The sequence below is a fragment of the Megascapheus bottae genome, unplaced genomic scaffold, assembly GCF_031878675.1.
Source record: "Megascapheus bottae isolate mThoBot1 unplaced genomic scaffold, mThoBot2.hap1 HAP1_SCAFFOLD_113, whole genome shotgun sequence".
Taxonomy (NCBI): domain Eukaryota; kingdom Metazoa; phylum Chordata; class Mammalia; order Rodentia; family Geomyidae; genus Megascapheus; species Megascapheus bottae.
The window spans coordinates 117,385-189,473 of NW_028327345.1; the positions used below are offsets into that span (position 1 = coordinate 117,385).

Consider the following 72,089-nt stretch of genomic DNA (forward strand, 5'->3'; position numbering starts at 1 on the left):
GATAAACAGGTAGAATATTTGAGCAGAAATTTGGATGAACTTAAAAAAACTTATAAAAAAGAAGAGGAAAAAGAAGAATATATAGAGAAAACAGGGAGGTAGATATAGGAGATTACAATGATACAAATTTTAAAAAGAAAAAAGAAACAAAACAACAATAAAAGAAAAGAAAAGAAAAGAGAACATACACAAAAAACCCAAAAAAACAAACAAACAAAAACAAAACAAACAAACAAACAAAAAAAGTTGGGGGGAGATTCCTCATTACTGTGAGTTGTTACTCACAAGATAATAGGGTTGAGAACCAGGAGTTTAAAAAGCAGGTGAGTGTACCAATATGGATATCATTTTAATTCAGACTGTACCCACAGCTGTCACTGTGTTTCTAGGAACTACCACAGTGATCAAAAGGATGCGGGAAAAGAGAGGGAAAAAAAGGAATGAATCATAACATTAGACAAAAAGGTGTAGGTAAAATGGCATACAGAAAAATAAGAACACCTAAATATGCAAATGAAAAGGTGTAGAACAAAAAACAAAAAAAGAAAAGGGTATTTTTCAGTGTTTTCGGTTGGGGGCAGGATAGGAAACTTGTGTCTCCACTAAATTTGGGAACCAAAAACTTCACAAAGTCTTTTTCTCTTGTGATTTGGCTTTGCGGTTTTTCGGGTCAGATTGCTTGAATGGTAAAACAAAGCTGAAAGATCCTAGGGGGTCTTTGTTTACCAGGTCTGTGGCTGGCGCAGGGGATGGACTTCAGCAGCTGTGTCCGGATTTTTGGCTAAGGGATCTCTGGGAAATCCTTTGCCAGTAAGAATGATGGTGCTGTCAGCAACACCTCTCAGGCTCCAATTGCTTAGGCCGGGTCTTTACCAGCAGTCAGTATGGCACGGCTCTCGCTGGAGGGTGAGGGACTCCCTCCCAATGCCATTCCACGAGCAGAAGTGGAAACGTCTCCTCGGAGGTACACACAAACTGCTGGTTTCTCCGGTTCTGTGAAGCTGCCTGGGCGATGCATGGCTGGGTGTCAGCTCTGGCTCATGCAGGCTCTGTGTGGCTCTGTCTGCAGCCCACGGGTCTGAACCACTTTGAAGCCCTGTCTGCCCTGCTGCTGGCGGGGCTCCACACTCTCTTTTTGTGCTGGTATTCTGCCTTTTTCCTCTCTGAGTAGATTTCTGTGGTGCTAAAGCTTACTTAAGATCAATTTCTGGTAAAGAACTGTCCCCTAAACTGCCAGAACATAAATCTTGGTGGGAGATCTGTATGTCTCACACTGAACCACCGCCACCTTCTGCCCCGCACGCACTTCCAGATTTTTACTGGTTAACTAGACTTAGGGATTCTCTGATTTGTTTGCCTAGGTTAAAACTGTGAGCCTCACATCTCATCCTTCTGAGTAGCTAGGATTAAAAGCAAGACCCAGCAGTACCCAACAAATATAATCTTTAAGCCACTTATTAATTATAAAGAACAAATCATAAGATTATCTCTAGTGTGGCTGTGATGGTTCCCTTCTCTTTCCCTTACCCTCCCCTCCCATCTCTTCTCTTCTCTTTCCCTTCCTTTTTCTCCCTCTCCTTCTTCACATTCTCTTCCTTTTCCCCGCCCTTCTAACCCTCATTCTACATTCATCCCTCACTCCTTTCTCCTCTGATCATAACAGTAAAACAGCAGTGAAACAACATCGCCACCCAGTGTCTAGTCATATAAATACAATAAAAAATACAAATGTATTTTCCTTTTTTACCAGTCCTGGGCTTGAACTCAGGCTTTCTCAAGGCTAGTGCTCTGCCACTTGAGCAACATCACCACTTCTGGCTTTTTCTGTGCATGTGGTACTGAGGAACCAAATCTGGATATTCTTGCATACTAGGCAAGGAATCTACCTCTAGGCCCAACTCCGGCACCTAAACAACATATTTACAGTGAATCAACAAACTTTATCTTTTTAAGGATTTCTTTTAGCCAAGCACCAATGGCTTAAGCATGCAATCTTAGCTACTCAACAGGCTGCAATATGGGGAATATATTTCAAAGCCAGTCTTAGTGAGAAAGTCCAGGAGATTCTATCTCCAATGAAACACCGAAATGGTGAACGTAGAAGTGTAGCTCAAATGATAAATTGCATGCCTTGAGTACAAATCTAAAAACATGAAGCCCTGAGTTCAAACTGCAGCCTTGGAACAAATGTATCTTTAGAAGATCTTCTCCCACTCTGTAGGCTTCCTAATTAATTTAGTAGCTATGTCCTTTGCCATACAAAAGCTCTGAAGTTTAATGCAGTCCCATTTATCCAGCCTTTCTCTGATTTGTTGTGATTCTTGGTCCTTATTAAGAAAGTTTTGACCTGTGCCAAGGAGGCCTAGTGTATCTCCTATTCCTTCTTGTAAAGTTTTCAGGGTGTCGGCTTTTACCTCCAGGTCTTTGATCCATTTGGAGTTAATTCTACTGCCGGGTGACAAAGAAGGATCCAAATTTAGTTTTCTGCAGGTGCTTCACCAGTTCTGCCAGCACTAGTTGTTGAAGAGGCTATCTTTCTTCCACTCTATTTTTTAGGGTCCCTTGTCAAAGATTGGGTGGCCATAGGTCTGTGGTTTAATATCTGAGTCTTCAGTTCTATTCCATTGGTCTTCAGGCCTGTTCTTGTGCCAGTACCAAGCTATTTTGATAATTATAGCTCTGTAATAGAGTCTAAAGATTGGTATTGAAATTCCTCCTGCAATGTTCTTTCTGCTAAGAAGTGTTTGTGCTATACTGAGTTTTATATTATTCCATATGAAATTTTGGATTGCCTCTTCTATTTCTTTAAAGAATGACATTGGCATATTGATGGGTATTGCCTTGAATTTGTAGATAGCTCTTGGCAAGATTGTCATTTTCACGATGTTGTTTCTTCCAATCCGGAGAATGGGAGGTTTTTCCATTTCCCCAGTTCTGGTTTAATTTCCTTTTCTAAGATTTTAAAGTTTTTATCAAAATTGTCCTTTACATTCTTTGTTAAGGTAATTCCTACGTACTTTATTTTCTTTGAGGCTATTGCAAAAGTAGTTGCTGTCCTGATTGTTGCCTCATTCTTCTCACTGTTGGCATAGAAGAAAGCAGTTTATTTTTGAAGGTTATTTTTATAGCCTGCTACACTTGCAAAGTTTTGAATCAGCTCAAGGAGCTTGGGAGTAGAGTCTATAGGATTCTTTAAATACAGGATCATGTCATCCGCAAAGAGGAATAGTTTTACTTCCTCTTTCCCTATTTGGATCCCCTTTATGCTTGCTTCTTGCCTTATTGCACTGGCTAGGAATTCTAATACTATGTTAAAGAGGAGTGGAGAGAGTGGGCATCATTGTCTAGTTCCTTATTTTAATGGGAATGGCTTTAGCTTTCTGTCATTAAGTATAATACTAGCTGTGGGTTAGTTGTACACAGCCTTTATTATACTGATGAATGTTCACCAACCATACAACGGACAAAGGCCTTCTACTCTGAAGAAGCAAAAAATGGCCTATAGACACATGAAAAAATGCTCAACATCTTTGGTTATAAAAGAAATGCAAATCAAAACAACTTTAAGATTCCACCTCACTCCAATTAGAATGGCCAGGATCAAGAAAACTAATAACAACAGATGCTAGAGGGGATGTGGCCAGGGGGGATCATTACTACACTGCTGGTGGGATGGCAAAGTCATTCAACCACTATGGAAAACAGTATGGCATTTCCTCAACAGACTTAATTTAGAGCTTCCCTATGACACAGCACTTCCACTCCTTGACATTTACCCAATTATCCAGAGACAAAGACATACTAAATCCACCAGAACAACAATGTTTATTGCACCACTATTTACCATAGCAAAGATAGGGAACCAACCTAGATGTCCCTAAGTTGATGAATGGATCAACAAGATGTGGTATTTGTACACAATGGAATTCTATGCTGCTGTCAGAAAGAATGGCATAGCCCCATTTGTTAGGAAATGTAAAGACTTAGAAAAAATCATATTAAGTGAAGTAAGCCAGACTCAAAGGAACTTAGGCTCAATGGTGCTCCTCATTTTTCATAATCAGTAGAAACCTTGGGCTCGCCTAGGAGAGATTTGCTATAGAGCAAAACCTTGATACAAAAGGCCGTATAGTATTATGCTAAATGAAAGGATCTCTAGGATATAGAAACATAAGCCATATAATGTATGATTGTTGTCCTTTATGTACTTTGTTATCTCTCATCTCTTTTTCTGTCCCTTGGTTATCTCATATTGTTACATTGTCTCACTTTGTAATCTGATATATCCGATATATTTGTATTTGGTTATTTGAAATTGGATAAGGAAGAAGGGAAAAAAAGATGAGGGGTGGGGATGGGTGGAGGGAAATGGGGACCAAGACATGTGAAACGATATCATGTGACCCTTCTATTAATTACAATAAAAATATATGAAAAAATTATCTTTTGTTTAGATATGATTGTATATATAATGTATAATACATATTTAAAAGATTTATATTTAATGTGTTTTATAGTATATATTATATATTACATATAATAGACTGGGTATGATACATCTGTAGTATATTATACATATAAAATATTTTTTGGAATACTTTTCTATAAAGAGTGTATATTTTTGTTACTTGAAATTACGGTTTTTCCCAAAAATCATGTGCTTCTTAAGCTATAGGCATATAATAATAACAATACAATATAATTTTGTAATAAAAACTAGGTGAGGTAAGAATCTAGAGCCAGTGGAATGGCTTTGGGAATGGAAGTTGAAGCATCATTATGTTCTAGGATCATGGTTCTCACTGTTGACAAAAGCTGAATGTATGTCTACCCTGACATAACAAGGGCAAATGCAGGTAAGATATTCACTAAAAGCATCTGCATAGACCCTATCCAGAATAGGTAGGAATTAAAAACTACCAAAATAGTAATGACATTACAATAGATGTGTAGAATCTTAGAACAATTATTTAATTGAGCAGTACACAGTGATGAGACAACATAAACCACCAAACACACAACAGTATAGGTGATACAACTAAGCAAAATGAGGGCATATGATATACTTCTGTTTACATAGGACTAAAAACCTGACCAAGTGCTTTTTTCAGTAGCTTCTGTCTATGATTCTAGCTACTCAGGAGGCTGAGGTCTGAGGATTGTGGTTTGAAGACAGCCTAGGAAGAGTCCATGAAATTTTGCTCCTAAATGGGTATAGGAATGGTCGAAATATTTCCTTCATCCAGAAAAGTCTCAACTGATTCAGCATATTTGTTATGCAAGTCTCGTAAGCCTTTTTGTTTGGTCTGAAATCCAGAATGTCTGGGGCCTATTCCCTTCATATACCATCAGTGGTTCTTTTCTCTGTATTTATTAGAGAAGTAGCTCTCAAATGTCAAGAAATATTGTCTATAACTCTGGTTTGCCAGCTAAGCTGAAAGGTCATGAATTTTATTTTCTCAGTGTTACCAAAGGCAGAAAAACTGTCATATTGGCTTAGTGTGTGCATCTTTTTTAAATATTTTTATTGTAATTAATAAAAGGGTTACATGATATTTTCCAGATACAAAGTGCATTAATTCACATACATTGATACTCTTTCACATGTCTTGGTACCCATTACCCTCCCCCTCCACCCCCCCACCCATCTTGGTTTTCCCCCCTTCCTTATCAAATTTCAAATAACCAAATACAAATAAATTCAGTATATCATATAACAAAGTGAGATAATGTAACAATATGAGATACCCAAGGGACAGCAAAGGAGATGAGAGATAACATAGTACATAAAGGACAACAATCATTCATTATATGGCTTTTGTTTCAATATCCTGGAGGTCCTTTCAATTAGATCCATACTATATGGCCTTATGTATCAAGATTTTGCTCTATTGCAGATCTCTGCTAGTATAGCCCAAGGTTTCTACTGATTATGACAAATGAGAGAAACCATTGAGCCTAAGTTCCTTTGAGTCTGGCTTACTTCACTTAATATGATTTTTCTAAGTCTTTCCATTTCCTAACAAATGGGGCAAGGTCATTCTTTCTGACAGCAGCATAGAATTCCATTGTGTACAAATACCACATCTTGTGGATCCATTCATCAACTGAGGGACATCTAGGTTGGTTCCATATCTTTGCTATGGAGAATAGTGCTGCAATGAACATTGTTGTGCTAGTGGATTTAGTATGCCCTTGTTTCTGGATGGTTGGGTAAATGCCAAGTAGTGGAATTGCTTGGTCATAGGGGAGTTCTATGTTTAGCCTTTTGAGGCACTGCCACACTGCTTTCCATAGTGGTTGAACGAGTTTGCACTCCCACCAACAGTGTAGTAGTGATCCCTCCTGGCCACATCCCCTCCAGCATCTGTTGTCATTCGTTTTCCTGATCCTGGCCATTCTAACTGGAGTGAGGTGGAATCTTGGAGTTGTTTTGATTTGCATTTCTTTTATGACCAGAGATGTTGAGCATTTCTTCATATGTCTATAGGTCATTTTTGTTTCTTCTTCAGAGAAGACTCTCTTTGAGTCTTTGGCCCATTTTGTAATGGGATGGTTGTTACTTTGGTGATTAGTTTTGGAGTGATTCAATTTTTTGAGTTGTTGATATATTTTAGATATGAGGCCTTTGTCCATTGTTTGGTTGGTGAAGATCTTCTCCCACTGTGTAGGCTTCCTAATTAATTTACTAGCTATGTCCTTTGCCATACAAAAGCTCTGCAGTTTAATGCATTCCCACTTATCCAGCCTTTCTCTGATTTGTTGTGATTCTTGGTCCTTATTAAGAAAGTTTCGACCTGTGCCAAGGAGACCTAGTGTATCTCCTATTCTTCCTGTAAAGTTTTCAGTGTGTCAGCTTTTACCTCCAGGTTTTTGATCCATTTGGAGTTAATTCTAGGGCAGGGTGACAAAGAAGAACCCAACTTTAGTTTTCTGCAGGTGCATAACCAGTTCTGCCAGCACAACTTGTTGAAGAGGCTGTCTTTCTTCCATTCTATTTTTTGGGCTCCCTTGTCAAAGATTAGGTGGCCATAGGCCTGTGGTTTAATATCTGGGTCCTCAGTTCTATTCCATTGGTCTTCAGACCTGTTTTTGTGCCAGTACCAAGCTCTTTTGATAATTATAGCTCTGTAATAAAGATTTTCTGTTAGATATTTTCTGTTAGTAGAATAAAAAGAATTGTGGCCAGAAAAATTACATTAGACTTAGCATTTAGTGTAATACAGGTGCTTGATGTGAGGTAATTCACTGTTTGAAAATTTTTCTAAGTAGCACATACAACATGGTGATAAATGAATAAACAATAAGGAGCAGAATTTTCTTATGAGAGTCAACTATAGCTGGGAACTGGTGGCTCATACCTGTAAATCCTGGCTACACAAGAGGCTCTTTTTTCTTTCTAATTAATTGGAGTTTTATACACATTACTGCCTGGCTGCCTTTGAGCTGAAATTCATCTCAAGACAATGAGAACTGAGGATGAAACTTCAAAGCCAACTCAGGCAGGAATGTCTATTAGAAACTTTACCTCCAATTAGGCACCAAAAATCCAGAAGTGTGGCTCAATTGGTAGAGCACTATTCCTGAGCAAAAGTGCTCAGGGACAGTGCCCAGGGTCTACGTTCAAACCCTAGGACAAATAGACATATACAAGCAAAAAACCTGAAACCCCAAACAGAATGACGTTGCAGACTTATCAACCATCAATCATCTAATAACACAGAAAACCAGTATTGGAGTTACTGCCTTCATATTCAACAGCGTCTCCTCCAGGCTCTGCAAACAGTGCACGGAGAAGCCTTAAACACACCCGAGACTCATACACACACACACACACACACACACACACACACACACACACACACACATGCACACACGCACACACACTACCACCCAACATCCCAAAAGCTAGAGGAAATCGATAAGCTGCTTCCCATGTTGTTGTCGTCGTTGTTGTTGTTGTTGAAACACTTGCAGGACAAACAAAGCAGAGGCAAGAACTGAAAAGTATCTGTGATAAATTGGACTTTTAAGCCGCGACGTCCCCAGCACCTCGGTCCTTTTGGGGTGGGGAGAGCGGGGGAGTAGGGAAGGAGTCAAGAGTTCGGGATGGAGCACGGATGTCTTTTCTTTCTTTCTTTCTTTCTTTCTTTCTTTCTTTCTTTTGTGGTGATTGGTGGTGGTGGTTGTTCTCAACCATGCGACAACTTTGGTGGCAGCGGCCTAGACCACCAGGAAGAAAAAGTCTTCCATCAAGGTGAAAAAAAAAGTTACAGAAGTACTGTACTGCTAGTGATTAAGTGTGGGAAGTACTGAATGGCTAAGTACTGACCCCCAGTGTCCGAGGGGACCTGGAGTCTGGGATTGGGAGGCAGGGGGAAAACAGGATACTCACTCAGACAAATCAGAAAGGGCACTTGGAAAAAAATGAATTTTAATTCTGAGCCAGGAGGAAAAAGAAAACTTGAAATGTAGACTTATTTAAGCGGGGGTGGGTGGGGAGGAGGACGCACAGTGAGACATGTCCCTATGAAACTCATATTTTTTATTGTCTCTGAACTGTATTCCTGTGAAGACGCTCCAAGTTTTGGCAAGAGTGATATAAAAACAACTGACTGTGGCTGAGAGAATTGCATTTAGATATATTTATGTGCACCTTGTTACTTTATACTACAGTCCAAAAAAATGCTTCAAGTCCCCACTCCCAAGTTGCTTGAGATGATTTGAAACTTTGGCAAAGTTGCAGGCTTGTTACAGTATGTTACACTGTTATCTGATATATTGTATATATGCTTATTTGGTTATTTGAAATCTGATAGGGAAGGAGAAACACAGGATGAAGGGTGGAGGTGGGGGAGGGAAATGGGGCCGAAGACATGAGAAAGAGTATCAATGTTCGTGAAGTAATGCACCTTCTATCTGTTGAATATAATGTAATCCTTCTATTAATTACAATAAAGTATATTAAAAAGTTAATCCTCAAAAATGAACTGCTTTCCTATATGCCACCAATGAGAAGAGCAAGGAAGAAATCAGGAAAGCAACTCCTTTTGTAATAGCCTCAAAGAAAATAAAGTAGTTAGGAATTAAATTAACTAAGAATGTAAAAGTCTGTTATGATGAAAACTTTAGAAACCTGAAAAAAGAAATTAAAGCAGAACTGAGGAAGTGGAAAAACCTCCCATGCTCCCAGATTTGAAGAATTAACATCGTGAAAATGGCAATCTTGTCAAGGGCTATCTACAAATTCAATGCAATACCCATCGGTATCCCAATGTCATTCTTTAAGGAAATAAAAGAGGTAATCCAAAATTTCATATGGAATAATAAAAGACCCTGTATAGTAAAAAAAAATCTTAGCTGAAAGAAGAGTGCTGTAGGAATATCAATACCAAACTCTAAACTGTATTATAGAGCTATAGTAACCCAAACAGCTTGGTTCTGGCATAAGAATAGGCCTGAGGACCAATGGAATAAAACTGAAGACCCAGAAGACAACTATAGGCCTATGGCCACCCAATCTTTGATAAGGGAACCAAAAAATTATCGACTGGAAGAAAGACAGTCCTCTGAACAAGAGGTGCTGGCAGAACTGGTTAAATACCTGCAGAAAAGTAAAGTTGGATCATTCTATGTCACCCTGCATCTGTGCTAATTCAAAAAGGATAAAAGATCTTGAGGTTAAAAGCAAATATCCTGAAAACTTTGCAGGAAAGAATAGGAAATACAGTAGACTCTTTGGCAGAAGTTGAAACTTTCTTAATAAAGGCCCAGAAATACAACAAATTAAAGAAATTTTGGACAAATGGGAGTGAATTGAACTGCAGAGCTTCTGTATGGCAAAGGGCATAGCTAGCCATAAAAGAGACTAAGGACTCGTATCTAAAATATATCTATAGCTAAAAAATTGAATCTCTCCAAAGTCCAAAAATCTTCAAAGAAACAACCATCCCATTAAAAGATGGGCCAAAGGCTTAAAGAGAGTCTTCTCTGAATAAGGAATAAGAATAGTGTATAGACACATGAAGAAATGCTCAGCGTCTCTGGCCAAAAAGAGATGCAAATCAAAACAACTCTAAGATTACACCTTACTCCAGTTAGAATGGCCAGGATCAAGAAAACTAATAACAACAGATGTTGGAGGGGATATGGACAGGTGGGATCACTACTACACTGTTGGTGGGAGTAAAAACTCGTTAAACCACTATGGAAAGCAGTATGGAAGTTCCTCAAAAGATTAAACATAGAGATCCCTTATGACCCAGCAATTCGACTACTTGGCATTTACCCAACCGTCCAGAAACAAGGCATACTAAATCCACTAGCATAATGATGCTCATTACAGAGCCATTCACCATAGCGAAGTTGTGGAACCAACCCAGATGTCCCTCACTTGATGAGTGGATCAAGATGTGGTATTTATACACAATGGAATTTTATGCTTCAGTCAGAAATAATGACCTCACCCCATTTATAAGGAAATGAAAAGACTTAGAAAGAATCATATTAAGTGAACTAAGCCAGACTCAAAGGAACATAGGCCCAATAGTCTCCCTCATTTGTGCATTAGCTTTTTCCTTCAAGTCTGGTACTCTACTACTTGAGCCACTGCTCCACTTCTGACTCTTTGCTTGTTATTTGGAGATCAGAGTCTCGTGGAATTTTCTAATTGTGCTGGTAATGAACTGTGAAAACTCAGAATTCATCTTCCTAAGCAGCTAGGATTACACCTTAAGTCACTGGTCCTTGGCTTAACCTACTATTTGGCACTGATTTTTCTATTTATATTGTCCTTTTCTCCATGTTTTTCCTAATTAATATTTTTTATTGAGTAGTTTAACCTATTAGTTCTACCTAGATTTTGTACTCTTTTTGTGTGCGCGTGTGTGTGTGTGTGTTTACTTTCTTGGGCATTTCATTGTGCATCGTTAACTTATTACAGTCTAGCATTGAATCCAATTTTATTACAATTATAAGGTAATATAAGATATTCTGTTATAGAATCAACAATAGCTATCCTATCTCTTGTATCTTGTGTGATACAACACAGCTCCGTCCTTTCAAATTAGTGGGGTCAAAACATCACCACCATCATCATCAAAACAACAACCACAGACCCCATAAGGTTAGGGACATGGCTACTGTGATAGAGGATTTGTCTAGGCTGAATAAAGCTCTTTAACTGCAGCATTTTCCAAAACAGCTGTCACCATAAAATGATTGTATTAGGACCAGAGTTTTTACATTGAATACACCGGAACAACCTTGTTTTCATCCCCAGTAGAAAAAACAAAATCTATGAACTCCTGGATTTGTGCACTTTTTTCCCTTTGTGAATAGGTTATAAACATTACAATGCTTCTTAATCTTTTAGTTCAACCTACTAACCTTCCAAGACTTTTATATAATAAAGAGCATTCTTTATTATCTACCAAAGTTGTTAGCATTTTTGGTTTCAGTTGCTTAAAGGATTTCTGTTCACGTATTTTGAAGTATGAAGTCTGGGTTTTGATTACTATTATCCCCACCCGTGTTTTGTGTCAGTCCCGGTGCTTGAACTCAGGGTCAGGGCATTATCCTTGATCTTCTTTTGCTCAAGGCTAGTGTTCTACCCTTGGCCTACATTGTCATTTCCAGCTTTCTCTGTGGTTAACTGAAGGTAAAATCACACAGAGTTTTCTGTTTGGGCTGGCTTTGTATCATGATCCTCAGATGTCATCTTCCTGAGTAGAAAGGATTACACATGGATGCCAATTCTTACTCTTTTTATGTTCCTGGGAAAACATGTTATTTATGTTTTAATTTTAAGAGGTATTTTCTACCAGGAAACAACTTCTAGGCCCAGACGATTTTTTTTTAAATTCTGGTTTGTTGTTCCTTCTAGATTTCACCATTTCGCTAGAAAATATGTGGCTGTTGGCATCCCTTTTATATGTAATGTTTCTAATCCCTAAAGACATTTTAGACATTTTATTAAGTGAAATAAGCCAGACCCAAAGAAACATCCATGATTTCCCTCATTAGTAATTCTTTGTACACATCTAGGACTCTCCTAGCAGAGAATCACAAAAGCTTTGTAGACATGGTCACATAGGATGAGGGCAAGCGAAATGAACTCTAGGATATGGAAACAAGAGGTTTATCTTGTGAATTGTTGTTCTTAATATACAATGTGAAATTATTTCTGTTCTCTTTTTTCCCTTAAGGTTTACATCATGTTGTTACTGTATAACACTTTGTTACCTAGCATATTGTAAATGCATTTATTTGAAAGAAGAAAGGGAAAGTGGAAAAACAAGATGATTGGGAGAGTGTGGAGGAAGCTAAAATGGGGAAAAAACCTGGAAAGGGGTATCAATGTTCAAGAAGTAATTTACCCACTATCCACGAATGTAACTGTTACCCCTGTATATATCACCATGGCAATAAAATACAGTAACAAAAAAAGGAATATTCAACAGCAAGAAGAATATAAAAGACATTTTTCTTTGTTTTCAAGGGTAGCATTACATAAATTTCGCCTTAGACATCTTTTCATTAATTATGGTAGGAGAATATTCTGTTTAAATCTCAGCATTTATGTCAAAAATGAATCAAATTGGGAAAATTTTGGCCAGAATTTCTTCACATCAGTTCCATCATTTCTTCTGTGCTCTGTTTGAGACTCAGGTAATTACTTAACCAGTTCTTTCATATGATGAACTTCATAGAATTATGTTCTTCTTTTTTGGTCATGGGGCTTGAACTCAGGGCCTGAGCACTGTCTCTGAGAATATTTTGCTCAAGGCTATCACTCTACTTCTTGAACCATGTTGGGGACTGACTGTGGGGTCAGTGACCGTGACTGTGGGGTCAGTGACCTTGGACCCGCACAATTGAGTACACAAGGAAGTAAGCTCTTATCATGATTTTGGGCTGTGTCAATAGCTTCTCATTTAACCTGTTTGGGACTTGATAGCTTCTCATTCAACCTATTTCAGACTTGATACTGTTTGTACGAATGTAGCCCCTGGCAGTTCCCTAGTTTAAAGAAGTGTATTTAAGATTGAGAACTGGAAATAAACTGGGCTACGGCCTTGGGCTACAGGCTTCTTAAGCTGTGGCTCCTGATTTGGGCTGTAGCCCTCCTGAACCCCATCTGTTTGTCTCTCTTCTATTTTTTCCTAGTCCTTGCCCCCTATTTCAGGAATCCCAATCCGCGAACCCTGGTTTGCTGGCGGTTTGCCCCGGCATCTGGCGCCCAAACAGGGACCCTGAAAATCTGGGACGAAGGTGAAGGACCCCTCCCTGTGGTGAGTAACACATCGTAGGACTATTAAGAGAGGATCTTAAGAGAGTGTATAGTCAGGAGTAAAAATTATGGGTCAAGTTAATAGCCATAGGTTATTTCTACCGATCTTAACAGGCCTACTTGAAGCCCACGGAACGTGGGTGGAAAAAGGGGTGCTTCAGAGCTTCCTACAGTTTGACGAGGAGGCATACCCGAGGTTTATAGAGGAGGAATTCCAAAAAACCTGGCAGCAGATAGGAAAAAGAATTCAAGAATATTATAATGTATATGGCCCCGAAAAGACCCCAGTAGAGGCTATTGATGTATATGGAATTTAGTAAGTGAATGCATAGATCCTCAACATGAGAATGCTGGACTTAATCTTGAATTAAGGGAACTTTATGAATTAAAGGACCCTTCTGAAAACCCTGAGGCTGAGCCATATGCCGCAGCCCAAGAGAGTCTAAGTGAGATCTTGAAAAGGGAACAACAACCAGTAGATATTGAGTATCAGAATTCAGGTTTGAATATCAAGGAGGAAAGTTATGATGAGTCAATGGAGGGCCGGATGGCTACGATAGAGAAGAAGTTAGAAGAAATGCTACATTTTCTATCGAAAATGGGGATGGAGCAGAGAGCCCCCCCAGAAGTAGGAAAGAAAGATGACCCTCAGGCCACTATGGTGTCTGATTCTAAACCTTACCCCTCACACCCACCGCCACCGGCTGCAGCCTTACGGCCTCAATCCCTTTTTCAACCTTTAGGCAAGCCTAAAGGCCCTAGCAACAAGTCCCTTTTAACAGGCACTACAACCAGGCACAGTGCATCGCAATTAAACCTGACTCAGGCTGCTAGAGGGAGGGAAGATATTTCAGGGCCTCGATGCTTCCCTAGTTTAGTTGATCATGATGAACAAGTATACCATCAACCTGTTCCTGTTAAACTGTTACAGGATTTAAAGAGTGCCTGCTCCCAATATGGGCCAACTGCCCCTTTTACTCAAGTAATATTGGAGGCCGCGTGTGCTGGTATTGCATGCCCAAATGACTGGAAGCGGCTTGCCAGAGCATGCCTTAGTGCAGGAGAGTACTTATTATGGGAGACAGAGTTCACTGCACAGTGTCGGGCTAAAATTGAAACAAATAGGTCTAAGAACCTGCCTTACACTGTTGATCAGTTGTTAGGAGAGGGAACCTATAAAAACACCGAAGATCAATTGGGTTATACAAAGGAGGCCTATTTGCAAATAAATGCTGTGGCGAGAGAGGCTTGGAAAAGGTTACGCAATTCCAATCATACAAAAAATCTAGTAGAAGTTAAACAGGGACCGAATGAACCTTATCTAGAATTTTTGTCTCGATTAATGGAGACTGCAGACCGCCTAGTACAAGATGAGAATGCAAGGAAGATTATAGTTAGACACATAGCCTATGAAAATGCCAACGCCGCCTGTCAGGCGGCTATCAGACCCCATAGGAATAAGGGAGGAATCACGGACTTTATTTCACTGTGTGCTGATATTGGACCCTCCCATGCACAAGGCCTTACCTTGGCCGCCGCTCTTCAAGGAAAGACTGTTACTGAGTTTCTAAAATATAGAGGTCAGCGGCATTCTCGGGATGCTAGACCCCCAGGGCGTTGCTTTTCTTGTGGACAAATAGGACATTGGATGATGCAATGCCCACGCCAGGCCAGGCAAAAGAGAGAAAAATCACCTGGCACATGTCCACGCTGTGGTAAAGGGAAGCACTGGGCTAAAGATTGCAAGTCAGCAACAAATCGCAATGGTCGCCCGTTTTTGGGAAACTGGAGAAGGGGCCAGCCCCTGGCCCCGCAAAACCATGGGGCAGTCCCTCCCTCTTCTCGGCCACAAGTGCATCTTCTAACAACCCCCCAAGATCAGTCTCCAGCCGCCTCCATGCCACCCCAGGCAGTGCAGGATTGGACCTCTGTTCCTCCACCTGCTCAGTATTGACCCCAGAGATGGGGACACAAGCTCTCCCCACGGGGGTCTTCGGCCCCCTTCCCCCGGGAGTGGCTGGATTACTGTTAGGGCGAAGTAGCTCAGCCCTTAAAGGGATACAGATTACACCTGGCAAAATTGACCAGGATTTTACTGGAGAAATCAAAGTTATGGCTTCTGCCCCGAAACACGTGGTATTGATCCCAGCCGGTCAAAAATTAGCACAACTAATACTTGTGCCTTTACCTCCTGGGGAGACTGCTAATTCCCCATGTGGACAGAGAGGATTTAGATCTTCTGATATCTATTGGGTACAAAGCATAAAACAAGAGAGGCCTGAGATGACTATATTTATACAAGAAAAGCCCTTTAAAGGAATATTAGACACTGGAGCAGATGTGTCTGTGATATCTAAAAAACATTGGCCAGCCCAATGGCCCCTGACAACCTCTATGACTTCCCTACAGGGGGTTGGGCAAGCAACTGACCCACAGCAGAGCAGTGCGATCCTTGTTTGGAGAGATGAGGAAGGGCACTCTGGTCATTTTCAGCCATTTGTCCTGGATCATCTGCCAATTAATTTATGGGGTCGTGATATCATGGAAAAAATGGGAGTGTATATGTTTAGTCCTAGTGCTGCGGTCACTAAGCAGTTACTTGATCAAGGCCTCCTCCCCTTTAGGGGACTAGGCCAAGCAGCACAAGGGGAGCCAGAGCCACTCCAACCCCATTCTCACTCACAGAGACAAGGATTAGGATATCGTGGAGAGAGCTAATGGATTATTAAAACATCAAATTGCTAAAATACAGAAAGGAGAGTTGTATCCCGCTACCCCTGTGAATATACTTAATCATGCTTTATTTGTTCTAAATTTTTTGAATTTGGATTCAAATAATTTATCTGCTGCTCAGCGATTCTGGGAAAAAAGAGAGCAGCGTGCTTTTGCCTTAGTAAAGTGGAAGGATCCCCTAACTGGTGCTTGGCATGGACCCGATCCTGTTCTAACCTGGGGTCGAGGGCATGTATGTGTTTTTTCACAAGGAGAAAATGACGCCCGCTGGCTGCCTGAACGCTGCGTTCGAATCGTGGAGAGTGACAGTGGCCATCCAAGCAGCGACTCACTGGGCCTACACCCCCAACCCTCCAGTGGTGCATCCTGCGACGTGGGAAGGACCTGAGTTATTTGTGCATGTCAATTGGGACTGCTACTGATCCACTTGTTCCACACATTCATATGAGCTGTGTTTCTCCTCCTTTTACTATTATGTAGGGACCTTTTAACATATTCATTGACTCTACACAATTTAATATGTGACATTATTTTGTCTTTACCATCCCTCTTCTTAATAACCTTTTTTGTAAAAGATGCCCAGGTGAAAAATTAGTAAGAAAAGACAAAGAAGGGTACTACATACTACTAAAGGGATCTTTCCTCCAGGAAGACATAACGATCCTAAATATTTACACACCCAATCCCGGAGCTCCAAACTTCATCAAGCAAACTTTACTTACACTGAAACCATACATAGATTGAAATACAGTGATTGTCGGTGACTTTAACACAGCACTCTCACCTATGGACAGATCAACAAGGCAAAAACTCAACAGAGAAACCTTAGAACTGAACAGCTATATAGACCAACTAGATCTAACAGACATCTGCAGAATATTCCACCCAGCAACAACACAATATACGTTTTTCTCAGCAGCACATGGAACATTTTCCAAAATAGATCACATCTTAGGCCATAAAACAAACCTGGACAGATTCAGAAACACAGAAATTATTCCATGCACACTCTCAGACCACAAAGGCATCAAACTTGAACTTAACACACACCTCCACCAACGAAAACCCTGTAACTCATGGAGACTGAACAACACATTGTTGAACCACCAATGGGTCATTGAAGAGATCAGAACAGAAATCCAACAGTTTATGAAATTTAACAGTAAGGAGCACACAAAATACCAACTCCTTTGGGACACAGCAAAGGCAGTACTCAGAGGAAAATTTATAGTGCTGAGTGCCTACAACAACAAGTTGGAAAAATTGCAAACCAACAAGTTAATGTCCCACCTTAAGCTCCTGGAAAAAGAGCAACAAACCAACCCTAATCCCAGTAGAAGAAAGTAAATAATTAAAATCAAAGCAGAATTAAATGATTTGGAATCCAAAAAAACTATAGAAAGAATCAACAAAACAAGGAGTTGGTTCTTTGAAAGAATTAACAAAATTGACAAGCCCTTAGCAAATCTTACCAAAAAAAGAAGAGTGCATATCGAAATAAACAAAATCGCAGATGAAAATGGTAATATCACGACAGAAATTACCAAGATCCAGAATATCATGAGGGAATACTTCTCAAACCTTTATGCCAACAAATTTGAGAACCTACATGAAATGGATGAATTCCTAGCCAATATTAACATACCCACACTGAACCAAGAAGAACTAAGCCAACTCAACAGGCCTATTTCAAGCTCTGAGATAGAAATGGCAATTAGAGAACTTCCACCTAAGAAAAGCCCAGGGCCAGATGGATTCACAGCTGAATTCTATAAGGTCTTCAAAGCAGAGCTCACACCAATACTCCTCAAGCTCTTCAACGAAATTGAAAATGAAGGTTCCTTACCAAACTCATTCTATGAAGCCAGTATAACCCTCATCCCCAAACCAGACAGAGATTCATCAAAGAAAGAGAACTATAGACCTATATCTTTGATGAACATCGATGCAAAACTTCTCAACAAAATACTGGCCAACCATCTACAACAACTCATCAAAAAAATTATACACTATGACCAAACTGGATTCATCACAGGGAGGCAAAGCTGGTTCAACATACGCAAATCAATTAATATAATTCAACACATCAACAGGAGCAAAGACAAAAATCACATGATTGTCTCAATAGACGCGGAAAAGGCATTTGACAAGATTCAACACCCCTTCATGTTAAAAGCTCTGGAGAAACTAGGAATCCATGGAACATTCCTTAATGTAATAAAGGCTGTGTATGAGAAAACTCCTGCTAGTATTACACTTAATGGTGCAAATCTAAAGCCATTCCCTCTAAAATCAGGAACGAGACAAGGATGCCCACTCTCTCCACTACTCTTTAACATAGTACTAGAATTCCTAGCCAGTGCAATAAGGCAAGAAGCAAGCATAAACGGGATCCAAGTAGGGAAAGAGGAAATAAAACTATCCCTCTTTGCAGATGACATGATTCTGTATTTAAAGAATCCTATAGACTCTACTCCCAAGCTCCTTGAGCTGATCCAAAGCTTTGGAAGAGTAGCAGGCTATAAAATCAACCCTCAAAAATCAACTGCCTTCCTTTATGCCAACAGTGAGAGGAACGACGCAATAATCAGGAAAGAAACTCCTTTCACAATAGCCTCAAAGAAAATAAAGTACCTAGGAATTAGCTTAACTAAGAATGTAAAGGACCTTTTTGACGAAAACTTCAAAACCCTAAAAAAGGAAATTAAAGCAGAACTAAGGAAATGGAAAAACCTCCCATGCTCCTGGATTGGAAGAATCAACATTGTGAAAATGACAATCTTGCCAAGAGCTATCTACAAATTCAATGCAATACCCATCAACATACCAATGTCATTCTTTAAAGAAATAGAAGAGGCAATCCAAAATTTCATATGGAATAATAAAAGACCCCGTATAGCAAAAACACTTCTTAGCAGAAAGAACAGCGCTGGAGGAATTTCAATTCCAAACTTTAGACTCTATTACAGAGCTATAATTCTCAAAACAGCTTGGTACTGGCACAGGAACAGGCCTGAAGACCAATGGAATAGAACTGAGGACCCAGATATTAAACCACAGGCCTATGGCCACCTAATCTTTGACAAGGGAGCCAAAAAAATAGAATGGAAGAAAGACAGCCTCTTCAACAAGTTGTGCTGGGAGAACTGGTTAAGCACCTGCAGAAAACTAAAGTTGGATCCTTCTTTGTCACCTTGCACTAGAATTAACTCCAAATGGATCAAAGACCTGGAGGTAAAAGCTGACACACTGAAAACTCTACAGGAAGGAATAGGAGATACACTAGGCCTCCTTGGCACAGGTCGAAACTTTCTTAATAAGGACCAAGAATCACAACAAATCAGAGAAAGGCTGGATAAGTGGGACTGCATTAAACTGCAGAGCTTTTGTATGGCAAAGGACATAGCTAGTAAACTAATCAGGAAGCCTACAGAGTGGGAGAAGATCTTCACCAAACAAACAACGGACAAAGGCCTCATATCTAAAATATATCAACAACTCAAAAAATTGAATCACTCCAAAACTAACCTCCAAAGTAACAATCATCCCATTAAAAAATGGGCCAAAGACTTAAAGAGAGTCTTCTCTGAAGAAGAAACAAAAATGGCCTATAGACACATGAAGAAATGCTCAACATCTCTGGTCATAAAAGAAATGCAAATCAAAACAACTCTAAGATTCCACCTCACTCCAGCTAGAATGGCCAGGATTAGGAAAACTAATGACAACAGATGCTGGAGGGGATGTGGCCAGGAGGGATCACTACTACACTGTTGGTGGGAGTGCAAACTCGTCCAACCACTATGGAAAGCAGTGTGGCAGTGCCTCAAAAGGCTAACCATAGAACTCCCCTATGACCCAGCAATTCCACTACTTGGCATTTACCCAACCATCCAGAAACAAGGACATACTAAACTCACTAGCACAACAATGTTCATTGCAGCACTATTCACCATAGCAAAGATATGTAACCAACCTAGATGTCCCTCAGTTGATGAGTGGATCAACAAGTTGTGATATTTGTACACAATGGAATTCTATGCTGCTGTCAGAAAGAATGACCTTGCCCCATTTGTTAGGAAATGGAAAGACTTAGAAAAAATCATATTAAGTGAAGTAAGCCAGACACAAAGGAACTTAGGCTCAATGGTTTCCCTCATTCGTCATAATCAGTAGAAACCTTGGGCTCTACTAGCAGAGATTTGCAATAGAGCAAAATCTTGATACATAAGGACATATAATGTGAAGCTAATTAAAAGGACCTCCAGGATAGTGAAACAAAAGTCATATAATGAATGATTGTTGTCCTTAATGTACTATGTTGTCTCTCATCTCCTTTGCTGTCCCTTGTTATCTCATATTGGTATAGTATCTCACTTTGTTATCTAATATATTGAATTTATTTGTATTTGGATATTTGAAATTTGATACGGAAGGGGGGAAAACCAAGATGGGTGAGGGGTGTGGGGGGGAGGGAAATGGGTACCAAGACATGTGAAAGGGTATCAATGTTTGTGAATTAACGCACCTTCTATCTGGCAAATATCATGTAACCCTTTTACTAATTACAATAAAAAAAAAGATGCCCAGGTGAAAAGCAAAGGCCTCCAGAGGTAAGTAGAAGTCGGCCGAACCCCCTGTATGTCTGTGTTTTATTTTATTTTATTTTATTTTTGTTTGTTTGTTTGAAAAGATGCACTGTGGGCCTAAAACAGAGGCCTGGGTGGTCAAGGGACGCCTTCACCCTCCCGCCCCTTCTGAGTTTCTTGTCGATAACAAGGCATACCTGAGAGTCCCACCAGCAAGACATGTCTAAATCTAAAAATAACTGTTTGGTGAAAACATTCATTTGAGCTCATGTTTTTTTGTGTTAAGTGTATCTGATTGAGTCCAATTTTCTTGTTGTATGTCAATGTCTGATTATTTAAAAGTCTCTGCTTCTCTGTCTTGTTCATGTTACATATTTTTCCTTGTCCAGTTTTGTCTTTAAAATTGGTACCATTTCTAAGTATGGATCCTTATGGTTTTTCTGTGCGTACTCAAGCACACATCCTTGTTATTTATTTGAACATTTCTGGGCCTAGAATGGCCGCTCCCCCGTGTCTGCAGTTGTGACAAGCCCTGGAAAAATAAATTCCAGCTAAGTTGCCTTGCAAAAAGTTTTGTTTTGAACCTGGTTCTCACCTGTAAGAGTAAAATTGGCAAAACTCTCTTGACACAAACTTCCGGAAAATGAACGGCCAATATTAATTTTGCGCGCTTTATGATCTTTGAGTATGAATGTGTGTGAATGAGTGAGTGAACATGTTCAAGGTTAAATTGTCAGCATGCTGTGTAAAACAATGGATAAATTTATACTTAAACACAAAGACAATTGGGTAAATCTAAGCTTAAAACTTCAAGAAAAATATTAGGTTTGAATGTTTTACAATGTCTCAAAGAATTATTGTGTTGTCTTAAAGAAAAACTGGTAAATATTTTTCTAGATCCTGAAATCCTGCATTTTATTGCAGGGCATACAGCTGTTTACATTGTAAACATTGTATCCTGTTCAGCACAGAGGTGTTAGGGAATTTGGGATTTATTACTTTAAGTTAAAGTTTGGAAACATGTATTAGAGATTTAAATGTAAAATTGTTCATTAACGTCAGAAACTTTGCCTGTCCTTTCTTGCAAACTGACACTAGAAATCTGATGGTAAAATGTGGATAATGTGATTAGTATTTTAAAGGAATGTTTAAAGGTTTATCTCCATGCTATTGGGTGTATTTTAAAAAGGAGAGGAAACTAAGTCCAGACTTAGACTTTTGGTGCACTGATGTCTATAGTTCTTGAATTAGGGAAAAACTGTTATTTGAATTTAAACTGTTGTTGGAGTTCTAGACAGTAATCTAAACTGCAAAAGAGCCCTTTTTTCTAAAAGGCAAGAGGAGTGCCTTGGGTCTTAGGGGGCCTGAAGGCAGAAGGAGTTCTTTGTGCCCTTAAAGGTTTTTCAATTGCAAATAAAGGCTAAGGTGTTAATTGTTTAAGCCAGTATCAGTAAATGTTATTAAGAACATTGGAAATGGGTTTCTAAACAATATTTGAAAGTGAAGTTGTCTTAAATGTTTAAAGAAAGAGAAAAAAGGAAAATTAGGACTACCAAAGTAATTGCTTAATTGCTATTTCAGCTTGCTCTTGTAAGTTACCTTATAGCAACTTCCAGCTAGCCCATGGAGAAGGACAGCAATCCTTATTCAGATGTAACTTTGGCTTTTACCAGGTTCTAGGTAAGCTCATGCTTAGAGACTATTTCTGTGTTGACCACCTTGTTGCTTTAATTGGAGTAACGTGGGCTTTTGTAGGACTCATTGATCTGAAAGCCGCAGCTTTGAGCCTGCCCGGGCAAAGCAAAGTCCCTGTGAGACTATGGTTTCTAATCTGCCAGCAGGATGCTGGGACAGAGTTGCTTTGGAGCTTGAAGTGGCAGAGTGCTAGCTCTGAGCTGAAAAGCTGGGGGGAAGCACTCAAGCACCAAGCTCGGGACTCATAGTGGTAGGGTGCTAGCCTTGAGCTGGAGAGCTGAGAGACAGTACCCAGGCCCCGAGTTCAAGTACAGCAACCAACAAAGTGAAATGCCAATGGCATGTTTATCCCTGTGTGGAGAGACACTACTGGGACACGAAAGCCTCTGCTTGGATGGCAGAGATGGTGTCAGATCTTAGTCACTTGTGCTTGGCCAATCAAATTAATCAGAGCCGGGAGGTCATAGAATAGTTTGTAAGCATGCCTTACTAATGCCCGTGCCTTTCAAAACTGGGCAGGAACTTGTCAATCTTCTGTGATAGTGGGTAGTTTAAAGTCCTAATTGAGCGAAATTTTTATTTTTTATTTTTGACACCAGCCACAAATTCAGAAAAAGTTTGTGGATCTGAGGCTTGTGTCTCTATTAATCTGTTTAGATCTGACAACTGAAGCATTGTTAAGGTTGCAGAAATTTAGTTCCCCAGACAATCAAGAAAAAGCCTTTGCAAATGGGTGCTATGTAAGCTACACTATTGTAGCCAAAGATGGTTTGTGCAGTTGTTAAATGTCAAATATGATCTCTAGTTTGGAGTAAATTATTGTTCCTAATATCTAATCCTTGCAACCCCTTGATAAAACAGGCTAGGCTTCTTAAGGTCCCTGGTCAAGCACAGAGACAACACCCCTGAGTCAGCTTGAAGAAGTCACAGAAGTTGAATCTCCGCCCATCAATCCCCGTTAGACCAAGGGACCAAAGTCATTTTTGGAAAATGGGACAGGATAAATTAGGGGTATAGAAAAGAGTAAAAACTGCACTTGTGTTTCTTTTAAAATAAAAAACGGGGGATATGTTGGGAGCCAGAGTGGAATCAAACTGTACCTTGACTTGCATCAGACAATGGCTTTATTGTCTTATTGTTTTCTGGCCCTATTCTATGTAAATGACCTGAGATTTACCATATGAAGGTAACACCTGGAGGTTCCCTGGGTCTGGAGGAGGGAAGAAGCGGGAGTGAAAAATAAACGCGGCAGTCTTTACCTGGACTGCGGACATCCCGGACCGTGTATGTCTGTCTCTCTTCTATTTCTTCCTAGTCCTTGCCCCCTATTTCAGGAACCCCAATCTGCGAACCCTGGTTTGCTGCCGGTTGGCCCTGGCAGACATGGGCTCAGACATTCGGATTTTTAGTAATGGCCACTGGCCTTCCTGTACCCCATGCAGATAAAATCACCTGGAATACTCCAACACCTGTATGGATAGATCAGTGTCCACTCACCCAAGAGAAATTAAAAGCCTCTGAAGCGCTTGTACAGGAGCAGCTCAGGGCTGGACATATAGAGCCTTCTAATTCTTCTTGGAATACACCCATTTTTGTTATAAAGAAAAAATCCGGCAAATGGTGCCTCTTACAGGATCTGCGTGCCATTAATAAGGTCATGGCACCTATGGGGGCCCTCCAACCTGGCATTCCAATCCCTGTAGCCATTCCAAAAGGCTATTATAAAATAATTATTGACCTTAAAGATTGCTTTTTTACAATTCCCCTACACCCTGATGATTGCATTTATTTTGCCTTCAGTCTCCCTCGTGTTAATTTTCAGGGACTTTTGCAAAGATTTCATTGGAAAGTCTTGCCTCAAGGAATGGCCAATAGCCCAACCCTTTCTCAAAAATTTGTTGCACAGGCAATGGATCCAATTCGTTTACACTGCCCACACATTTATATTTTGCATTATATGGATGATATTTTCTTAGCAGCTTGGGACAAGTCAGATCTACAAAATTGTTTGGTGGAACTTTCTAAAGCCCTTCTTAATCTCGGTTTAGCAAATAGCTCCTGATAAAGTTCAGTTACAAGACCCCTTTACTTATCTGGGTTTAAAATTACAACAGGAATTAGTCTTAACACCTCGCATTCAGTTTTGTGTAGATAGCCTCCATACCCTTAATGATTTCCAAAAACTTTTAGGAGATATCCAATGACTCAGACCTTATCTAAAATTACCTAACAATGTACTCTTGCCCCTTAACGATATCCTGCGAGGAGATTCTGACCCTTCCTCCCCTCGTGAGCTCACACATGCAGCAAGGGATGCGTTGGGACAAGTGGCACAAGCTAGTGACCAACAATTTGTTTCACAAATTTCTTATACTTTACCCCTAAATTTTATAATTTTGGTCACCCCACATATGCCCACTGGAGTTTTTTGGCAGAAGTCCATCACCCCCAATAAAAGAGGACAACCTCTCCTTTGGGTCCATCTCCCCATTTCCTCATCTAAAGTAATTGCAGTATATTTGTCTCAAATTGCTTCCATAATTATTAAAGCTCGCTCACTTTCCCGCCAATATTTTGGAAAAGATCCTGATATATTAGTGGTTCCTTATACTCAGGAACAAATTCAATTTCTTCTCCAAACTATGGAAGACTGGGGAATAGCCCTGTCAGGGTTCCTAGGAGTAATAGATGATCCCATATTACAGTTTGCCCAGTCCCATTCATTCATTTTTCCTAAAAATACAAAAAATAACCCCATTCCAAAGGCTGTCACTGTGTTTACAGACGGGTCTTCCCATGTTTTCAAGACATCTTATCAATCGGCCCAGTTGGTTGAGCTATATGCCATATTTCAAGTTTTCAAACAGTTTTCCACTCGAGCTGTAAATATCTATACTGATAGTGCATACATAGCTCATTCCATTCCGTTGCTTGAAACTTCTCCTTTTCTTAAAATAACTTCTAATGCTACACCTCTGTTTATACAAATTCAAAAGTTAATAAATAGACAAGAACCTTTTTATTTGGGACATATTAGAGCCCATACTAATTTACCTGGACCCCTTACAGAGGGCAACGCTCAAGCAGATGCTGCTACAAGGCTTACCTTCCCCATAATTGTAGGATCAATACAAGAGGCCCAAAACTTACATAATGTACCTCATTTGAATGCCCACTCCCTTATTTTGTAAAATATCCCAAGAACAAGCTCGAGAGATTGTTAAAAAAAATGTTCCTCGTGTATTGTTAGCCAGCCAGTACCACACATGGGAGTTAATCCACGTGGCCTTTTCCCTAATCAATTGTGGCAGATGGATGTTACTCATTTCCCAGAATTTGGAAAATAAAAGTATCTTCATGTTTCTATAGATACCTATAGTGGTTTCATTTTTGCCTCCCCTCATTTGGGAGAAGCCACAAAGGATGTCATTTCACATCTTGTCACAGCTTTTTCCATTCTGGGAAAACCTGTTAAAATTAAAACAGATAACGGTTCTGCTTATGTTAGTGCAAAATTTAGACAGTTTTGTGAAGCGTTTCACATTAATCACATTACAGGAATCCCCTATAACCCACAAGGTCAAGGAATTGTTGAGAGAGCCCATCAAACGCTAAAAACTTGGCTCACTCGGCTTAAATCCACTTCTTTATCCTTTGCTTCCCCCCGTGATCGATTAAGTCATGCACTCTTTGTGTTAAATTTTTTTACTTTAGATAATAATGATCATTCAGCTGCAGACTGCCACTGGAACCCTTCTCCAGATACAACTCCGCCTATGGTGATGTGGCGAGATCCCCTCACTAATAACTGAAATGGTCCAGATTCAGTACTCATTTGGAGACGCGGTTCAGCCTGTGTCCTGGACCAAAAACAATCAGCACCAAGATGGCTGCCCAAGAGATTGATTAAACAAGTTAACCCATCAGCCCCTAAGGACATTAATGTTTAACAGAAAAGATTAATAATACCATTCCAGAGCCTGTGTTTGGCCCTGAGAATACTCTCCTTTCATATTCACAGGAACGAAGAGACCCTATTGGACAACCCTGCTAATCATCGTGGGACTTCTCCTCATCATTGGCCTTTTAATTATCACATCTGTTCCTGTGTTTTGCTGTTTGACTGATTTAGGCTATTTGAGAAATAGGACATGAATGGTGTTGCTTTTGGCATTGTATGAGATAAGATCAGGATACCTTCGCAGTGTTGCTAATTGTTACCATTGGACCATGTATTTTTAATAGAATTGTAGCCTTTGTAAAATAACAGATTGATACCCTGGCGGGGAGGCCTATTCTGGTACATTATCAATGCCTACATCTAGCCGATTTGGCTGAGGAAGGGCATGAGGATCATGAGGCCCCCAGAGGAACCGTAGTCCCCACCCGAGGGATACCCACCTGCAGTTGACAGGTGTAGGCATCTGTGTGAGGTGCAGCTAAGACTGCAAGGAGACGGCCTAAAAATAAAACAGCCATCAGTCTCGGGGTCTCCGGCGGGACACGCCCGATAGCATGGAAATTGGCGTCTATTAAAACCTTTCCCCCACAAAAAGATGCTTGGCCTCAGCAGAAAGACAGACACATCAGCCAGTGTGTCTTGCTTCTTGCTCAACATGGCCTCCTTTCTAGAGATCAGGGCCTCTGTCTCCCCTCTCAGATTAATGCCTACCATAATTAAGATATTGCCTAAATCCTCGCCCCTCACTTATTTTAAGATGAAAGGAGGAGATGTCAGAAACATTCTCCCCCTCCCTGAATTCTTAGTGTAAGAATGTGCCTGCATCTTGTAATTAGGTCACTAAGCAACATATGCCTGCTTGCGTTGATATGCAAACATCCTACCACCTGGCCTCTACCTGGAGCAGGAGCAAACATCCTACTGCAGGACCCCCTACCCTGAGCAGTTCCTATACCCCAACCCCCTCCTACCTCTCCTGAAGAGGCATATAAACCCCAGTGTAAAAAATAAAATTTGCAGCTTGATCAGGATGCTTGTCTTGCTGCCTTCTTCGTGTCTCCTGTCCCTTTCATTGCTCCCTCTAGGTTCTTGGCCTTAGTTGATGTCCCGCTGGACGGGACAGAACCCTAGCCCTATATTTAGCTCTGGCTCTAACCCTAACCCTAACCTTAACCCCAACACCAAACCTTAAACCTAGCCTGTGTCCCTAACACTAAATGTAACCCTATCCTACACACCCTCACTCTCACCCTAAACACTATGCATCACCCTCACCTGACTTAGATAATATGCACACTGTGCCAATATCCAGGTACAGGAAACAAAGAAGTTTAATTGGGGGGGGCAGTAGACCTCCTTCTCATATGTGCACACTTGAAGCACTGGCTTCTGTCTGGGGTGACCTATATAACGTGTAGTGTTTAGAGTAGACGTGAAGGCTTCATCGTGTTGTCCAGATGGTAGATAAGAGGGACTGCAGTTGCCCTGACCTGAAAGTCACTCTTGGATCCTGTGGCCCAAATGGTTTATAGCTACCTAGGGGAGTGACAGCCCAAGGTAAAGGGGTGGGCAATAGTTATTTACATCCCTAATCGGGGCTTGGGGTTGTGTACTCTGTAGGGCATGCTAAACTAGGAAAGGGAGGAAGGGGCCTTGGGCCAGTGCTGATTGTTGTTTGTGCAGGGCACGCTAAACTACCAGCTAAATTATGGGAAAGGTGGCCCTGGATCCACACTATCATTCCCACCTCTTTGGTTTTAAGTAATTGGAGTGCACGTCACCTGATTGGGGGCATGGGCAAAGATCATCACTTTGTAGCTGCTTCCTGCTGAGACAGGGGCAAAGTAGTCGATGGTGGGCATTTGTCGGGAGCAAGAGTGGAATCAAACTGTACTTTGATTTGCATCAGGTAATTGCTTGATTGTCTTGTTGTTTTTTGGCCTTCTCCTGTTCAATTGATCTGAGATTTACCGTATGAATGTAACTCCCAACAGTTCCCTGATTAACCATCTGGATGTAACACCTGGCAGTGCCCTGGTCTCAAGAAGGGATATAAACTTTGAGTTGAGAATAAACGGGGCGCGGCAGTTTTTGCCTGGGCTGCAGACCTCCCGGACCCAATGTGTTTGTCTCTCTTCTAATTTTTCCAGTCCCTGCCCCCTATTTCAGGAACCCCAATTTGCTGCCAGTAGGCCCCGCCATCTGGTGCCCGAACAGGGACCCTGAAAATCTGGGACGACGGTGGAGGACCCCGCTGTGGTAAGTAACACATCGTAGGACTATTAAGAGAGGATCTTAAGAGAGTGTATAGTCAGGAGTAAAAATTATGGGTCAAGTTAATAGCCATAGGTCATTTGTACCGATCTTAACAGACCTACTTGAAGCCCACGGAACGTGGGTGGAAAAAGGGGTGCTTCAGAGCTTCCTACAGTTTGTCGAGGAGGCATGCCTGAGGTTTTTAGAGGAGAAATTCCAAAAAACCTGGCAGCAGATAGGAAAAAGAATTCAAGAATATTATAATGTATATGGCCCCGAAAAGACCCCAGTAGAGGCTATTGATGTATGGAATCTAGTAAATGAATGCATAGATCCTCAACATGAGAATGCTGAACTTAATCTTGAATTAAGGGAAATTTATGAGTTAAAGGACCCTTCTGAAAAACCTTTTTTGTAAAAGATGCCCAGGTGAAAAGCAAAGGCCTCCAGAGGTAAGTAGAAGTCGGCCGACCCCCCTGTATGTCTGCGTTTTATTTTATTTTATTTTATTTTATTTTTGTTTGTTTGTTTGAAAAGGTGCACTGTGGGCCTAAAACAGAGGCCTGGGTGGTCAAGGGACGCCTTGACCCCCCCTCCCCTTCTGAGTTTCTTGTCGATAACAAGGCATACCTGAGAGTCCCACCAGCAAGACATGTCTAAATCTAAAAATAACTGTTTGGTGAAAACATTCATTTGAGCTCATGTTTTTTTATGTTAAGTGTATCTGATTGAGTCCAAATTTCTTGTTATATGTCAATGTCTGATTCTGTTTAAAAGTCTCTGCTTCTCTGTCTTGTTCGTGTTACATAGTTTCCTTGGGTATTTTGTTTTGTTTTGTTTTGTCTTTAAAATTGGTACCAGTTCTAAATATGGATCCTTATGGTTTTTCTGCATGTACACAAGCACATCCTTGTTATCTTTTTGAATATTTCTGGGAAGTAAAAAGTTTTTCGCTCCACTCGGGCCTGGTATGGCCCCTCCCAATTGACTGCAGCTGAGGTGAGCAGAGGCCAGACAAAGCAGCTGCGGTCTTCGTCTAGTTTCCTTTTTCCTACAACCTGCTGAAGTGACAGTCTAGAGACAGTTGGTGGCAGGACACAAACTTCAGTCTTTAATTTTAGCTAGTCGCTTTGCTAAAAAAGGCTTTGTTTTAAAACTTGGTTGTCACCCACAAGAATAAGATTAGCAAAAAACCTTCATGATACTAAAATTTTCCGGAAAATGAACGGCCGATATTAATTTTGCGCGCTTTAAGATCTTTGAGTATGAATGCTGAACTTAATCTTGAATTAAGGGAAATTTATGAGTTAAAGGACCCTTCTGAAAAACCTGAGGCTGAGCCATATGCAGCAGCCCAAGAGAGTCTAAGTGAGATCTTGAAAAGGGAACAACAACCAGTAGATATTGAGTATCAGAATTCAGGTTTCAATATCAAGGAGGAAAGTTATGATGAGTCAATGGAGGGCCGGATGGATACGGTGGAGAAGAAGTTAAAAGAAATGTTACATTTTCTATCGAAAATGGGGATGGAGCAGAGAGCCCCCCCAGAAGTAGGAAAGAAAGATGACCCTCAGGCCACTATGGTGTCTGATTCTAAACCTTACCCCTCACACCCACTGCCACCAGCTGCAGCCTTACGACCTCAATCCCTTTTGCCTGGGCTGCAGACCTCCCGGACCCGATGTGTTTGTCTCTCTTCTAATTTTTCCAGTCCCTGCCCCCTATTTCAGGAACCCCAATTTGCTGCCGGTACGCCCCGGCAGGCATTGACCCAGGTACCCTTTCAGGAACATTTGATTGACAGATTGGTTGGTGAAGATACTTATTTGTCTCTGCAGGATGCTCTGCAAGCACTTGAATACATAAGTATAATTAGTATAAAGCAAAGAAGTGCAGCTACTGGACCCATGATATTCTGGAACCAGGGAATGAACCACCCAAACAGTTCCCATCCCCAGCATAGTATAGGCAGGATAATTGCCTAATGGTAGAGTGCTTTCCAAGAACGCACAAAACCCTGGATTTGATTCCTCCATATCCTAGCCTTGAGAAAGCCCAAGGAAAGTGCCCTACTTTTTTCCTATTTGACCCCTAAAATCACTTAAGGGAGAAAACCAAAAACAAGAGAAACAAAAACAAAACCCCATCCCAACAGGTTTTGGTGCCTTCTAATGCTAGTGATGAATCCTAGGACCCTGAACGGGCCATGTGAGCACTCTATCACGTGAGCAACATCCTCAGCCTTCTTCATGTCTTTTTTTTTCTTAACAGTCCTCAGGCTTCAATTCACTGCTTGGGTGCTGGCTCTAAGGCATGTTGTTGTTTTGCCAGTCCTGGGGCTTGAACTCAAGGCCTGGACACTGTCCTTGGACACTTGTGCTCAAGGCTACTGCTCTGCTACTTGAGCCACAGCACCACTTCCAGCTTTTTCTGAATATGTGGTACCAAGGAATAGAACCTAGGGCTTTGTGCACACTAGCTGAACACTCTACCACTAGACTACACTCCTGGCCCCTGTTTTTGGTTTGGTTTTGATTTTTAATTTGTTTTGTTTTTTGGTTTTTTTTGTTTGCATTTTTGGGTTTTTGTTTTTTGTTTTTTGGTTTTTTTACTATCTGGGTTATGTACAACTCGTAGTTTTCATTGGGCTGCTCATTGAGGTAAAAGTTTCACCATGATCCACTTAGCCTCATGTAGGATTATAGGTATGAGCCACAGGCTCTTACTTTCTGTATTTTTTTTGCCAGTCCTGGGCTTGGGCTCAGGGTCTGAGCACTGTCCTTGGACTTTCTCAAGGCTAGCACTCTACCACTTGAGCTTCAGCACCACTTCTGGTTTTTTGCTATGTATGTGGTACTGAGGAATGGAACCCGGGTCTTCGTGCATGCTAGGCAAGCACTCTATCACTAGGCCAAACTCCCGGCCCCTCTGTAAGTTTTTTTATTAACATCAGTTAGTTTACATGGGGTTTCATTTGTCTATATAGGCAAATAGGGTCAGACTCTCTTCCCTACATTACTATCTCAGACCCCTACTTCCCAAACTACTCTCAGTTAGCTTCATTTTCACATGTGTGCAGAAAGTATTCTGACCATATTCATCCCTTCCTTCCACTCAGCACTCCTGATACCCAGCTGGATAGGCCCTTCATATCTACCCTGCCCCTTCTAGTGCTCGACACCTTACGGTTCAGGTACTACATGCTTTGCCAAGATTTCTCAATCCTTATTATATTTATGGTAATCATAGTAATCTTAGGACATGGCAAGTACTGACCAATTTAATCAGTGAGTCAACTCCATACATAAGCCATAGCAGGAAGGAAGGTGGGGTAGACTACGTCCATGTACTTCCTCCACGTGCAATCACTATAGCATAGGTCCATTTCAATATGGCTCCACATGTGATCATTCAGGCAATCACATGTACACAGGAGCATGACCCCACACTTGCAGTTCACTTACCATTGTGCAAGGGGGTAAGGGGAATTCCATGAGAAGGGAGCATCTAGAAGCACTGGCAACTAGGCCAACATGGAATAGGAAAAAGGAGGCCCAAGAAGTGAGGACAAAGATGCCCTTGGACATGAGCAACCCATAGTTCATTAAGTGCTGTTTGGGGAAGGAAACAGCATCCTCAGCTCAGGCACATGACATTGCACTTCATAGGCCATAACTGGGAAGGGAGGCCTTCTTTCTCTTGGCCTGGCAACAACACACATCCAGGCCCATATGGCCCCAGTACGTGTATGCCTGGGCACAAGCCCTCATCCATAATTGGTTCTCTTAAATAGAGGAAATCCACTTACCCAGAAATGGAGACATCCAGGATGACACCAGCACCTGGGCCTACATGGATCAGGAAGATGGAGGTTCGTGAACTAAAGACAAAGGCCCTCAGACATGACATCCTTTAGCAGGAGAAGCATTGGTTTAAGAGGGAAACAGCATCCCTACCTCCAAGCCTATAAAACCAGGTTACACTGGTCAGAGTCAGAAAGGATGTTGGGTCACCTCCAAGCCTCAGCCTTCCTTGTCTTGGGTCCACTATAGTGCAAAACCCATTCTGGCCAGTTATATGTGTTTGTGTGAACATATGTGCACATGTATAAACCTCTCACCTATGATTCAGTTCACACAGGTGGTCCAGGGAAGTTACTCATCTTGAATCAGGGGCAATCTGGCATCGCACCTGCATCTGGAACAAAAAAATCAGGAAGATGGAGTAGGTAAGGTGAAGATGAAGGGGTCCTCAGGCAGGACCTCTCCACAACAGGTGAAGCACTGATTGAATAGGTAGGAGGTAACCCATAACCTAAGGCTTCCCAGGCATAGCTTGGAAAGGAGGACTAGAAGCATCTATAGCAGGCTTTCCTTTCCTTGGGACCACAATAGCATAAAAAGAGGTAAATCTGGTCACATATACATGTATTCTTCAAACTTGTGTACCACACACACACACAACCACACATACATGCACAACTCCACCAAACAGTTCCCACAAAGGGGGAAATGAGCCCGTTTACCTTCAAACTTGGCACAGCCAGGAGGATGACAGTCCACAAAGTGAAGAACAGACCACTAAGCATGACCTCCCTGTAGCAGGAGCAGCACTGATTACGAAGGGCAGCAGCATCCCATTACCAGGCCTACGACACCAGGCTACAGAAGCAGTGTCTGGGTAGAGAGATGCAGAGCAGTCTCCAGGCCTTGACCTTCCTTCCTTTGGGTCCAGTGTAGCACAACGTAGCCTGTGCTACATGTATTCCTGTGAACACATGTATACAAGCACACACAAAACTCCTCACTTGTGATTCAGTTCCCTCAGGATGAGGGCAGAAAGACATACACTTAACTCACAATGGGGCATCTGATGATGTTACCCATTCAGACTGACCCATACCAGGAAGATGGAGTTCTGCAAGGTGAAACAAAACAGGCCACCATGCTAGACCTCTCTGCAATATGGAAACACTGGCTCGGGAGGGCAGCAACATCCCCATCTCCACACCTGGAACCGCATGCTACATAGGCCATAGCTGGAAGGGAGGCATGAAAGACTTCATCCCAAGATTTCCATCCCTTGGGCCTTCTGTAGCACAGGAAGAGGCCTCAAAATCTTCTGTGACACATATAAGTCCACACATGAGATGGATCCCCTCACAGGGGAGAATGGGCTCATTTGCCTTGAAACTTGGGCATCTGGAATGGCATCAGCACCTAGGCCTAAGGATAGACCACTAGACACAACCTCCCCTGTAGCAATAGATGCTGGTTGAGGAGGTCAGCAGTATCCCCAGCTCCAGGTCCATAATCCCAAGCTACATAGGCCAGAGCTGGGAGAGAGGCAAACAAGAAGTGGAGGCAGACACAATGACCTGGATTCCTTTCCCTTAGGCATTCTATAGCCTACCCCCAGGCCAATCTAGCATCACATATGCATTCCTGTGTGCACAGGCATACAACCCCTCACCCATGGTCAATTTTCAAGGATGAGTCATGTGTCCCAATTACCTTGAAACAGGGGCATCAGGGATGGCTCTCATACCTGAACAGGCATGAACAAGGAAGACTGAAATCCACTAGGTAAAGATGAAGAGGCCTTTGGGTAGGACCTCTCTATTGCAGTTGAAGCACTGGTGGTTGGCAGCATCCCCAGATACAGGCCCATAACCCTGAACTATACATGACATAGCCTGGAACAGAGGTAGGACAAACTCCTTCCCAGTCCTTCCTTCTCTTGTACTCAATATATTACACATACAGCTTGATGAGGCACCACATACATAGTTTTGGGCAAACGTGTACACATAAGTATGATCTTTCACCCACAATGAAGTCAGCATTGGCCCATTTACCTGGAAACCTGGGCATCTGGAATGGCAACCATAACTGAGCAAACATGAGCCAGAAAAACATCTAAATGGTGAAGAAGAAGCCCACAACCAGACTCAGAGCCTGAGCCTTCTGTCTCTGATGGGTGCTACACTGGTTGTCCAGCTCAACCTCGCACTCCTGTGCATGCTATGTATGCATGAGTACGCACACTCACATCTGTCCAAGGGGTCAAGAAGAAAATAGAGCAGAGGGTTGGGCCTGGGGTGGGGTGGACAGGAATGGGGAATAGAAAAGAGACTTGGGTCAGGAGTGAATTTAAAGGTGTGGCTAAGAGCTGAGGTGATAGTTAGGGCCTAAAGATGGGGTCAGATGCGGGGCTGGGAGTAGGGGTGATGGTTGTGGGGGTGGACTGGACAGTGAGGGAAAGAGGTCAGGGTGGGTGGGTTGTTGGTGGAATGGCAGTGGGCCTGTCAGAAGCTTCAAACTGTGAGCCTCAGATCTCAGACTCCTGAGTAGCAAAGATTAGAGGGCACACAGAACACTGTGTGTCCATGTCTGTTGGCTTGAACACAAAATTCAGGGACATTTCCAAGGTTTTATTTCATGACCCAGCACAAACATAAACATACAAATAATGTTTTTGGGTTTTTTTTTGTCTAGGAGGAATGTGATGATTGATGGGACAACATAAAACCATTGAATTCAAAAGGTGTTTCCCTTTCATTGTTCTAGGATTTTAATGTAAATTACTCAAGTAAATTCATACACTGGTTTTTGTGTCTGTTTATGAACAAACTAGGTAGAATCTTTTGCCTGGTGTTGTAATACAGAATGCTATGTTTTGCAGGGTCTTCTGCAAGTTAGGCTAGCATGCTATACCACTAAATTTATCCTCATTCCATCTTATTATATCTTGCTTTAGAGTTTTCCTCTTGTTTTGACATAGTGCTTTTGAAGCTGGACTGAAAATTACAACCCCCCTGCCTCATGTACTAATGCTTCCTCAGCAGGTTCTGGTGGCTCATACCTATTATCCCAGCTATGTAGGAGGCAGAGAACTGAGACTTTAGTTCCAATCAAGACTAGGCAGCAAACTGTCTCATCTCCAATGAGCTACTATAAGCTGGAAGTGGCTCAAATGCTAGAGCACTACCTTTGAGCAAAAAATGTTCACAGTTATCACACAGGCCCTGGGATTAAGCCCTAAACCCTGTACACATGTATACACACAGGCAATGTTATATCCTAAATTTATATCCAGATATTGGACTACAGCCTGGATTTACTCTTCCACTTACACATTCTTTTTGAGCAGCTGGAGGAATGTGTGACCCATGAAACCAAGAAAAAGAAGTCCTTCTTTAGGCTCCTCAGAGCTTCTGAGCTTCCCTGATTGTCTGGGAGCCCTTAGTACTACCCAGCTTGGCAAAACATTCTTTTATGGATATTCTCTGCCAGGTTCTCTTTTAGAAAGTACTCAGACATAGTCACTCATTAGAAAGACCCTACCTTCTCATCAGTGTTCAGTTCAAGCTCAAATTCTACAGCTTCCCCCATCCTCATGGAACTTTAGTCCCACCTTAACCTCTAGAGCCACTTTAAGAATCCTGTAGCTATTTCCATTGTTAGGTTTGAGTAGTCCTAGAAGAGCTTCTCCTGAACTCCAGATAAAGAACTCGGTCTGTGATGTCAGCAATGGTGAATGATGGAGATCTGGAGCCACCACTGGACTCCAGAAAGCATTTGAAGATAGGTTTGTTCCATTTTTTAGAAAAGACCGGACAGGTTTTGAGTCCTAAGGATAACCTTGTGTTCTGAACCCCACATGTGACTCAGGTGAACCTGCAGGTCCTCTAGGAGAAGTTGATCCAGAATTTCTTCCCTTTACTTTCACAGTCCACCCAGACCAGCTCCAAATGAATCAAAGCAGCACTCTGGTTGCTCTGCAGCATAAAGTAGCACATGTATTCTTTATGAAAAATGTCCCCAGCCTATGTCAGGAGAATAATAAGTGAGGTCCAAAAGCTAGATTCAGTTGAGGACAGTGAAATCTGTCCTCACAGAATATCCCTACAAATCTGTCCCTCTGGAGGAGAACCAATCTCTAATTGAGAAACTAGGATCTACCCCTCCGTAAACTCAGGAAGAAAATCCTGTCTTTGATGAGGACAGAGATCCCTTTGAGGAGTCTGAGATAGAATTATTGCCTGAAGGCAATTTAGAGGGTGATCTAGTTTTATAGCTTCCCTCCCTCCTCCCAGGGATTGCTGTAAAATATTCATTCTACTTACATTTTTTTTGCCAGCCCTGGAGCCTGAAGCACTGTCCTTGGGTTTTCTCAAGGCCAGCACTCTACCACTTGAGCCACAGCTCCATTTCCAGCTTTTTCTTTTTTTTGCCAGTCCTGGGCTTGAGCTCAGGCCTGAACACTGTCCTTGGACTTTCTCAAGGCTAGAGCTCTACCACTTGAGCCTCAGCACCACTTCTGGCTTTTTTCTTCTATGTATGTGGTACCGAGGAATCGAACCCGGGTCTTCATGCATGCTAGGCAAGCACTCCACCACTAGGCCAAATGCCGAGCCCTTCTATTTACTTTTCCAAATTTATTAGAATGGCAATGTTTGCATTGTGCTGCACAATTCAATTCTTTTCTGGAAAAGCCTGGGAGATTTCACTGAGTTCTTACGCTCAAAAATAGAGCTCTATCACTTGAACCACAGTGCCACTTCCAGTTTTTTTGGTGGTTGGTTGGAGATAGCTAGGCGCAGTGGCTCATACCTGTAATCGTAGCTATTCAGGAGGCTGAGATCTGAGGATCGTAGTTCAAAGCTAGCCTGGGCACTAAAGACTGAGATTCTTTATCTCCAGTTAACAACTAGAAAACAGGAAGTGGTAGGACAGTAGCCTTGAGCTGAAGAGCTCAGGGACAACACCTAGGTGCAGAGTTCAAGCCCTATGATCCACACTCACAGACTATGTTGTACAATTCTTGAATCCTTAATACTGTGTATTATTTCAAACTACAATCTGATGCCTCAGACATATGAGTCCTAAGTGGGATAAATAACAGAGTTGGAGCTACACTAAAGAATCTTACTGGATGTTACAGGGAAATGTTAAATGTACAGAGAGGCAAGGAATTCAAGCCATGCCTCCATGGAGAGATAGGGTAGCTATAAAAAGGTTTAGGACATATCAGATCAGAAGCCTAGAAAGGTGTTTTGTTTATTGGGACAAATGCCAGGGTAATTGTAGTAATATGTGAGACTTTGTTCTGTGCGTTCAAGTGTATCCACATCCATTGTGCTTTGTACACATATCTAGGAAAATTATAACTCCAATAACACAAAAAATTTGTGATAACATTTCTGATAAAACATGTGGGAAATAAATACACTGAAAAGGAAAAGCCATCATCAATAAACGAATATTTACATAGATTGACAAAGACATGCCAGGTATCATACACATCTCAGTAATTCTATCTTCAAGTGTGGCCTATTCTAAGGATGGAGGTTCACAGAAGCACCTATAGAGAAATCTGAAAGATTATCCAAGAGCTAGCAAAAATCAGGAACTCAAGGTGTGGCTCAAGTTGTATGTTTAAATTGAACAAAAAATAGCAAGTACTCAAAGCTATGAGTTCAAATGTCACTACTAGCACAAAAGATGAAAACTTCTAAAACATGAAATTTTAGTATGATGGTTTTAAGCCAAACATAAATATAATAGAAGTGGGGAAACTATATATTTGTATAAGCAAAAAGATCAGACTTATTCATTAGAACCAGATATCAAATTGAAAAGAAAAATTAATTTATTCAAATAGGTAAAATGCTGGGTTGTGATCATTGCTCTAATAGTAGAAAATAATATCTCTAATTAACCAACACAAAGCAGGAATTAGGGCCTGGTTCAAATGGCAGAGCACCAGTAAAGAGCAGAAACAATTGAAGCGAGACCAGAACTTGCAATACAGAAGCCTACAGACAACAGCTGCTATGCCGAGTCTCATCTCTGTGGGGGTCAGGAAATGTTTAACTTTTTCTATCTCTATCTGCTTCAACCTTGATACTAAAATAAGACAGTATTGAAAGTTTAAGTTTGTAAGTCTTTTTTTTTAAAGGTAAGCTTTTCTGTAATTCAAATACTAAGAGCACTAATATGAAAAGATGGAAGTCTTTTTTTGTGTGTGAAAAAAAACCTGAAATGTTAATCACATGTACCTCAATTGAGGACAAGTGATTTTTTGGCTCTACTAGTAGAGTGCTAGCCTTGAGCACAAAAAGCTTAGGAATAGCTCTGAGGTGGTCAGTTGAAGCCCATACACAGGCCAACACACAAAATTTATGCACTTTATACATATTTTCTAATATATTCATGAATTTTTCAGAATGTATAAAGATAGGTATATTTCTTTTTACTTAACTGAGATTCCTCTTAGTCATTGTATAGTCAGCGTTTGATCATTCCCTTTCATTTGGGGGGGGGGCACAATTCTGGTGCTTGAACTCAGGGCTTGATCACTGTCCTTGGGCTTTCTCAAGACTGGAGCTCTACCTCTTGAGCCACTTCCAACTTTTATTCTATGTATGTGGTACCAAAGAATCAAACCCAGGTTTTCATGCATCTAGGCAAGCACTCTACCACTAGGCCAAACTCCAGGCCCCTCTGTCTTTTTTTTCTACAAAAATGTCTGTATAAAAGAGGCTGGAGGTGAGAACCACTGAAAATATATTTGCTATAGAGGTACAGAATTATTCTTTAATGAATCAAGGGGTTTTATGATATCTTTATGCAACTGGTGAATGTTCTACACATGCATTATTTAAAACACACCACTTCTGGAAAGATGATATAGCCGACTATGATGGTGTGGAGTCATTATTGGCCTAACTGTAGAGTAAAGGGTGGGCAAGTGGCTGTGTGGTTGTCCAGGTTCTGTCGGAGCATGTGGAATGAATTAAGCACAAAGTAGGTTCCTAGTGGATCAAGATTATATGGTACCATGTGCTGAATTGTGAAAGATTAGGAAAACCTGTGTGACATCTAGATACATTTTGTGGCGGGGAGGGGGGGGAAGGGGGTCATGAGGCTTGAACTCTGGGCCTGGGTGCTGTCCCTGAGTGCTGTAGCTCAAGGCTACCATCATACCATTAGAGCCTCAGCCCACTTCCCCTTTTCTAGTGATTAATTGGAGATAAGAGTCACAGTCTTTAGTGCCAGTGCTGGCTTTGAACCCCAATCCTCAGATTTCAGCATTCTGAGTTGAGTTTCTGCACAGAGCTCACCCACAACTGTGTGCTCTGCCATCTGCTGAAGTCCCAAGCCGTACAGGATGGAAATCACAAGTGGTGTGCAAATGGGAAATTTGTGCTCTGAATAAGATGCTCCAAAGATCTCCAGCTTCAAGAACACTTCCCTTGGTCCCAAAGTCATTTGCTTCTTCACTTGCTCATCTTCCTCACAGTTAGGACAAAGCAATTTGTAGCTGATGAAGAAGAGGAGGAAGTCACTGTGGCTCCCTCCAGGCTCCATATGTTATAGGGCACACTCCCGAGTCTTTGTCACACTAAGGTGCTAAGGAGAAAGGATCTTTCAAAAGTGGAAATGGGAGCATATTTCAAATTGAGTAATTGTGATAAAGTGGGCTGGAATCCACTCAGAAAGTATTATATCATTATTAACACTAAAAAGCACACAAATAGAAGGTATCCTGACTATACTTCACCTGAGTTGCCTTGTGTTTCCATTGATTTCTTGTTGGGAAATTTGCTGAAGTGCTGAACTGGTGATTGGGCTTAAAAGAGATTCCCAAAGCCCAACTTATTGAGCCCTTGACCTGCGAATACAACACAAGAACAATTTTCTCCTTCCAGAATCATACTCCAAGTGAGCTGGCTTGACCAGACTGTTATGGTTGTTTAGTTACCAGGGTTCCATGTTCCATTTCATTGTGACGGAGGTAGGGTCACTTCTCAGGGCCCAATGACCTAAGCTGCTTCCTCACGTAAGACCTACCTGAAGACAAACTGGAGGCTGAACTCTCCCCTCCCACCTCACAATGTGCACATGTAGACAAAGTTAAAAGCACACCTTGTCTGTTGAATCCTGAAGTCCTCTGCAAGGCCCTGGTACCAGCATGGTCTCAAGCTTCAAGAAGCCATTACTAGGTCAGATCCATGCCTTCCTTTTCACCATTCCTTTCATCCTGCACAAATCATTTTGCCTCTCTGACATTGGCACGTGCTTCCTGCACTTTGCTGACATTCTAACCAAGGACATAGGTGTTTATGAACTAAATTTCTGTTTGCTCTTGAAGCCCCTCTCTGGTATCATCTGGAGCTAATACACATACTTAGACATGGGATAATACATGGAAGTTTCATGTGCTGCTTGTTTTCATATGTACATAAGAATAAAGGTTAGAAATATTACTCTTCTGGGCCTTTATGTGCAAACATAGCTTATGAGACCCCATTTTCAACCGAAAATACTGGGCATAGTTGAGTATGTCTGTCAGCTATATCTGAAGCATAAGGGGGAGGAGCACAGTCTAGGCTAGCCTGGGTAAAACAGACATTAATTCAAAATAACCAGAACAAAAAGAGTAGATCCAGCACTTGCCTGGCAAATGGGAAGCCCTGAATTATATACACCAACATAGCGCGTGCGCGCGCGCACACGCGCGCGCGCGCACACACACACACACACACACACACACACACACACACACACACGTGGCTCATGCCTCTAATCCAAGTTATTCAAAAGGCAAAAAGGCAGGGGAGAGGGAAATGGGGATAAAAACCATGAGAAGGGGTATCAATGTGTGAAGTAATGCACGTACTACCAGTGAATATAACTGTAATCTCTCTATACATTACCCTGGCAATTAAAAATAAAAAATAAAAAATAAATAAAAAGAATTCTGGATTAGAGAGGATTCATCACATTCACGTGAGTGAGACTATCACTAGAGATTAAGGGAAAGTTTAATCTATTATGACTACGCTTTGTGACTATGCACAGCTTCCTCAGTTTCCTCAGATTCCTTCTCTAGCTAATAAAGGGTCTCAACTCTATAATTCCAAAAATTCACTTTAGCATGAACATTTTTCCTGTATTCAAAATAATAAAGTATTTCAGCTTTTTTTTAAAAAAGGCAAAAAAGCAAATATTTGAGAATCAGTGTTTTGAATCAGCCTGAGCAGGAAAGTCCATGAGACTCTTAATCCTAATTACACCAAAAAATGAGACCTTCAGCTTTGATTCAAGTGGCAGAGCAGTAATCTTGAGCAAAAACACTCAGGGAAAGTGTGCAACAAAACATATATAGATGAACATGATTATAAAAGTAAAATAGGATCTGTCAAAGGCAGGACAAGTTAAGCTCACAGGTCTGGAAACTTCTCTAGGCATGTTAGTGTTTGTTAAATGAAATACTGGTTTTGCCCTTTACTGTCCAATACTATGCTAATATGCACTTTATAAACACTGTTTACTTAGTATTCACAATTTTTTACAAATACTTTTTAGGTATAGCAAATAATTCTAGTAAAGCCAGAAGCAGGAGGATTACGAGTTTGGGGAGAAGCTGCACTATATACCGGGAAGTTATTCAAATAAAAACTAGACATATTAGTAATAACTCTTCATTTTATGTAAGTTTCACTCACAATTTTTGTTTTGAGCCCTTTCCTATAGTACTTGGGTTAAGATACAAAGCTATCCTGTAACTCTGTAAATACATTTCTTTTTTATTTGTACTGAAGAATTTTTCTATCCTTTTATCTGTTCATATTTTGTTTTTCTATTGAAGTCTCACTCAGGCATTCATACCGACCTACACTAAGGATAGTTAATTCTCTGCATTCTACTCCACATCATGCCCCTCAGTGGAGAAGTGATATATATGTAACGGTCACCTCTCATAATAATACCTCTGAATTGTACTCTCTGAATGACCCCCTGAGGCTTTTAGCATTTAATGATAATAAAGATAAACGGAAATTATATAAGATAGCTAGGAAGTATTATTGACTGTTATGTACTTAACTGGATATGTTGCCATTTGCTTGACAGGCACCACTATGATTTGTGTCCATGGCATCACAGTACACATGGAAGTAAAATGCACTGTGCTACAAACCATAATAAGAAAAAACAGCTTGGTATTGGGACAAAAATAGAACTGAAGATCAATAGGACTGATTTACAAGATCCAGAAATACAAATCACGTACTGACATTCAACAAAGTAGTTGAAGACATGCAGTAGAAAAAGCTTAGCCTCTTTAAGTATTTGTGCTGGGAAAACTGGGCAGCCATATGCAGAAAACTAAAAGGGAATCCCTGCTTGTCACCATGCACTAACATCAACTCAGAATGGACTTAAAACCTTAACATCATACTCAACTCTAAAACCACTGCAATACAGAATAGGAAATACATTAGAACTTATAGGTACAGGCAGGAATTTTCTGAATAGAGTCCCTGGGCAAAACAGAGAAGAGAGACTCATCAAATGGAACTATATTACAATGAAAAGTTTCTGGACAGCTAAGGATGTAGCTACTGAAATAAAAAAACCGCCAATCAATTAGGAAAAGATTTTTACCATCAAAGGCATAATACCCAATGTTTACAAGGAACTCAAACTAACCCCTCCTAAACCTAATAAATCAGCCACTAAATGGGCAAGGGAGCTAAGGAGAGACTTCTCAGAAGAAGAGGTAAGAACTGCAAAAGAGATGTCGATCATCCCTGGCCTCACAGGAAATGTAAATGAGGACATCCATGATACCATCTTACCCCAGTTAGATTGGACAATATTGTGAATTTATTCAATAACAGAAACTGGTGGAGATGTGGAGAAAAATGAACCCTAGTGCACTTCTGGTATAAACTAATACAATCACTCTGGAAAGCAGTCTGGAGGCTCCTCAAAAAACTAAACATAGGCCTTCCCTATAAGCCATCCCACTCCTAGGCATCTGTCCTGAGCATCATGGACCAGGGTATGACATGGGCACCTGCACATCCACATTCATTGCTGCATCATTCACAATAGCCAAGATGGGGACATAACCCAGATGACCCACAAGAGATGAACGGATCAAAAAATGTGCTATGTATTACAACAAAATTTTACACAGCCATTAGAAAGTATACAATAAGGTGATGTTCTGATGACTGTATTCTTTACCTTATATGCAGGTTGTACACCTGTACATCCATCTGAGGGAACGTGGAGGAGGGCACAAAATCATTAGAAAAATGGATAACAATGTGCAGCATAGCCCACTGGCTGCACCGTACATGGATGAAAGTGAACCATGCTGCTAGTGGACAGAGATGGGAGAGAGAGGATGGGAGAGAATGAGGGGACAGATACCATGCAGAAGGAAGGAAATATACTACTAATTACCTGATAAATGTAAAGGTAACCCGGGTGCTGTCCCTGAGATTTTGTGCTCAAGGCTAGTGCTCCACCACTTGAGCCACAGCTCCACTTCTGCCTTTTTTTGTGTGAGTTTATTGGAGAAAAGATTCTCACAGTGACAATGCTTAGATCTCAGCCTATGGAGTAGTTAGAATTGCAGGTGTGAGCCAATGGTGCCAGCTTGTTTATTTGTTTATATTTTGAAAAAGACTGTGCCAGTGGGTCATGCCCCTAATCCTAGCAACTCATGAGCTGACATCTGATGCCTGAGGTTCAAAGCCTAGGCAAGAAAGTCTGCCTAGGCAAGGAAATCTGTCTGTGGTACTTATCTCTGACTAACTGTTGGAGACTGAAGTCATGAAATAGAGCAGTTCAACATCCTGCAGCCTTGAGCAATAACTCAGTCCTGAGTAAACAGCACCTGGCAGAGACCATTACTCAAAGAATTTCCTGGAAGGGCCACAAGATGGGCTTTCGAGATTAGCACAACGGCCAAAAGGGCAGTGTAACCCGACCCTGGACCCTTCCACCCTGCCCCTTCCTCCTCTTTTCAGGGTATATAAACCCTGCTCTGCTTTCAATAAATGAGACCTTGACGCGACTCAGATTGTCTCTGTCTTTCTTTATGCGCCTGGTCTCCTTCCTCTCGTTCCCCCATTGGTTTTCTTCTCTTAGGAGGTTCCTCCTTGGGTCTGATGAATGACTGAACCCGCGGGTCGGGGGAAGTGGCGCCCAAACGTGAGGCTCGAGGCACGGTGACCTACCGGACGTGGAGAACAGGGGACCCCGATTATATTAAGGTAGAGACGCCCACACCGCATCGCTCGTGCACCGTGGGAGAGTCTTGAGGTAAGTTCTGCCGTCCCATCAACCATGGGCAAAGCGTTATCAAAAGAGGTTTTATTTATAAAAGAAATGAAAGGATCACTTAGGGAGAGAGGAATAAGAGTTAAAAAGAAAGATTTGGTAAAATTCTTTTGTTTTGTTTTGTTTGGTTGGTCTTGCACGGACCAGACATCCATCCCCTTACCTGGAATAAGGTAGGAAAGAATATCAGTGAATTACTCGTCAGGGAGAGGAAGTCCCTGAGGCCTTCTTTAGCTTCTATGGGGTTATTAGAGATATTTTAAAGGAAGCAGAGGAGGGAGGTGACAGTGTTCGCTTACTAGCTTTAACAGAGAATTACCTAACGGAGTCACGTTGCCCGTCTCGCAAAAGCGAAGGTGACCATGAAAAACCTATGGTCACTGGCCTTCGGCCTGGCTCACGCACTCCCTCTTTGATCGATGAGCCTGTGCCCTCAGGACGCCGCTTAGCGCCACCTTTAATCCCCAAAAAAGAGAAACAAGTCCAACCCCCTTTAGAAGACAGCATCAAGAACAATACTAAAAAGAAAAATATGTCACTAAAACCTTATAAAAATATTTATCCTATTATTCCTAAGACTTCTCCTGATAATGGCAGGCTCAACCCCCCCTCTGAGGTGGAGCTAGAGGAGGAGGCAGCGCATTATGAGGAAGAAAGATATGGCCCTTTTCCTCTTCCCCAAGTTTCTGCAGCTACACAGACTCCATTGATAAGGGCCCTTCACTGGCCCACCCCTCCCCCCTATCCAGACACCCCTCTCCCGTCAGCCCCACCACAGGAAATGTTGAGATCATTTTCTGTTCCTCCGGAGGTGCAAGGTCTCCTTAAATCCAAAGACTCTCTCTTGAAACAAGTGACAGAATTAAAAAACGTGCTTCATTTAAAAAGAGAGTTAAGGGACCTCACTTTGCAAATTCATGATTTACAAATGAATCTTGTTGGGTAAGCCATGACTACCCCCCCATGGCTCGGGTAACAAGCCCGCTAAAACACCCTCGGCCTCAAAGAGCCGCAATAGTAGACTCAGATCCGGGGCACAAACTGTTTCCCTCTCCTTCCCCGTAATTACTCGCTCTAACACTCAACCTCGGGAACAAGAAGGGGAGGGAGGAGAAGCGGGAGAGGAGGAGGCGGACACCACCAGAAGGCAGGAGGAGGGACAAAACCTAGATTCCTCTGCCTCCGAGGAGGAAGGGGGTGATCAGGAGGAGGCAAGGAGAGATTCTCAAATTACATATAGGAGATTGACGTTTAAACAAATTAAAGAACTACATTCGGCTGTTAAGAATTATGGAATTAACGCCCCTTTTACTTTAACAGTACTGGAGGGCCTCGGGGGTGAGGGACATTTATTGCCTCTTGAGTGGCACAAGATTGTACAGTCTGTTTTAACCAGGAGTCAATATCTAACCTGGAAAGCTGAATTTATAGATAAGGCAGAAAATCAAGCTATTACCAATAAAAAACATACACAAATGGCTTCATGGTCTTCTGATAAAATTTCAGGGAGGGGCAAATTTGCCTTGGAGGAAAAACAACAAAAACTCCCTGCAGGAATATTAACCCAGACTTCTCAGGCTGCCCTGGCCGCCTGGAGAGCCGTGCCCGCTGCAGGAGCAGTTACTACCTCTCTTTCCAGGGTAGTACAAGGCAATAATGAACCATATTCTCAATTTGTTGCCAGACTGTTGGAAGCAGCTGAAAGAATATTAGGTGAGGTAGATACAGATGATATTATAGTTAGACAGTTGGCCATAGAAAATGCTTATGCAGCCTGTAAAGCTGCTTTAAGAGGCAAAACAAAGACCCTAGATTTAAATGGTATGATTAAAATTTGCAATGATGTGGATTCCTTTGAACATAAAATGTCTAAATCTATTAATTTGGCCATTGGAGCCATACTCCAAAACCAGACTCCACCTTCAGGAAAACTAGGACAAATATCTAGCCCTAAAAACTGTTTTAAATGTGGACAAATTGGACATTTTGCTAGAGAATGCCCTGGAACTATTAAACAACCCAACGTTCCTGGGACGATTCCCCTCCCCCTTCCCCCTGGCCTTTGTCCTAAATGCAAAAGAGGCCCTCACTGGGCTAGAGAGTGCCGGTCCAAGACCGATATAAATGGCCAGCCTTTATCTGCGGTCTCGGGAAACGGGCTATGGGCCCCAGCACAGGGCCCTCCCTACCCACCGCGACAACCAATGACCCCTCCCGCCCAAAATCTGCCTCTGATGCAAACATCGCTGACTCAGACTTGTTCCGAGCCACTGCAGGCAGCGCAGGACTGGACCTCTGTTCCTCCACCACCAGAATTATAACTCCAGAGGAAGGAACAGTTGTTATAAACTCTGGAAGGTTCGGGCCTCCCCCGCCAGGAATGTTTTTTCTTATTATAGGCCGAGCTTCAAGCTCACTGCAAGGACTCTCTGTCATTCCCTCGGTGGTTGACACTGATTATTCAGGCGAATTAAAAATTTTAGTTCATGCCTCTCAAGGCCCTCTTGCCATGTCAGCAGGCCAACGCATTGCACAAGCCCTCCCTCTGCCCGTAACAGGACAGTTCCCATATAAGCATCCCCAGCGTGGCAATTCTACCCCAGGATCAACAGATATATTTTGGGTACATCAATTGACAGAATCTCGACCAACTTTAAAACTTTTTTTGGAAGGAAAACAATTCCTGGGTCTTTTAGATACAGGGGCCGATGCTACTGTCATTGCAAAACAACATTGGCCTATCTCTTGGCCTCTGGAACCCACCGCTACCCATTTAAAGGGTATTGGGCAGACTCAAAATACACTCCAGAGTTCTAAAATATTAACATGGACAGACCCAGAGGGAAACACTGGGACAGTTAAACCTTTTGTGGTGGACGGACTCCCTGTAAATCTATGGGGGAGAGATATAATGACCCAAATGGGAGTTATCATGTTCAGTCCTAATGAGACTGTGACTAACATGAGGCTCAAGTTTGGATATTTGCCAGGAAAAGGGCTGGGAAAGCATGAGCAAGGAATTAGTCACCCAATTATACCCACCCCTAAATGGGATAGAAAAGGACTTGGGACCGACCTTTTTTCCTAAAGACCACTGCTCCCCCTGCGCTCCAAGCCGATAAAATAACTTGGAAATCTGACCATCCGGTTTGGATAGACCAGTGGTCCATGCCTCAAGAAAAGGTTCAGGCTGCTCTTCAGTTGGTGCAGGAACAATTAGAGCAGGGACATCTTGAACCTTCTACCTCTCCCTGGAATACTCCCATATTTGTTATAAAAAAGAAAAATGGGAGTTGGAGGTTACTGCAGGATCTAAGGGAAATTAATAAAACCATGGCACCCATGGGAGCCCTACAACCTGGACTGCCCTCTCCCACAGCTATCCCTAAAGGATTTTTTTAAAATTGTAATAGATATAAAAGACTGTTTTTTCTCCATTCCCCTCGATCCTGGAGATTGTAAAAGATTTGCCTTTTCCATACCCGTGATAAACCATAAAGGCCCTAATCCCCGCTTTCAATGGCGAGTGTTGCCACAGGGAATAGCTAATTCTCCCACTCTTTGTCAAAAATTTGTGGCTCAATCCATAGACCCAATTCGTGTTCAATACCCTCATATATATATATTATACATTATATGGATGACCTATTAATTGCTGCCATATTAGAACTGGAGGCACATCAAGTGACTCAAAAAATAGTTATTGCTTTACAAGACAGAGGACTTTTTATCTCCCCAGAAAAAATTCAAACTTGCTATCCCTTCTTGTTCCTGGGTTTTCAATTAGAACCCTCTTTAATATATGCTCAAAAAATTCAAATCAAAAGGAATAAGCTAAATTGTCTAAATGATTTCCAAAGACTCCTTGGAGACATTAATTGGCTACGTCCTCACCTTAAATTAACAACAGGAGATCTCAAGCCCTTGTTTAATATTTTGCAGGGAAATTCTGATCCCACGTCCCCAAGAAAAATTACTCCAGAGGCTGAAAAGGCCTTAATAAAATTAGAAGCAGCTATTACCCAACAAAATATAGGCTATTTTGACCCCAGTTTGCCTCTTTATTTAATTATATTTGCCACCGAATTCACCCCCACTGGTTTACTATGGCAGAGAGCAGTACCCCTATTTTGGGTACATGCTTCTGCCTCTCAATCTAAAGTATTACCCCTCTATCCCCTTTTAATATCTCAACTTATCTTTATAGGATTAAAAATTTCAGTCAGGTATTTTGGAAAAGATCCCGATATCATAATTACCCCTTACTCTAAGGAGCAAATTAATTGGTTACAACAAAGACAAGATGATTGGGCTGTGTTATGCACTGGGTTCTGGGGTATTTTTGATACTCACATGCCCAGCAACAGACTTATTCAATTCCTTAATATCACTCCTTTCGTTTTTCTAAAAAATACCTTGATAAAGCCCATCCCCAATACCTTGAGCATCTTTATTGATGGTTCGAAAAATGGAAAAGCTTCATATGTTATTAATAATGTTTCCCACTTTGTAAATACTTCCTTTAAATCTGCTCAGTTAGTAGAATTATTTGCTGCGCTTTGTGTTTTTCGGTTATTAAAGACCCATCCTTTTAATCTGTTTTCGGATAGCCATTATGTTGTCAGAGCTTTACAAGTTTTAGAAATGGTTCCGGTTATTCAGCCTACTACACCTACTTTTCAATTATTTTTTGAATTGCAAAAACTTATTAGACAACGTTCGTACCCTTTCTTTGTAGGACATATTCGTGCTCATTCTGGCCTACCTGGGCCACTAACCCGGGGGTATGAATTAGCTGACTTGGCAACCCAAATAGTTACCTTATCTCAAACAGTTGATCCGGTGACCCTTGCACAAGAGGCCCATGCTGTTCACCACCTTAATGCTCATACCCTGCGCTTAAAATTTAAAATTACTAGAGAACAGGCAAGACAAATTGTTAAAAACTGCAAAAATTGCCTAACTCTGCTCCCTGAACCCCATGTAGGTGTAAACCCCAGAGGGCTCATACCTGGACAACTTAGGCAAATGGATGTTACTCATGTCCCCTCCTTTGGAAGGTTAAAATATGTACATGTTACCATTAATACCTTTAGTGGATTTATTTGTGCCTCTGCTCATTTAGGGGAGGCCACAAAAGATGTTATAAACCATCTCCTATATGTTTTTTCTGTCATGGGACAACCCCAAGCTATAAAGACGGACAATGGGCCCGGATATACCAGTCAAAAGTTCAAACAATTTTGCTCCCAAATGAGCATAAAACATATTACTGGAATCCCCTACAACCCCCAAGGACAAGGAATAGTGGAAAGGGCTCATCAGACTTTAAAAAACACCCTCATTAAACTTCCGTCACAAGAAACATTATATTCCCTTAAAGGAAACTATAAGACTTTGCTATTACATGCTCTCTTTGTTTTAAACTTTTTAACCCTTGACGCTAATGGCAAATCTGCCGCAGAACGCCTTTGGCATCCCACCACACAAACAGACTACGCCCAGGCCCTATGGAAAGACCCACTGACGGGAATATGGAACGGCCCTGACCCAGTCATTATCTGGGGAAAAGGATCAGCTTGCATTTATAATTCTAAAGAAGGGGGAGCTAGATGGTTGCCTGAAAGATTAATAAAACCATATAATAAACAATAAAGCCATATAATTAATTCCAGGGTGGCGCCTGAGATCAAAAATATTTTTCTTTTACAGGTCAACAACCATGATGATGAGGCCTTCCCCGTCATCACTCCGCATGATGCTATTGACGGTGATGCTCTCTGGCAGAAGTTGTCCTCCAAAATCGACGAGGATTAGACTTACTTTTTCTACAGCAAGGAGGCTTATGCGCAGCTTTAAAGGAAAAATGCTGCGTATATGTAGATAGAACAGGACTTGTTAAGGATAGCTTAGAAAAAATTACAGCTAGCCTAGAAAAGCGAAAAAGAGAAAGGGAAAAACAAGAATCTTGGTATCAAAATTGGTTCTCCACATCTCCCTGGCTATCAACTCTTTTACCCTCCCTCTTGGGCCCCCTTGTGGGACTTCTCCTCCTAATTTCTTTTGGCCCTTGGGCTTTTCAGCGCCTTACGCGATTTATAAAAAATCAAATTGATTCTGCCTTTTCCAAAAACTCAATCTCGGTGCATTATCATCGCTTAGAGGCTCAGGATGACCCTGTAGGGTCCGAAACAAGCACTCCCGAAAGAGGGCTCCAGTTTCATACACTTCTTGGCTGATAAACCCCAAGTGGCTAGAGAGCATCCAATGACGGGATTATTATGGAGCTTACCCTGGGTGGCACAACATACAGAGGCCGTCGAGGCCGGCTCAACAAGGCATGTTGCCAGGAGTAAGGGTCCCTCCATATAGCCTAAGACAGGGTGTTCTCTCCACCTATAGAGACCTTGTTCTTTAAAGGAAAGGGGGAATTGTCAGAGACCAAGGAGTTAAACGGAACAAAGCAAAGACCCTCTAGCCTTGAGCAAATCGCATCTGGTTGAGTCATCTGCACAAAATACTTCTCGGAGTAACCGCAGGTTGTTGCTTGGGTTAGCACAACGGCCAAAAGAACAGCCTGACCCACCCCTAACCTTGAGACTTCTCCTTCTTGTTATCACAAAAACTCTCCATCCCCCCCCCTCTATACTTCCTTACACTCAGGGTATATAAACCCTGCTTTACTTTTAATAAATGAGACCTTGACGCGACTCAGATTGTCTCTGTCTTTCTTTATGCGCCTGGTCTCCTTCCTCTCTTTCTCCCATTGGTTTTCTTCTTCTAGGAGGAGCCTCCTCGAGCCTCATGAATGACTGAACCCGCGGGTCGGAGACAGGGGCTCTTATCTTCTTCCTCATTAAATCTTTATTATTATTGGTCTCATTCTTGTAGACTATAGAGACAGTGGAGATGATAATGGTGTTCCAATTTTCCACATCATAAGGACACCCTCCCTCTACTGCCTGCTTTCTTTAAATGTACCTGGCCTCTTTCTGTGCAATAATTCATCATATTAAGAATCTTTCAGGGCATCAAGAGTTTGGCCTACTGGTAGAGTGCTGGCCTAGCATGCATGAAGATCTGGGTTCAATTCCTCAGTCCCACACACATAGAAAAGATGGAAGTGATGCTGTGGTTAGGCCCCGAGTTCAAGTGCCAGGACAAGAAACTATTATGGTGTCCAAAGTGAGGCCTAGGAGTAGAGTGCTTGTGTTGGCATACTCGAATCCCTGAGGTCCAGTTATTGCTCCAATACACAGAAAGAGTCAGAAGTAGTGCTGCTGCTCAAGCAGTGGAGTGTTAGACTAGAGAAAGTTCAAGGATAGTACCCAGGCCCTGAGGGTAAGCCCCAGGTTAGGCAAAATAAAAAGAAAAGAGCAAAAAATAATTCCTGGTTCCCGGGAATGTGGCTTAGTGGTGCACTGGTTGCCTACCATGCCTGAAGCCCTGGTTCCATTTCACATACAGAGACTCTTGGGATCACTGCTGGTGTACTGATCTGTATACGAAATGAAAGGAGCCAGGCAGAGGAAAACAGATTTCATATGCTGTGTCTCATATATACAAAAGGAAAGTTTGATCTCTAAATTGAAAATGAGTAGCTTGTTAATTATTAGAAGCTAGGAAAAGTAGGGAGGAGGGAACTTCGAGGAGAAACAGGGAGGCTGCATGATGGAGGAATAATTAGAGGGTTATACAGTGCAATGATGCTACAGTTCACCAGACCTATGAGTGTTCACCAGTCCTATAAGTGTTCACCAGAAAATAAGTGTTACTAGATGGGCACTTGGGGCTCCTGTTTGCAATCATAGCTATTCATTTGGAAGCTGAAACCTGAGGAGCAAGGGTCAAAGACATTCTACACAGGAAATGCTTCCAATTCTCCTTTCCAATTAAACACCAGAAAACTGGATGTGGAGCTGAGACTCAAAGCTGGAGAGCCCTAGTCTTGAGGAAAATAGCTCTGGGACAGTGCCCTCATTCCAACTTCAAGCCCTACAACTGACCACACAAGAGGAATACCAATGACCTATTAGTATTACATAATAATCACTTGGTATATATCTCATGAAGACACCTAAGACTTGAGCTCAGAGATGCCAAACACTTGAAAATTGAAAAAAGGCCAAAGATAGTAGATTCTAAGACATTCCTATAATCCTGGCCTTTGAAAGGCACCAGCAGTTTAGATTGTTCAAAGTCATGTGGCTATTGTAGCCACATGTTGACTCAAAAAAAGGTTCTATAAAGGAAGAATGTGAGGGGCTAAAAATGTTAATAATTTCTTTTTTTTCTACAGACATAATGTTTTATTGCATAAATTAATATGAAGGTTCTTTACCAAACTCATTCTATGAAGCCAGTATAACCCTCATCCCCAAACCAGACAGAGATTCATCAAAGAAAGAGAACTATAGACCTATATCTTTGATGAACATCGATGCAAAACTTCTCAACAAAATACTGGCCAACCGTCTACAACAACTCATCAAAAAAATTATGCACTGTGATCAAACAGGATTCATCACAGGGAGGCAAAGCTGGATCAACATACGCAAATCAATTAATATAATTGAACACATCAACAGGAGCAAGGACAAAAATCACATGATTGTCTAAAGAGATGCGGAAAAGGCATTTGACAAGATCCAACACCCCTTATGTTAAAAGCTCTGGAGAAACTAGGAATCCATTGAAGATTCCTCAATATAATAAAGGCTGTGTATGACAAACCCACTGCCAGTATTACACTTAATGGTGAAAATCTAAAGCCATTCCCTCTAAAATCAGGAACGAGAAAAGGATGCCCACTCTCTCCACTCCTCTTTAACATAGTATTAGAATTCCTAGCCAGTGCAATAAGGCAAGAAGCAAGCATAAAGGGATCCAAGTAGGGAAAGAGGAAGTAAAACTATCCCTCTTTGCAGATGACATGATTCTGTATTTAAAGAATCCTATAGACTCTACTCCCAAGCTCCTTGAGCTGATTCAAAACTTTGGAAGGGTAGCAGGCTATAAAATTAACCCTCAAAAATCAACTGCCTTCCTTTACGCCAACAGTGAAAAGAATGAGGAAATAATCAGGAAAGCAACTCCTTTCACAATAGCCTCAAAGAAAATAAAGTACCTAGGAATTAGCTTAACTAAGAATGTAAAGGACCGTTTTGATGAAAACTTTAAAACCCTACAAAAGGAAATTAAAGCAGAACTAAGGAAATGGAAAAACCTCCCATGTTCCTGGATTGGAAGAATCAACATTGTGAAAATGACAATCTTGCCAAGGGCTATCTACAAATTCAACGTAATACCCATCAATATCCCAATGGCATTCTTTAAAGAAATAGAAGAGGCAATTCAAAATTTCATATGGAATAATAAAAGACCCCATATAGCAAAAACACTTCTTAGCAGAAAGAACAGTGCTGGAGGAATTTCAATTCCAAACTTCAGACTCTAGTACAGGGCTATAATTATCAAAACAGCTTGGTACTTGCCGGGGCCAGCCGGCAGCAAACCAGGGTTCGCGGATTGGGATTCCTGAAATAGGGGCAAGGACTAGGAAAAAATAGAAGAGAGACAAACAGATGGAGTTCGGGAGGAATACAGCCCAAGTCAGCAGTCCAAGAAGACTGTGAGCTCCAGATTGCAGCCTAAGACTGTCCTGTTTAAGTTCTGACCTTAAATACTCTTCTTAAAACTAGGGAACTGCCAGAGGCTACATTCATACAAAATAGTAAACAAGTCACATATAGGATAAATGAGAAAGGATTAACATTGCTTAAAGTTATCCTGATAAGAACTGATTGACTTTGCTTAAAGTTATCCTGATCAGAGTTACTTCCTTGTGTATACAGTTGTGTAGATCCAAGGTCAGGTCCAAGGTCATTGACCCCACAGTCGGTCCCCAACATCTCCCCCGTCTTTCTTTTAAAAGATGCGGAGTTGCTTGTCTTAGGTTGGGTGGATCGCTGACTCTGCCTTACCCATCATGGGGAACATCTTCAGATCAAGCTGAAGGCCCTGTCTTAGGTTGGTCAGAGAGCATCCCCTCTTATCCTGTCCTTGACTGCGATTCCTCTGGGGGGGGGGGGAATTCATCCATCTGGGGCTTAGATCTGCGGAGTTGTTCGATTGGTGACTGTTGCAGATGTGACCATTGGACGGGTACTGGCCATAGGTGTTGATTTGTTCCCAGCCATAGCTTCAGTTGTCACTTTACTTGGAGTAGAAACAACAGCAGTTGGCTTGATATTGGCTGTTGGTGGATCTGAAGTGCTGGCAATTCCTCATTCTTCAGAAGCTGCAGTAGTTTTCAACGTGATCTGTCTCTGCTGTTCTAGGACCTTACTAGTAGGTTCTTGAGGCTCTTTTCTTGGCTCTAAGTGCCTCCCTTGATGCTCTCGGAGTTCTCTCTCCAATTTACTGATTCGACCTTCTTAATGGGACTTAAGAGCTGTCATAAGAACATCAAGTTCATTTTTTTTGCTGATCTAATATTCCATTCTCCCCCTTCTTTAAAACAATGCAATAATTCAAACCTAAATGATTTTCTTGATTAAACCTTGAACATGTTCACTCACTCATTCACACACATTCATACTCAAAGATTTTAAAGTGCACAAAATTAATATTGGCCATTCATTTTCCGGAAGTTTGTGTCAAGAGAGCTTTGCCAATTTTACTCTTGCAGGTGAGAACCAGGTTCAAAACAAAACTTTAGAAAAACCTTAAGGATGCATATTTAAAACTGGTACCAATTTCAAAGACAAAACTGGACAAGAAAAAATATGTAACACGAACAAGACAAAGAAACAGAGACTTTTACACTTAACACAAAAACATGAATTCAGGTCTTTTCCCCATTACTGGTGAGAAATATAAAATCTCCCCATAATGTAATAGTAACCACTCTAAATCACCTTCACAACACAAACATCTTCCAATTTACTTGATTATAGAGGTGATACTAAGAAATCCAAAGTCTTAAAAGAATGGCCTTTAGAATAGTGCAAGTAGCTGCAGTTTATACAATGGGCTGGAAAACAGCCAACAGGATGTTGAATGATTGCGGTTTGAGTTGGTTCGAGTCAGTGAAACTGTATACCTTATGAACCTGAATAAGAGGAGGAAATTCCAGGAATAAAACAATAAAATATGGCCAGAAACAAGACATGCAGTCAACTGCCTGTTTAACCAAGTGGAAAATCCAATAAACCCCTAGCTGAGTCTTACCTAATGTGATTATAACCAATCATTACCCTGTAACTATGCTTCTGCTTCTGTAACCTGCTTCAGCCACCCATAAATATCCCCCTCTCCCCAGCCTAGGCGCGCAAGTCTCCTAGGAGACCTTGTTGCCCCGGGCGCCCGTGTTCCCAAATAAACCTCTTGCTGTTTGCATCCAACTGCGTGGACTCGCTGTTCCTTGGGAAGGGGGCTCCGTCTGGAAGACATCCCGCTGAGTCGGGGGTCTAACACTGGATGCATTACTGGAGGGTTGGGGGTGAAGGTCCAGTGAGTCGCTGCTTGGATGACCACTATCACTCTCCACAATCCGAACTTAGCGTTCGGGCAGCCAACGGGCATCATTTTCTTCCACAGCGGGGTCCTCCACCTTCGTCCCAGATTTTCAGGGTCCCTGTTCGGGCGCCAGTTGCCGGGGCCAGCCGGCAGCAAACCAGGGTTCGCGGATTGGGATTCCTGAAATAGGGGCAAGGACTAGGAAAAAATAGAAGAGAGACAAACAGATGGAGTTCGGGAGGACTACAGCCCAAGTCATCAGTCCAAGAAGACTGTGAGCTCCAGATTGCAGCCTAAGACTGTCCTAAATGTTAATAATTTCCATTTCAAACTTACACATTCCACACACCATGCTAGACTATCAGTGCACACCCCATAATTAGAATATCTTAACTAAAAATGAACAAATTAAATGAGGTCATATTTTGAATTATAAAATGAGATATAGCTTTTTCTCCTCAATTATTCAAACTTTGGTTTAGGGGATAGGATTGTCCAATATGATGAAATTGCTAAGGTAGTGATTTGCATATGTTTGTGTGTGTGAGTGTGTGGCTGGTGCATAGGGTGTTAACTTTGAGCTGAAGAGCTTACAGAAAATGCTCAGGCCTTGTGATAGGGCAGTAGCCTTTTGCTGAAGAGCACAAGGACACCTCTCAGGCCTAGTTCAAGTTCTATGACTCACAAAAAGAAACAAAAAGGAAAACATTTTGCCAGAAGTCACACCTCCACAGGTATCAGAGTCATGAGTATATGACAGAATCTCTGTAAATGTAATTATTAGAGTACATCTTTTGACCAGAAATCTACCTCCAGCAATCATTAGATCACCTACACTGGATAGAAACAGAGCTTATGCAAATTTTGTCAGAAACCTGAGTAAATTATATGGAGAAATGTTTCACATCAGAGGGAAACTAGGTGTAACATGCATTGAGTCCACCTTTCTTCTTTAGTTACTGACTGTGGACTTATCCCCTTGTTTAGTAAGACATCTCTTTCATCAGAACTTATATATTGAACTTAGTTATCTGTCTATTCCTGGTATCTGATCCTTGTAACCTAGTATTGCTCCTTTACATCTGGCATCTCTTTAAGGGAATAACTGCCACCACAGGACAGAATCTGTAGTCTTTTATTGAAAAGACTATGGATTTCCTATAATGTCAATAATTCACCCAATAGGTGTGTATTACATTCCTACTAAGATATTTATTCTTTTAATCAATCAAGATTGCCATTTTATAATTACTATCAATTTCTTCTCATTTATTTTAGCTGCAGAAGTAATTTCCTTCAAAATTCCTAGTAGAGCATTTGAGTTTAGAGAATTATATTTTATGTTTATCATACTACGTCTGATTTTATGCAATAAAAATTTTATAGCTTCTGAAAGCTCTTATTTAGTCTAAATTTCCATAGAAACTAGGACAAGATTAACTTGAACTGTGACACAAATATTTTATTTTTTTGTGGGTCATGGGGCTTGAACTCTACCTGGGCGATGTTCCTGAGCTCTTCAGCTGAAGTCTATGACCCCACCCTTGAGCCATAGCCCTTCTCCCTGCCAGACTCTGGAGTAACTAGGATTATTGGTGTGAACCACTGAGCTGGGCTAGTGACACAAATCTTCACAAATAGCTTGTGCTGTTAACACACATAGAAATACACTTCAATGTTTTATCTATTTCAGTCCAGGAGCATGGTCTACTGGTAGAGTGTTCACCTAGTATGCATCATGCCCTGTGTTCAATTCCTCCCTACCACATATACAGAAAATATTAGATGTGGAACTGTGGTTCAAGTGGTAGAGCACTAGCCTTGTGCAAAAGTATCCAAGGACAGTGCCGAGGTCTTGAGTTCAAGCCCCAGGACTGGCAAGAAAAAAAATTTGAACTGTTTCATAATATTTCAAAGATTTACTCTAAATTCATATCTAATTTACACTTTAAACCCTACATAATGGAATTAGAAGCAAAAGTTTTCTAATTTTACTGTTTTTTTATTTCAGTCCTACACAAAAATGTCAGTGTGATTATGTCATAATACTATTCCTCTTTAATAACAAGAAAAACATTCAGTTTGGCTTCAGCATTTATGAAGTTAGCATTATGCTAAGAGAAATAGACTTCAGACAAAGGTATCTCACTTACAATGGGTGCGTCCTTAGCTACAGAATTAAAACCATGTGAAATTCTAAAGAAAAAGCAGAAAAGTAATCACTAACGACGTGGATTTAATGAACTGGGAGTTATTGGATGAAGACAGTAGGTTTTAGTGATGCAAGAGAAGTAAGTTTTGGAGATGTAATGTACTGCAAGGTTCCAAGTGCAGTTTATTGTGCTTGGAATTTGGTGAGAATAGGTCTTAAGGGTTCTCAGCACACATATGATGTGACTATGAGTATTGGTAACTGGATTGGTAAACCATAGTTTAGAATGTAAATGATTCATTAAACTATAGTCTTCAAAATATAAAATCTTAATTTTACTTCAATAAAAATAAGATTTTAAAGTTAAATCTAGCCTCATGGAATTTTTTATTAATTGAAATTCTTGCATAAATTTGTTTATAAGAATAGTCACATGTAGACATAATAAAATGCTAATTTTAAACAAGCAGAAATGTATTCCATATTGGAACAGGGTATGTGTGTGTATGTGTGTGTGTGTGTTTGAAGCAATAAAAAAATTTCAAAAATGTAAATCCCAGTGGGAGTTTAGCCTAGTGATAGAGAGCTTGCCTACCATGCACAAAGACCCAGGTTCAATTCCTTGGTACCACATACATAGATAAAAGACAGAAATGGTACATTGGCTCAAGTGGTAGAGGTCTAGCCTTGAGAACAGCCCAAGGGAAAGACCCAGGCCCTGAGTTCAAGGCCCAGGACAGTAAAAAAAAAACAAAATCAAACAAACCCAAAAATAAACCATAACTCAACTCTATTTGTGATTATGAGTTTTCCAAAAATTGAAGCTGGATGAAGATTATATCAAATAAATGATGATTATTATAAAATCCTATCCTATCCTAAATAACAAATTTATATTATGAATGAGAAAAAATGAGCGAGGCCAAGTGGCTCATACCTGTAATTCTAGCTACTCAGTTGGCTGAGATTTGAGGTTCGAGGTTCAAATGCAGCCTGGACATTACAAGATCTGAGATTTTGAACTCCAATTAACATCTAGAAAACAGGAAGTGAGACTTGTATCAAGGCTAGGGCAGTAGCCTTGAGCTGAAGAGCTCATGGACAGCACCCAAGCCAAGTTCAATCCCCTTTTCCCACCAAAAAAATCAGAAAAATGGATAACTTTTACCATTATGCTGAGGAAGTGTTACTTTCATATTGTAAAATAAAAGCACTGTCTGCCATTAAACATGTCATTTTTTGCAAGTATATGCAGACTTTATTTGGAAATGTTTCAGTATTAAATGAACAAAATAGTTGCATACATATACATCTCTACTTTCAGAGCTACTCAACAATGAAATGACCTTTGTTAAGGAAGATGTTTTGACATTTAAGTTTCTATCTCACAATATCTGATCACATGACTGGAAAATGCCTTTTCCCCCCTATTTATTTCAGTGTGATGAAGCCCAGTGGAATTCATCTAAACACTTACTTTGCTGAGTTTCATAAATTGAGTCTTTCAGGAGCAGCACTTTCCTTGCTCTTTATTGTTTACTGGATTTAAAGTTTCTTACAGTTGCTATAATTTTTAGTGTAGAAGTAGAAGAATAAGGAAGAGGAGAGGAGGAAGAAGAGGCAGAGGAGGAGGAGCAGGAAGAGGAGGAAGAGGAAGAGGAGGAATTGAAGGAGGAGAAAGAGAAGAAGAAATGTTAGACTCTACCACTGGAATTACATCTTTAATGATATTTTCATTCAAAAACAAACTGTTTAATATTATAGTTCACAGGCTGAAGAAATATTATTAAATATTTTTACTGTAATCAATTGAAGGTTACATTATATTCACCAGATAGAAGGTGCATTACTTCACAAACATTGATACCCTTACTCATGTCTTGGTCCCATTTCCCTCCCCCCACCCCTGCCCCTCATCTTGTTCCCCCCCCTTCCCTATCCTATTTTAAATAACCAAATACACATATATACAATATATCAGATAAAAAGACGAAATACTGTAACAATATGAGATAATCGAGGGACAGCCAAAGAGATGAGACATAACATAGTACATTAAGGACAACAATCACTCATTCTATGGCTTTTGTTTCTATATCCTGGAGGTCCTTTCTTTTAGCATCATACTGTATGGCCTTAGGTATCTAGGTTTTGCTCTATTGTAAATCTCTGCTAGGAGAGCCCAAGGTTTCTCCTGATTAGGACAAATGAGGGCAACCATTGAGCCTATGTTCCTCTGAGTCTGGCTTACTTTACTTGATATGATTTTTTCTAAGTCTTTCCATTTCCTTACAAATGGGGTGATGTTGTTCTTTCTGACAGCAGCGTAGAATTCCATTGTGTATAAATACCACATCTTGTTGATCCACTCATCAAGTGAGGGGCATCTGGGTTGGTTCAATATCTTTGTTATGGTAAATAGTGCTGCAATCAGTGTTCAGCATTTTTCTTAGGTTGTATATTCCTGTTGCCAAAAAGAGGGCAAGATATCATTGAATCAACTGTCATACCAGGCTCATCCTCACAAGAAGTTGACTACTCCCATTGTAATTGCATCAGTCTATTCAGGACATCCAAAATCTCATGACTGAGGTGCCTTTGAAGCCTCCCACTACATCCCTGCTACAAGGACATAATGTGTGTTCAAACCAGAGCATCCCCTCCATTTTGAGTTGCATCTTCAGACATCTCCATCTGAAAAATGATAATGCCCTTGTAGAAAGGAGAGTTCTGTCAGAGAGGTCTGGCCCTTGGCATTCTAGTTGTATTCTACTGACACAGGTAGAGGAGTCCCCTTAATCTTACCAATAACAACTGTGAAAGGCCAATTTTAGATTCCTCAAAAAACTGTACATACATTTGCCATACAATTCAGGAATACCAATCTTGAATATCTATCCACAAGATGACAAGTCAGGATACAGTAAAGCCACTGGCACAGAAATCGTTAATGTTGTAGCATTCACCACAGTGTCCTCCAGCTCCAAATCCTCAGGCCTAGAGTAGTGTCTTGAAATCTGGGTTTTTTTGTATACTTGGGTGTATCTTGAGAATGTGCCCTGTGTAATGAAGTCCAACCATTCAACAATCCCAGGCAGCTTAAATGAGAAAGAAGAAATATGGGCATTTCTTACTCCTGGTGAAGGCTGTCTGTACCCCTTTCAGATATTCCTCATTAGAGAAATGGTTTAGTTCCCACAACTAAGTTCTCTCCCACAAACCTCAAGAGTGAAGATGGATCATACCACAACCCACTGAGATATGGTCTTGATAACTTTGGGCCCTGGTTATCCGTGAACCACAATGTTCCCCCTCATGACCAATCAGATTAGACGCATGAACTGTGGCACCAGGCAAAAAGAAGGGTCATTTTCAGTGCAACTTCCATACTTTATTGCAAATCAACACAGAGCTGAATGGTGGAGATTGAGCTGACATAAACAAGGCTCTGTTTTCCATCGAATTCCCAGCACCCAGAATTATTTTGAAAAGAAAGAAACTTCATTTGAATCATGTCAAACAGAATACTTATCTGAGACACACAACACCGATAAGTGAATTCATGTGCAAAGCAAAGCATCATGTGAAAAGAAACACGACGTTTCCATATCATCTAGCTGTTCGGGTTGCCTGTCAATTTCTCCATCCTGTGTATCTACCACCTCAGATCAGTTCCAAGCAGTCTTTTTAGCCAGTTTCTCATTCTGCTCTTGTAATTGTGCAGTCAGTATTCGGTCCTAAACCCCAGAGTCTTCATTCTTTTATAACTGTTACAAATAAAAAGATTTGCCTCAGTTAGCCATTATATATCAAAGTATCATGAATGATGTTCCAGGTTGATGAGAAATAAGTTTCTTTATTTTAATGTATAGGGTGCAGCCCTGCCTGCAGTATGTTGGAGTTAGATCTAAAGGCACATACTCAGGCTAGCTTCAGCAATAGGGCCTTGTCCCACCCACCCTCTGGTGCCTCCTTTGGACTCCAGCCAAGGGCTGCTACACAGCTGGCACTCACCCTAATGCTCCCTCACCCTGATGCTCCAGCTCCAGGAAGAGCTCCTCCAGCCACCAGGCCCTGGCGGTGCATGTTGATTCCTCCGGGCACTAACATGTTCCTCGACTTCTGCTTCTTACTCTCCTTAAGACCCACCCTACAAAGTATTATAAATTGGGTAGTTTAAGCATCCTGCAGTTCAGAGAGCTGTAGCTCTTGGAGCTCCCGCAGTCTCCTCAGCAGCGGTGCCTCCTGTGCTAGCCTACCAGCAGCCAGCATTCTGTGGAAGCATCGAAGGCTCCTGTGCTGCTAGGATTTCCCTTTGATGGACCTAACATCAGGAAGGATTAGAGGGACTGACAAAGGGAAGGAATTATGACCAGGAGGATTCCGAAGAGCTCCGGAAATTCAGTTCGACGAGGGCTTGCTACTGTGTTCGCAGAAACTGGATCAGGGGACACTTGGCTTCAAGCCAATGCTACCATCCCAATCTTTGGCAAGCGCCATCTTGTGTCTGCATTGGCTCAGCCTGGAAGCACATCCTGCAGGAGTCTTTCCCAGCAGCAGCCAACCAGAAGGTGCCTGTGGGACCTGAGGGCCGAAGTCACTCCTCAATAAAAGGCTGCTCATCTTCAAAGCACTCCTGATTTCTGAGAGTGCCATCTGAAGACATTGTGAAGAGAATTTGACAGTCTCTGCTTCACTCATTACTCTGGACAGGACTCAGCATGTCCAAGGTCACCAAGAGGAAGCATGTGGTGAAGGAGGTGCTGGGGGAACACATGTACCCTCTTACAAGCTGCAGATTGTGAGGGTACTCAGGACCCCAGGAAACAATCTACTTGAGGTGGAGACAGCACAGGGGCAGCTCTTCCTAGTGAGCATACCCTCCATGTATGGAAAGAACATCTGGATTAAGAGAGGAGACTTTCTCATTGTTGACCCCATTGAAGAGGGACAGAAAGTGAAGGCTGAGATCTCCTTTGTGCTCTGCAAGGACCATGTGCACTCTCTGCAGAATGAACTGCTCTGGCCTGAAGCATTCTCTGAAGTGGCTGAGAAACAGAACAACAAGAACAGGCAGCCTCAGCCAGAGCTCGTAGATGAGCCACAGACCTAAGGAGAAGAGTCTCGCTTTGAAGATGATCCTGACCTTCAGTTAACACCTACCGCAGACAGTATCATGAAAATGAAGAGGAAGAGGCAGGCTGAGAGCCAGGGATCCACTTCTCCACTTGCTCAGGGGCTAGTCCCTGGTTCCTCTGGGCTTGGAAATTCCTAGGGTACCCTGCAGATCTTCTGCCCTGGATGGGAACAGGGCAGGGTCCCCCTTTGAACTGACTTTCTGACCTAAGACCATGAAACCCCTGGTGGGCAATAACTTGTACTGGTATCTGAGTAAATCTCTGTGTGGAAATAAACAACACAATCAGCCTTCTATGGAGGCCTTAGGAGGCAGTGGGCAGACTGAGGAGAAAATAGCAATGGACTGGTCTTCAGGTAATTTATTCAGTTTCATTAGGCACTTAGGAAGTGCCAGGCTTAGCTTGTGGCTCACACCTTAAATCCTAGCTACTCAGAAGGATGAGATTTGAGGATTGTGGTTGAAGGCCTGCCAAGGCAGAAAAAGCCCATGACAGGATTATATCTCCTTTGGAAAAAAAAAAGACATGCGCTGGTGGATTTTGCCTGTTATCCTAGCTACTTGGAGCTGAGTTTTCGTTTAAAGCCAGCTAAGTCAGGGTAGTGTGAGATTCTTATCTCCAGTTAAACAACAAAAAATTATGATTCTATAGACATGTTTTATTATATACATTAAAATGTATCTATTTTAATTATGTTTTCGAAGAACTAAGTACCAGTAATTATATATGGAGATTCCCTTCTTCAATACTTGTTTGTTAACATGTCTTTGAAATAAGATGAAAGTCAACATTAATAAATTCTTGAAATAAATAAAACAGAAAAATATTCATTTTCCTATCCTAAGTAACAATTATATTATGAAAGAGAAAGAAATGAGCCTGGCCCAGAGGCTCATGCATATAATCTTAGCTACTCAGTTGGCTGAGATCTGAGGTTCAGGGATAGCACCAAGGCCGAGTTCAATCCACTGACCCACTAAAAAAAAAATCAGAAAAAAAGAATAATTCTTTTCATTAGGCTGAGGAAGTGTAACTTTCATATTATAAAATACAAGTGTTTTCATTAAACATGTCATTTTTACTTATACATTGATAGTTGGTCTTGTATGTTACCATTTTATGATAATAAAGTGTTTTGGAAATAACATTCATGAATTAGGGATTATAATTGGATATTACTCTCACTTCTTTTTACAGTTGCAGCCATTGACTAAAGAGCCTTAGATTTATTAGATAAGTGCTCTACTGCTTGATCCATTTCCTAGTCCTTTGCTTTCACTATGTTGGTCACACTTTTCCTAGGCTGTCCTGAAGTCCCTATCTTTCTCTCTCTTTGTCCTCAGTAGTTAAGATGTATGGTTAACCAGACTACCTGCAAAGGGGAGTGAATCTTCTTTCTGCCCTTGGATTCTCACTCCTTTTGTGTTACTATAACAGAATTCCCAAAACCCACTTATCAACAGAGGGACATCTGGGTTGGTTCCATGTCTTTGCTATGGTAAATAATGCTACAATGAACATTGTTGTGCTAGTGGATTTAGTATGTCCTTGTTTCTGGACGATTGGGTCAATGCCAAATAGTGGAATTGCTGAGTCATAGTGTTTTTTGCCAGTCCTAGGCTTGAGCTCAGGACTGAGCACTCTCTTTGGTCTTTCTCAATTCTACAGCTCTACCAGTTGAGTATCAGCACCACTGCCAGCTTTCTATTAATGTTTGTGGTACCAAAGAATCGAACCCAGGTCTTTGTAAATGCTAGCCAAACACTCTACCACTAGGATAAACTTTAAATCATGTTTTTAAAATATAAAATGAGGTATAGCTTTTTCTCCACAATTATTTGACTTTGGTTTAGGTGATAACATTGACAAATATGATGTAATGGCTAAGGTAGTGATTTGCATAGGTTTGTGTGTGTGTGTGTGTGTGTGTGTGTGTGTGTGTGTGTGTGTGTGTGTGTGTATGTGTGTTTGACTGATGCTGGAACTTTTCACCAGCCACATATTCATCTTGTCTTATTTAAAGTTCTGAGAATTTGTGGTGTGAAGATATGAAAAAAGTCATGAATCAAGGATTTCGATTTCATGAGCAAATCATTAAAGTACTGGCTACTTATGAAGTACATTTTATAACACAGCCCTTAGATAATAGCCCATATTGAGTGGAAAATATTCCTGTTCTGTCTGGTCAACTTTCAGTCATCAAATTAGATTGTGCATTTTCACATTTATGCAATCATGAACACAAAAGTTAGAAGAAGCAAAATGAAAACAAAATGTTTTCATTTCCCTGGGGTGGTAGGAGGGGATCCAAGGGCTCCCTTTCATTTTCAATTACATGAATGAAATCAGGAAAGAAACAGGCACTTTTCTTTCTCTTCTGGTGTTGAACACAGCAAAAATACACTTAATTTTATGAGATGACTTTGTATGAGAATATCAATATTCAAATCCAAACTCTCCTGTGTTAAAAAAGAAAGAATAGGTTTACGGGATTTTTTGCAAGGTTTCTGGGTTTTGTTTTGTGTGGGTGATGGAAATTGAACTGGGCTTGGGTCCTTTCCCTAAGCTCTTGAGCTCAAAGCTTGTGCTCACAGTGCCACTTCTGTTTTCTTGTCGTTAATTGGATATAAGAGCCTCACGGACTTTAGTGCCTGGGCTAGCTTTGAACCATGATCCTCAGATCTCAGCCTCCTGAATAGCTAGGATTATGATCATGAGACACTGTCACCCAGCTGACTTTCCTTTTGTTCAAGACACCCATTGCATTGATGGTACTTGTAGATAAGACTGGTATTATATTTTGGGTATAGAGATAGTGAAATTTGTCACTTTAATTTAGCATGCCTTTACATAAAGTATTATTAATAATCACATGTTATTTATTTTAATTTGCCAATCCTGTGGCTTAAACTCAGGACCTGAGCACTGTCCTTGTGCTTTCCTCAAGGCTAGAATTCTATCACTTGAGCCACATTTCCACTTTCAGCTTTTTACCCTGTATGTGCAACCAAGAAATCAAATCTGGGTCTTCATGCATGCTATGGAAGTACTCTGCCACTAGAACAAACTTCTGGTCCCAGATGTTGCTTTTTTCAAAACCAGTGTCTGTCCATCCTTGAAGTAAATATTTTCTTTTGCAAATATGTGCAGGTAAAGGAGTTGCTTTAGTAAATCCCACCCCCAACCCCAATGACTGGATTAAATTTCCTTAAAATGATAGCTAATAACTGGGTGCCAGTGGTCATGCCTCTAATCATAGCCACTCAGGAGACAGACAGATTGATCGATATCAGATAGGTGGATAGACAGATAGATCAATAGATTGATAGGTAGGTAGCTAGAACAAATAAGGCTAAAGTTTTGGTTCAAGAGTACTCAGGACATAAACACTAGTAAGGCATAAAATATATAAATAATAATCTGTGACTGGGAGCATGGCCTAGTGGTAAAGTGCCTGCCTAACATTCACAAAGCCTTACGTTTGATTCCTTGGTACCACATACATAGAAAAGGAAATGATCCTGGGGCTCAAATGGTAAAGCACTAGCCTTGAGAAAGCCCAAGAACATTTCCTGAGCCATGAGTTCAAGCTCCAAGCCTGTCAGAAATAAATAAAATAAGGGCATAAGTAACATTTCCTGAATGGTGATTAAAACACCTGTGTTGAGATTTGTCTTCCTCTCACTACCCTGAAGAAATACATAGTTCATAATATAGAATATCAAACCTAGATAACATTCTGGGAATTGGCTAAAATAATTATTAAAGGTTTTAATCCTTAGGGAAATGCAAATGTGAACTACTGAAAATCATTCTGAATACTGCAGGTTAGTCTAGGCAGATAAATTCCATATACTTGAAGTAGATTGAGGCCAAGATCAAGAGGCTTGAATTTGGCATAGGTGCTGTCCCTAAGCTCTTCAGCTCCAGGCTACTGCCTTACCCTTGATCCAAGCCCCACTTCCCACTTTCTAGTAGTTATTTGGAAATGAGACTCTGGTGCTTTTGTGCCCAGGCTGGCTTTGAACCTTGAAAGGGTCTATGGTGAGAGGGTCCTGATGATAGGAAGGGTGGCTGCTCACTCTCCTGTCACCAATCTGATCACAGCACCCTTTGTTCCATCTTCACGATATGGATGGGCTTTTCTTCTGATGATTTCTATCATCACAAAAACAGACACACCCTGAATGAACTTATGTTCTAAGTGATGTTCAACATGTCCTCCTCGGACCTGCTACTCCATTTACACAGTCTCATTGACCAGCTGGAAAAACCTGTGGCCTATCAGACCATGAACAAGGTAGTCCTTGTGTAGGTGCCTGAGAGCTTGTGAATGTGGATGGAAACAGGGTCCCTAGGGAAGGTCCTCCCAGGTGGGTGATTGTTGTGGAAATGATCTGGGTGGGCCAAAGAGGACTAGGTGGGCTTCAGAAACGGTATTGGGGTAAATGAGAATCACATCCCCCATGTCCTCCCAGCATGCTTTGAGGAAAAATAATGGTTCATAATCATATCACGGTCCCCTGCTTGTGAGTCAAGTTTATTACTCCAGACCTCCACAGTTCCTGTTTCTTCTGGTTCCCATGCTGGGCTAGACATAGGATGAGGTAGGTTTGAGAAGAGTCCGTGGCAACCATATGTGGCAGAGCAGTCCAGGGTGGTTTTTCTGGATAGGTCAGTATCCTGGGGTCGTACTGGCAAGGTCACAAAAGTGGAGGCAGGACTTTGGTCAGCTGGCTGTAGCTGGTGGCGGTGTTGCTGAGAGGTCATTTTGTGGTGGTAGGAACTTGTAGACTGCCTATTCCTGAAACTTGACAGTTAACAGTTAACCAGGGTTTTAAAATCCCATGTCTCCCCAGGTAATCTGACAGGCTTCTGATCCAGGGCTGTCCTCAAGGTGGGCTTTAGGGATCATTTCCATCAGGCTCATCTTCTGCAGTGCTTGTTGCATCAGTTCCATTTCCCTGGGCTGTGTAGGGACATACATCCCAGCTGGGAATCCAGATAGCCTTCTCTGCTCTGTCTGGGAAAACACAAGCAAACCCTTGCCCCATTGTTAACAGAGGGGCTGGCTCCTGCCAGGTGCTAGTGATCAGGCCCTTCCATCTGACAAGGGGCAGAGAGGTTAGGCGAGGTAGCATGGTGCCCCAATGCTTATAAGTTGGGGAAAATCCTTTAGAATCAAAATTTTAAAACTTTAATATAAATAAAGTATCAGCAAGCTTATCTTGAGGCCTAATGCCTTAGGTACCTGTATCCCCCCATTTTTGTTTTTAAGGGGGCCAATGGCCAAGAGTAGGCTAGCTAAAGTCCCAGGAGTGGAATCTGGGCAAAGATCCACCTTCTGTAACTTTTTCAAGCTGACTCAGGGGTGTTGTCTCTATACTTGACCACGGACCCTAAAAGCTTAGCCTAACTTACAGACTGATAGGCACATAGCCTCAGGTTTACAAGCTTCTTTCCTGAACTTGTGGCTGGTTTCAACCCAAATTCTGCTCAGTTAGGGCTTAGAGCAAAACTAGGATTGTAAACTACCCACTATTATACTTAAAACTTCCTGTCCAGTAACACAGGCATTAGTAAGGCATGTTTACAGAAGATTCTCTAAGCATAATCTTAGCTGGAATTTGGTAAGGGCAAAATTTACATCTGAATAAGGACCTGCTTTTCTTTTCTGTGGGCCCACTGGAAACTGTTACAAACTTACAAGGGCGAATTGAAATAGCAATTAAACAAACATTTTGTTAGCCCTAATTTTCCTTTTTACTCTTTTTAAAACACTTTTTCCCAATTTAGTATATTTTAGGGGACAAGTTTAAGAAATACTAATCACATCATCCATTTCACCACTAGATTAGTAACAATTCATGGGAGAGTATTACTGAGGGAAGGGCTCCCCACCCCAGAGGATTCCTGAGGAGTCTGAGAGGCAAGACCCCCCAGGAAGTTGCAGAGGCTTGCTCTCATTTTGAGCTTGAGATCAAACAGAGATGGATAAATTTGCTGGCCTGTATCTTTATCTACAGAGGCAGTGGAGCATTCTTCCAGGGGAACCCTATTCTCGGTGTCCAGTGCTGGAGCCAAGGTGGGTGTATGCTGGGGTGGGGGTGCAACCCTGAATTGCGGCCCTGATGGGGAGGTTCCACGTGGACTCATCCTGCATCCTGCCTGGAATTACCCACAGGTAGAGAGAGCATCCTTCCAGGGGGGGCCCGGTCTCAGCGACCAGTGCCAGAGCCAAGGTTGCTGAACAACTCAGAATGGCGTCTCTGATGGGGGAGTCTCACGTGGACTCATCCCATATCCTGCCTGGAATCACCCACAGGCAGAAAGACAGAACAGTTTCATAAAAGTAAAGGTGCCTGCTCTCCAAGATTCCTTTCCACATAATTGCTTGAAGAGGTCCACTTACTCGCTAGTAGTGCCTCACATCTGGGCGCCAGATGTTCGAATCCTTCTTGGCCATCCACGCGGGGATAAGATGGCATAGGAGCCCATGAGTAATACAGACTCCAGAGATCAGCCTCTCAGTGCAGATCTAATTTTGCTTTACAGAACATGCTCACTAAATACAGATCGTGAGGTCATAGCCACGTCATCAAATAGGGATGACCATCAGCCAATGGTGTCCTCAGACATGCCCCACTTGCTCCGGGTGTGCGGGGCCAGGAGCATTCTGGCTCCTGACTGCTTGAATCACTGAGTGTGGACATGTGAAGGACAGATGGCAAACAGCACGGTTCCCCCACAGGTCCTTATTACTACCAGTTTGGCACAACGGCCTTTTATGGATATTCTCTTCCAGGTAATGTGGGTTCTTTTTAGAAAGAAAACAGGCATAGCCACTGATTAAATACACCTACTTTCTATCATTGTTCAGTCCAAATTCATAGATTAGGGCTAACAGAATGCAGAACTCATGACCTAGAAACCAACAGTGATATTCCCAGTGGTGACAGATGGAGATCTGGAGCCATCACTACTGTATGAAGCTGGTGCATTGTGTGCACGTTTTTCATTTGTAGCAAGGCCAAACTCAGTTTTGAATTATATGGACACCCAACTTGTTCTTAACCCAAAATGAGGCAGAACGACTTAGAGATACCGCTGAAATAGATCAAGCAGTATTTCTTCCATTGACTTAATACTGCCTAGATCTGCCATAAATAGTTCAAATTGGCAAAGTTCTTGGTTAGCAGGATCAACCAACCCCTGTGCAATTAATGGAAAATTTCTTCATTCATAAATTTAGTAAACCGAGTGTCAGGAAGTGTGGACCCAAAATTAGCCTTTCTGCCTGTAGGCAAATTTAAAGCCTGCCTCCTCCCTCACCCCCTACTCCTGGAAAATTTTTATTTTACTATTGGTAATATTTATTTTACTATTGGTATTTACTCTTTATTTTACTATTGATTATTGTCCAATCTTTATGTCATAAATTGTTACAATTTTATTAAAATGTCACTGTTTGAATTCTTGAATACCATTCAGAGTTGTTATTTCTTTTCTTTTTCACAGTCCTAGGCCTTGAACTCGGGCCTGAATATTGTCATTGGCTTTAAGGCTAGACCTGTACCACTTGAGCCACAGCAACACTTCCAGCTTTTTCTATGTATGTGGTATCAAAGAATCAAATCTGGGTCTTCATGCATGGTAGGCAAGCACTCTACTCCTTGGCCAAACTCCTGACCCCAATACTGTTCTTTTCCACGTATAATCTGATGTCCCAGCACATAGGTCCTTACTGGGGGGCCAGTGAGCTGCATTTGGGGGAGTGAATCTGCTGCATTTACTGGTGAATACTGAGAGACAAAGGAATGCAGGCAATGTAGGATGTAGACTGTGGTAAGATAGGACCCTTGATGCTAAGAGGCATAGCTGTTATTTGGGATAACTTCCCCTTTCCATCAACCAAAGTAAAGGGGTTGATGAGTGAAGCACTTTGCCTCCAGTGAGCCAGACTGCTTTGTGCAAATATGAAATGAAAGAATTTGAAGAAGTAGAGATAAGTCCTCACTACAGTTTTATGCTGTAAGTTGCTCCTTTCCTTGGAGGTGTTCATGAAGATTTTCTATGACAGAGGTATGACATGGACTGTAGATTTCCAAGATGACACAATAGCTGATCTAGAGATCTGTTTGGAGAAAGGCCTGCAAAGAAGCATGCTGCACATATTAGCTTTTTACACAGAACACTTGGACTAGACTTTCATGCTTGCAATAATTCATTTTGGCTGGTTTTCTTTACTGTCGAGAGTGCTAACTTCAACCTCTAATATGAGTAGATATGATTTTATATAGAGATATAAGAAAATCTGTGGTACTATTTTCTAGCAATGGTATTTGTGCTATAGGAATTGATTTTGTGGCAGATGACATGCCTGGGGTCTGTTTCAATATTTTTTCTTGTTTAGAATCAGGAATATATGTCAGAATGGAAAGGGACCCTGGTCATACGACCAGCTTTGTCAATTTTCCCAGTGGTGGCTTTGGAACACAGGGAAAAGTGTGAAAACTCATTGCAAGGTGGGACGTGAGGGCCAGAAGTGTAGCCTAGTGGTAGAGTGCTTGTCTAGCATGCACAAAGCATTGCATTTGATTCCCTGG

At 41.4% G+C, this 72,089-nt stretch overlaps 1 long non-coding RNA gene and 1 pseudogene across 1 annotated transcript; one reads left to right on the plus strand and one right to left on the minus strand.

Moving 5' to 3' along the window:
• Positions 1-25,256: 25,256 nt before the first annotated feature.
• On the minus strand, positions 25,257-40,359 carry LOC150040019 (uncharacterized). The gene is made up of 3 exons (XR_016534114.1): positions 40,094-40,359; positions 32,646-32,722; positions 25,257-25,776 (listed from the first exon to the last, which is right to left on the minus strand). It is a non-coding gene; the product is annotated as an uncharacterized LOC150040019 (long non-coding RNA).
• A 22,707-nt stretch (positions 40,360-63,066) lies between these two features.
• LOC150040020 (putative RNA-binding protein EIF1AD pseudogene) lies at positions 63,067-63,550 on the plus strand (annotated as a pseudogene).
• Positions 63,551-72,089: the final 8,539 nt, after the last annotated feature.